At 37.9% G+C, this 60,948-nt stretch overlaps 1 protein-coding gene and 1 pseudogene across 2 annotated transcripts; both read right to left on the bottom strand.

The window, feature by feature from the left end:
* Window positions 1–4,132: 4,132 nt before the first annotated feature.
* On the bottom strand, window positions 4,133–33,272 carry PAPOLG (poly(A) polymerase gamma). Of its 2 annotated transcripts, none has more exons than XM_055328996.1 (22): window positions 33,035–33,272; window positions 29,954–30,115; window positions 28,213–28,279; window positions 24,521–24,602; window positions 24,210–24,319; window positions 23,254–23,307; window positions 21,360–21,471; window positions 19,134–19,223; window positions 16,547–16,685; window positions 15,666–15,738; window positions 14,786–14,906; window positions 14,456–14,540; window positions 14,020–14,073; window positions 11,594–11,713; window positions 11,059–11,168; window positions 9,020–9,141; window positions 8,622–8,797; window positions 8,155–8,243; window positions 7,863–8,077; window positions 7,270–7,335; window positions 7,034–7,087; window positions 4,133–5,541 (listed from the first exon to the last, which is right to left on the bottom strand). In XM_055328996.1, the coding sequence occupies exons 1-22, from the start codon at window positions 33,049–33,051 to the stop codon at window positions 5,443–5,445; spliced, it is 2,217 nt and encodes a 738-aa protein (XP_055184971.1). In that variant the 5' UTR covers window positions 33,052–33,272; the 3' UTR covers window positions 4,133–5,442. The 2 variants fall into 2 exon arrangements, with proteins under 2 accessions (XP_055184971.1, XP_055184972.1); XM_055328997.1 differs by having other exon boundaries at window positions 33,075–33,272.
* Window positions 33,273–57,897: 24,625 nt separating this feature from the next.
* On the bottom strand, window positions 57,898–58,543 carry LOC129511268 (claudin-6-like; annotated as a pseudogene).
* Between the last annotated feature and the right edge of the window lie 2,405 nt (window positions 58,544–60,948).

Below are 60,948 nucleotides of genomic sequence, written 5' to 3'. Positions count from 1 at the left end.
AACAGCTTGCACCCAGTACAGATAGACTGAATCAAGAAAGACGATAAAGTTTGAAATGAACTTTTGGAGAGAGAACTTCTAGTGCAGTGTATTTCAAACTGTAGGTGTTGACTCCGGAGAGGTTATGAATCCTTAGCGAAATTACCACTAGCATTTAAAAATAACCTGTATCACACTTAGTAAGGAAAGCATTTTGTGTGTGTGAAATTTAATTATATATGTGAGTACATACATATATAAATTATATATACACACACACACACATTCAGGTATGTATGTATCCAGATGCTGATTTGCAACGTAAAATGTGTTTCTTACTAAGCATGACAGTTGCAAAGGTTTGTAAAATGTCTTAATGATTTTCAGAGTTTTGTTTGCCTCTCTGATTTAGATCCTTCATCAGGTCTCTCTTCTAAATAATCTTAATCAAATTAAACAACCAACCAACCAAACCAACCAACCCAGGGCTTCTGTTTTCTTGAGCATCTTCTGGGCACCCATTACATCAAGATTCTTAGGTAAAGAGCCTACAACCTCTTCAAGGGAAACAACTGAACATTACATGAGTTAGAATAATTGAAACGTTAAAAGGTAGAAATAACATGTTCGGGAAAGTAGGGTGATTTACTTTGGCCAGGTTATCAGGCTTTATACAGCCATTGGGCCCCAAAGGTCAGTAATCAGACTGGCAAGCAAGGTTTTGGAAGTATGCCATTTTGAGGACTAGTAAGTAAAAGTTTGGCTGGATCATATACTTTGAAAGATAGTTTTTAGAACATGTGCTTTAAAAGCAATAACTTCCATTTTGCCACAATACCTTAATGCATTGGGATCCGTAAAGCACCTGTTAATTTAAAACATTTCACCATAAAACAAAAACATTTCAGCATAGAGTGGTAACTGTGTGAAGGCTCTATAAATTCACTCCAGGGATGGTCGGCTAGCAGGCCAAGCAAGAAGACAGTATTAGTCTCGAGTGACTACTAGAAGCTCTTCTGTTATCCATAGCTCAATAAATCCAGGACGCTTTGCTAATTAGCTTCATGCCAAATGTGTTTCCACTGGTGCCACGGATGGCTAGCTAATAATCTTATTCAGTACTAGTATTCAAGATATGTGGATTGGCTAAAAACAAGTCTCTGTTAAATTAACAAGAACGAAATACTGTGTAGGTTGTACTTCTGTAGACAGTTCCCAAGGCCTAACTGCTAAATGCACCTCTGTCCAGCCATTAGAGAATTCTGGTTGCATTTTGTTGACCAGAGTGAAAGATTTTTCCCCTAGTACTTGAGACAGATGCTACCATGTGCTACTGCTTGCTAACGTTTAATGTTTGTGAGACAAATGGAGTATGAGGCTTGCTTTCATATTAAGCAGATGCTGAATACCACTATCTGCTAGAGAGAGTCTGGGTGGTAAGTGACCAAACGGCTCTCAGTTTGAGAAAATTAAGATGTCTTGAGTTACTCCCAAATAATGTCAATCATCCACACCTATTTAGCAAAGCAAGTTTATTTGATTACTTATTCCAGACAAGTGAGGCTTGTGTGTACAACTAAGAAATAAGACAATCCAAATAAAAGGCAGGAAATATTAATATGAACTACACCAACAGCTCTCTAGAAAGGAACAGCAGCTGCAGCGTTCGTTTTACAGAATACTGTGGAGTGATGTAGCACCATGTACCTCAAAGACCTAAGTACTTTATAAGGGAATTATGGGAGTCCTCGCTAAAATCAGCAGTAGCTTAAAATTTGTAGCAAGTCTGATGGTAAACTTCTGTTCAACTAACTTCAAATATAAAAGTTTATCAGAAAAATCCAGAAAAAAAAAAAAGAATTTGGTAAGAATCTGATCTTGTACAATTCTTTTAAAAAATCCAAAGGAAATAGTTACCATTATTGAGACCTGTTTTCTTCCATCACCTGCACTACTTACCACTATTATCATAACCTAAATGCTAAGCTTTGGGAGATTTATTAGGTAGTTATTTTGAACACACACACACACACACACACACACACACACACAGTTTTTTAAAACTAAAGTTCTATTTATTGGTCTGTTCTGCTCTAAACCACAAACATGAAAGGAACGAGAGAGAATAATGCTACTGAAATCAAAGGATTAGGATCCTTAATGATTCTAATTTTTTTTTTTTCCATTTCTAATTCTCATTCTAAGCTATTCTACTCTGATCAATCTTAGGTCGAAATTTGTTAAAAGTTTGACCCTGTTAATGAATCTAAGTAAACATGAGGACGTTTATAAATTCAATAGTAATTATTTTTTAAAATACTGATTAAGGTTCATCTGCAATATATAAAGAAACTCAGAGAAATTTGGTGTTCCCGAAGCCCACTATACTAGTTAAGAGCCATAATACGTTTTCAGAAATATACCACAGAAAAACCTCTGGAGAGTCTGGGATTATTTAATCTTGCAAAGCTGTGTGGTTCCTAACAATGCCCCATCACCCTTTTCTTTCAAAGGGTCATGAACCACTTTGAAAAGCTGACGAAATTTATGAATTCCCCACCCCCCGAAAAATGCATATAAACAAAAATTTCTTATATATATATTTGCAAAGGATTCCCAAAGGCCCATGATCCCCAATTTAGGAATTCCTACCTCAAAACTGAGGAACGGAGAATAAGGTTAGCCCATGTGGACACTGTCCATCTTTACTTTATTGCTACTGTAGTCAAGTAAGCATTTTAATAATGTTACTAGGTTATGGTCTTAAGATAGTCATTGTAAGCACCAGTAATAGTCTTGTAAAATTTATTCTGCTGCCCCAATTTTACAAGTCTAAGCCATGTACCCTCTCAAATGAGTTAAGTCCCTAAGATTTAAGCCAGCTGACAAGTATTTTCCTTTGATATATACTATTCTTCAGAGTCAGTCCTGAACACTGAGATTACAATCTAATACCCTTGGAAAATAAACATCTGTCTACATAATGGAGATTATTTGACTTTATAAAATACATTTCTAGGTATAGTTTCAAACTCAAAGTCACGTTTTCTTAGTGCCTCTGAACATGACATATAAGGCCATACTTTCCCCTTTTACTTACTTGGCATTAGTACAATGGAGCTCTTCTACTGTGGTCACAAAACGTTCTGAATTTTTTACCTACCGTTTAGGATACAAAACACTTCACTTCTGATCAAACCCATCATCTCAAAAAGCATCTCATCAACTCCCCAGCTACCAAACAGGTTAAAGAATGCCATCCTTGGGGTGTCTAACATTGAACCATTTGGCTATGTCTCAGCCCCATGCTGAATGAACCTTTAAAACAAGAGAAATGACTATCCTGGTGTATAGGGTTAGGCCTGTGGCTTTCTTATTAAAAACTCCACTAGTCACTTCCAAGAATCTGTTTAAATAGGTGGGTAAACATGAAAATTCTTAAAGAGATCGAGAAGACTGATAACAGAAGGGGAACATAGGTAGATATTAAACACAGAAATGCAAACATATATGTGATTTACTCAAATCTTAATTTTTCAAAGTCTGAAGTCAGGTGACAATTAGTTCTTTCATAATCATCTACTTTTGCTCAAAGAGTATTTATAGAACAAATCTTAGAATCCTTGGATAAAGGAAAGGGTCAGCTAAAAGGAGAGCTTTCCACATGAGCTACAACTTGGATTTATAGGATTTCATTCTTATCTTTTGCTATGTAAAAGTGAATAATGGAAAAACCATTACTTTTTTCCTTGCTCTACTTCTCAGTTTTCCTTTGTAAGAGTTAAATGCTAGCATTTCCATTTCAGCAACCTAGAGATCAAGGAACAGGTGTGGGCAAAGGATACCGCTCTCTGACAATCAGAATTCCAAGCATTTCAACTCAGTGGTAAGGGGCTTGCAAGAGAGAATACGGACTATTATTACTCCATGGGTTAAATGGGTCCCACAAGTCCTATAAAATATACAACCAAGTATTTTCCCTGCATTATTCAAATGTATGTGTTTTTCCTACCAGAACCTACTAAATTGCCAAGTGAAGGCTGAACAAGGTAATAAATACTAGCATTCCTGGTTGTGCAATCTATACATTTTCATTTTAAGAATAATTCAAGCATAATCCATATTTAAAAAATTAGACTAAAGAGAGACAGTAAAGGTTTTAAAGTTTTCTCTTTGAAAAGATGGTATCTTACAGTACATACAAAAATACTCTGAAAATACATACGACTTCATTTACAAAACACTGAATCAACATATTACAAGAAGAATTACATGGTTATGGATTTTAATAAACTGAGCATGCGTTCATGAAACTTAAAAAATATTAAGAAATGCATTGAAAAAAGCAGTGTAAAAAAAGACAACTCATATAGATAAATAAAAATTACAAAGGTCCTGAGCCAATTAATGGTTGGTAACAATATCATTCAAAACGCCTTTAGATTTCGGTAAAATCCACTGCTTATTTCTGCATGCCTAGTCCATGAAGAAGCGGTTTGAAGTTGTGGGGTAAGTAATAGTCAAGAATTACCATGCCAAGTTAATTTTATACCTCAAAAATACAAGTTTGCCATACTTCAAGGTATCTTACTTTTGGTGCTGGAATGAGTTGCTCCTTAGTAAAAAATACCAGTCAACTAACAAGAATGGCATGAGCTAGGATATGTAACAATTTCACCATTCATATACTGACTTTCAGTATTTTGGTTATATTTTGATTCTTAATAAAGATGCATTTCGAAGGCCTCCATGGGAGGCAAAATATAGAGAATTAATGGTGCCCAACTCTTATGTAATCACTGGACTAATCCTCCCTGGTAACTATGCAACATTTGGACAGAAAGGCACAAAAAAATAAAAATTTAAATATTCCATGTGCCATTCTGGGAAAAAAATAATTTAAATCAACAGAATAGACAATAAGTACATCTACACAAATGAGGAAAGCAGAAAAGATACCTCACATTCATTTTTCTCAGGTTTCACAAAGTGGCTTCAATGCTAAAGTAAATGTGTTAACGTTTGGAAAATTACAAGACAATTTTTTTTTGTTTTTTAAACTTTTTCAGTTCTATACAATGATTATAACATAAGACTTAAAAAAAAAAAAAAAGTTCAGGACTTGTTTTATCCGTGTCCAAAGAGCCAAGAACTGGTTCCCACAACAGAGAAACAAGCATCGAAAGTTAAGGCAGTAAAACCTCCAACGCAAAGCCATAATATTGTAGATGACAATTTGATAGCAGGTGATCCTCACAGAAGTGTATGTAGCAATCAATGAGAGAATGCTACGGCATCTGCAGGTCAAAGTGTGAGAGTTCAAAAACCACTTCAAGGTCGTTAGTCCGATGACTGAAACTTTCACCTTATTTTATGTATGACAGCCACTTCTATTATAAAAAGAGTGGCTGCATCTATGCCACTAAATGATTGCATATTCACTTAAGTAAGGAGGCACTGCTTTTACCGATTAAGGGTCAGTCGAATGGAATTTTTGATGACTCGGATGTTATTTGCTGGAACCGGAGATGATGAATCTGGTAGCTCTTTACTCGGTAGTCTCTATTAGAAAGGAAGAGAAACAAGGAAAAGCAAATATATATTATCAAGTCCCAACTAGTAAATCACAAAACTTTTTCCTCCAAGTCCTTAAGTTCTTAAACACTCACATATGTGTTGGATATTTTCTTCCAATGTTCACTGTCAGTTCTTTGTTTTGGGGAATTTTTTTATTCAGTCGGAGGTGAAAGGCAGACGTACAGGAAAGGGTGCAAGTGGGAGGAGTATGTATAAGAAAAAGGACTGCTAAATTACTCGCCACTTCTAGATTGAGAAATACAGAAAGTCAATGGTAAACAGAAGTAGGAAGAGCGGAGTCACTAAGCAGGAAAACTCTTTTAGGGTGCTAGGTGAAAAATGAGTGTGTTATAGAGGAAGACCTGTTATCTAGTTAGTGATGGTGAAATTCAGGGGCATCTAGATGAGGGTTTCTGAGGATACTAAAGGAATTATATAATGAAGGCAATCTTGAGAGGCAAAATTGAGAAAGACACCTCTGAAATAGATAACGGTGTGACGGCAACAGTATGCAAGAGTTAATTCCCCTCCCTTGTTACCTTAGCTAAATCTATATCCTACCCACAGCCATTCAAAAAACATGAAAGATTTCAGACATACATAAAAGAACAACGAAGACTTCAATGCCACAACCAAGATTCGGACATTAATAAAATTTTTCCACATCTGTTTGGTTTAACTTGAAATATTTTAGAGCCACACTCAGGCATGTCATTTCACACTTTCATACTTAATATCCATATCAAACTTTTTCTTCCATTATCATATATAATTATACACCTGTATTTTTTGTAACCCATTCTTTATGTTAAAAGACATTTTACGAATTCTACAACTACTAGAAAAATGGCCAATACATTGTGAAGAATTTGGCAGGGTAATGGGGTGAAAATAAGCCATTTTGCTTATTTTTAAAAATAAGCTGTATTTAGCTTAAACTAAACTGTAAACTCTCAGAGAAGGGCTGTCTCTGGTACACACAGGCTGATTTTTGAGCACCTGTTTATTAACTTACCATGCTTAATACCGTATTATTAGTTTAGTAGTAATTCTTTGAAAAATAAATTCTTAAATTGAGATTTAGGGGGATCTTTAGCTCATGTTTTAAAGGTACTTATACTATGTATATTGATACATTTGATTCTTCCAAAATATTAACACATACTGAGCTTAACAGCAGTGGTGTACAACAAAAATATACTAATAAGTCTTGCTAAGAAATTAAATTTCTTTAAAAATAAAGGTTGAACCTAAACTGGATAAACAGTGAAGTCTTAAATTACTTCCTCTTTTCCTCCCTTCTGAGGTACATACATCTGTGACCAGACACTGTTTGCTATTTCTACCCCAATCCCCAAATAAACACTGTTGGTCCTTGAGGACAGGAACAAAATCTCATTATCCTTTTGTTTCACCCAATGCAAGACTCTTAAGCTTTCTGTACCTGTAGATTACCTATGAATTAAGACTTTGTTACCTTTTTGCGTGATGTATCAATAGTTGGAATAGGCATACATTCTCCAATGGCATCCTAAAAACAGAATTGTATACAAATGAAAACTTTCTTTCCTATATATGCTTATTTCTACACAAAATAAAACACAACCCAAACTTCCCAGACCTATCTAGTCTGGTCCCTTTCGAATACAGTACTTTTCCTGATACATGGCTCTTTGAGAGAAATATGTTGAGGCACACCATTAATATATTTACCACTGCTTTTCTTTTCCTGTCTTCAGGAGCACGTGAGTCCTTAAATGTTGATTCAAGTCGAATAAACTAGAACATAAACATTAAGATGAACTGCTGTGATTACCTACAAAAACCATACAATTTATATAAACTGAGAAACTAGTGATAAGGCTATCATCAAAACTACTGCAAACATGTTGGTGAGGGAAAAGAATTTAAAGTAGACTAAATTCAGCTAACACCCTTAACTTCTACAATTGGAGTGATCTTTTTGGTTAAATCAATTCAGATGGTAACAGTAGTTTTACCACCACCTACTGGAGGCAGAGGACAACAACACTATAACACAATAAATGGGATTAGTTACTAATAATGACTTCTATGTAAAGTCAAGGAGAAACTTCGACCAATCATTCAGGTTTTCAGATCTATTACGAATTTGAATTAAGGATGAGCAACCAGTATGTCTTCACAGTTTGGGCAAACATTCTTTTTAAGCAGTCAAATCCTAAAGGGAGCACTAAGCTATGGAGACTTCTGAATTTCTTTAGTGCTAGTTTAACTTAAAAAAAAAAACAAAAACTACTGAATTACCACTAAGGTTGTACCTTTACCTTTTCTATGTCTTTCAACCTCTTAGAAGACCCATCTATGGATGGGGAATGGGATCTCTTGTGTGTAACATTCTTAGTTGTCATTCCATTAAGATGTGGTTGTCCCTGGGTAGGGTTGTGGGGTGTTGGAATTCTCGGAATGACATTTCGTCCTACTACAGTAGGAATGGTGCACACAGCTGGGGGTGATACAGCTTTTACTGCAGAATCAACTTCTGAAAAAGAAAGGAAAATTCTAGTAATTGAATGTAGACACAGTAAAATCATTCTTAACAAAAGTACAGATACCTACTTGCACCGATGACTGGGATAGATAGTCCTTGTGCTGGTGGGACACTCAGTGGCTTTTCCACAACGACAGCAGCAGGCTCAGCATTATTCCTATTGAAAGTATTGAGTTATCATTGAGTAATTTGTGTTACTTATTTAAAACAGTCTTAACATTCAGGATTATTTCTTTCAAGCACTCCTACTTTAACATTTTGGAGGAAGAGAAAATGGGAAGAAAGGCAGGGGACTGAGTAAAAAGTGAGAAAAGAGAAAACCTGTGCACTTCTGTGTACTGATTCAGGCCTACATCTTCATAACCCCATCCCACATCCCACAGGATCACAACAAATTGTCAAGTATTTCTAGCCAGAAAATGACTAGCTACTGGTAAAATAAAATATCGTAACAATTAAGATATTTAGCTGAGGCATAGAAAAGTTTACATCATCCCCAAACTGAAGACTGAAAGGAAAATTCTGAAATACAGACCTTTCTGTTTCTCCTGAAGAAGGAAGATCAGGCTTGGAAGGTTTGTTTGTCGACACTGGGGAATTAAAAGGTGTTCCGTTATCAGTGTCCCTGGAGCTATCCAAACAATTGCTATCTAGAGATGATCTTTTGGATTGAGGTCCACTTGAACTTCGACTAACATCAGAAAGACTTTGCTGAAAGAGGGGAAAGCAGTTAGGACTTCAAAAGGCAAATGAAAATAATTACTGATTTCAATTCTAAAGTATATAAAATGTATCTTTTGTGATTAATGAAAGGGAGATTTTAATTTTAGTTTTAGACCGAATTGTACCTTTCTTTCCTTTTTGCTCAATAGGTTTCGGAGCTATTAAGAATGCAAATCTGGTCCCAGGATCATGTGTCTGAGAGGAACTTACCTTTTTCTTCTTTTGAAGAATCTCTGCTGGAAGGTAGTGATGAAGCTGTTTTTTTTTAACATGAGTTGCTTCAATTTTCATTCCTTCCTTTAGCATGTTTATATTATTTGCCTGTCTGTACACTGTAACAATGTTAATATGTTAAATGGTCAATTTCTTCCTGAACAGAGAGGTCTGTTTTCTCTAAAATGCATAATTTGCTATCTCCCCGTAATCTCACAAACACACATACCCATCCTGCTTACTGAACAACTATTTCTCAAACATTTTCATCTTGTCATAATCTTATTTAAGTTCCAATTAGGGGTACTTGGGTGGCTCAGTCAGTTAAGTGTCCAACTCTCGGTTTTGGCTCAGGTCATGATCTCAGGGTAATGAAATCCAGCCCCTGTCAGGCTTGGAGTCTGCTTTTATATTCTCTCTCTTCTCTGCCCTTCCTGCTGCTACAGTGCTTGTGCATGGAAGCTCAGCAACCCCCACCCCCCACCCCCGTGCGCATACTCTCTCTACTAAAATCTTAAAAAGAAAAGGTACCAACTAGTTTTCTTATGTCCAACTTCTAGGATTTTTCCAGTACTTAAATCTCATTAACAAAATAAATGCACGAAAAAAGTTTTTTCCAAATCCTGTTTTCTGTTATTTTCCCAAAAGGTAATCTCTTCTCATAATTACTTGCCCAAGTCTAAACTAATCCTTATACTAAATATCCAAGAAGCAATTCGAGCTCTTCTCCTCCATGAAGCTTCTTTTACTACACTAATCCTAGAATGTAAGACTGTCAGGAACTATCCAGAAGTACATCCTTATTATACAGGTGGGTAAATAAGGCTCAACAGCCCCAAATGACATGCTGAGATTAAAATACATACAGCCCTAGAGTCCTATTCACACCTTGTAAGAAAGTCTTAACACACACATTATTTATGTAAATAATTTACATTATTTATTTAAATAACCATTATGATGGTTCAACTGTGAATACCAAATTAGACTGTAAGCTTACTGAAGACTTGCACGGTAACTACTGTGAAATGTGATAAATCATCTATTCTCCTGGGGTCTCAGTATCTCTATCTGAAGAAAAAGATTCTACAAATCTGTAATAAAGAGCTTTCCATCCTCCTGATTTTGGAAAAATGAGCCCAAATTAGAATGGAAAAATTTATGTTTTCATTCCAGATTGCTTATAAAAGCATCACCAGGAGTGCTTGTTCAACTTGCAGATTCTCTGGCTCTACTCCCAGAGTGTGGGATTCAGTAGTGCTGACGTGATGTACAGGAATCTGCATTTTCATAAATGTGAAAACTAGTTTAGAAGAATTTAGAAAACTCAGATAAGCCCAGCCAAAAATATTAATAGTATGAATGTACACCATTCCAGATTAAGATAACTCCAAACTTATAACAGATACATTAAGATATTCTAGAGAGGTGTCATTAAGGAGCTAGATGTGAAAGACATTCTTTTGCTGATTCAGAAATATAATCTGCAAGCTGTACTGTTAGTACATGAAAAAAAGTAAAAGTCATCTTTATGATTGTGCTCCTTTTTGTGCACAATGAAAATAAAAATCACCTGTACGGTTTTAGTCTCCTTTTTGTTTTAAAATAGATGATACCATCACTTGGTACAAAACTCAAACAGTTCAAGGGCACTGAGTGAAATCTCCTTGCCCCATCCCCTAGACACACCTGCTCCTTGACCTAAAAAGTAACCAGTTCTGCCACCTTAAGACTATATATCCTTCCAGAGATACTCTATGTATTCATAAGCAAATATGCACATATATTTTTTACTTCTTTTCAGAAATGGTGGCACACTATACATACTGTACTGCTATTTCTCCCCCACTTAATGTCTTAGAGATGGTTTCACCACGCCTTTAATTTTTTTTAAATAATAGGATAGGTTTTCATAATATGGATGTAATATATTCATTTAACCAACGGAAAAATATAGCCAGCCAGCCAGATCCATGGCAAATAATACCACGTTAGAGCCAAGGTTGGGAACAACAGCTCCATGATGACAGTCTTACCTGTATCAGTAAATGACTGTATATCATAGGTCAAGTCTATGTTAACACTTTCTGCATTTTCTACTCTCCGAAAAATTATTCCAAGGAACCACATTGATACGTAATTGTTGCTATAAAATAAAAATTTTAAATTTCCATTAATTTTTTTTTTAAGTTTACAGATGTTCTTTGATAATTCAAACTTGATCTCTATGGAAGTATAAATACAAATTGCAATGGTTTGGCTAAATTCTTAAAACTGACAAGAGCACTGATCAGCTATCCCTGTGTTGTTATAAAGAGGATTAAATGGCTTTGAAAACGATGTACTAAATATATAAAGATGCTCCAAATCTTGAGAAAGAGTTTCTGCTGGGACCTGTGGGCTACCAACATAGCATGTAGTGGTTTTAATGCATGAACACTATGCTCAAATAGTGTATCATCCTCCCCCATCAATGCTTGTTAAATGACAATCTCATAACTGATCTTAAACAATGCATATTGTCAAATAACATTATTTAAGAAATACAGTATTAAACAATAATTAACTTACTCTTTATGATGTTCCTTATTTCCTGGGAATGATTGGGGATTTACATGGGCAAGAGTAATAAATTCATTTCGTTCCAAGTTCCCAACAAGTACACGGATTTTAGATTCTACTAATCCAACCCTGAAAACAGAGCAGCGAACACAATTTTTCCATATTAAATTTGGAAACTACATCTAGGTAACCCAAAAAGCGTTTTAGCTATGATGCTTTACCTGTTCCTTTAAAAAATTTAGTTCAGGGGCACCTGGGTGGCTCAGTGGTTGAACATCTGCCTTTGGCTCTGGTTGTGATCCCAGCATGCTGGGATCGAGAGATTGAGTCCCACATCGAGGGGAGCCTGCTTCTCCCTCTCCCTATGTCTGTGTCTCTCATGAATAAATAAAATATTTTAAAAAAACAAAAAATAAAAAATTTAGTCCAATGTATTAGGACTTTTTAAAAGACCATTTAAGTAAATGACAAGTGGGATCCCTGGGTGGCGCAGTGGTTTAGCGCCTGTCTTTGGCCCAGGGCACAATCCTGGAGACCCGGGATTGAATCCCATGTCAGGCTCTCTGCATGGAGCCTGCTTCTCCCTCTGCCTGTGTCTCTGCCTCTCTCTCTCTCTTTCTCTCTGTGTGACTATCATAAATAAATAAAATTTAAAAAAGAATTATTATAAGTAAATGACAAGTTACTTTGTCAATTTCCGTGTTTCCCCCTCCTCTCTTTTAAAAGAACTGCTCTATATTTAGTGAATTCTCAATCTTACCTACCCTGCCTGTTAATAAGTCCATAAAAGTCATGATTTGAGCATGAACAAAAACTGGTTAATTTGGTTCTAAGTGTTTTTTCACTTTCAAATCTTATATCTATACCCTAAGGCTAAGATATGTTAAAATAATGTGGGGAAAAAAAAACACTAATAACTAGCACCTAATTCATAAAATAATCATGCTCTGATTACTAGATACTGCATTTTAAAAAAATTCAGTAAAATCAGATACTACTAAAACAAAGTTTCATCAGGTTTCTACAACTTTGTTTTCTACCTAAGAAATGTGACAGCTGTCAGCTATATTAAAGTGATTTCATTAATTAGAATAACTACAAGAATATTTTTACATTACTCAAACACTTGAAAAAGCATATACATTATAGTTGTGTGTGCTTCAACAGCATATATACAGAACACCACATTACTGCTCAGTGTTATCTAAATGAGAGGTTGGCAAACTTTTCCTTATCAAGGGCCAGACAGTATTTTATGCTTTGTAGGCCAGTTTCTGTTGCAACTATTCAACTCTGCCATGTAGAAGGAAAGAGGCTAGACAATATACAAATGAGTGAGCATAGTTGTATTTCAAGAAATTGAGAAAAAATTAATATTTTTAGTTTATTTATGTTAGTAATCTCTACACCTAATGTGGGGCTTGAACTTACAACCCCAAGACCAAAAGCTGCATGCTCACTGGACTGAGCCAGCCAGGTGCCCCCCTCAACAAATCTTTATGAAAACATGTGGCAAACTGGATATTGTCCAGACCATAGTTTTCTGATTCCCAATCTAGAGAAATGAAATATTCTTTTTTTTTCTACAAAGATTTTATTTATTGAGAGCGAGCGAGAACACATGTGTGTGAATGGGGGAGGAGCAGAGGGAGAGGGATAAGCAAGACTCTCAGCTGAGTGTGGAGCCCAACGAGGGGCTTGATCCCAGTACTCTGAGATCATGACCTAAGCCAAAACCAAGAGTTAGATGCTTAACTGACAAAGCCATCCAAGCGCCCTGACAAATGAAATATTCTGTTTTAGTGGCAGGATTCTTTTCAGTGTCTCTTTACCAATAAAATAAGCATTAAACTTTTGAAGCAAAAATAAGACAGTATTGTGTTTCTCTTTCCCAGAGGTCAGATCTGAGAAAAGCATAACCATGTCTGGTGCCTAATTGTTTCTACCTGATAAGAGTTAGGGACGTCAACATACTACAGGCAAAGGGAATACATTTAGATTTACTCAAAGAATGCACTGCTCCTTGGCCAAAAATGCCTCTCTCTTAACTGTTGACAGAAGCTTTCGTGCCACTAATCCCCTAAATTAAAAGAATATAAAAAAAATGTCTTTTCATTCTAGTTTTGATGGGGAAACATGATGGCAAGGATGGAAAACTCAGTAAGAGGCTAGGTATCAGAATCATTTGAAGTGCCTCACAATTTTGCTTAAATCTGACCAAGAAGCGGCAAAAGGCAAAGAATATACATATATCTTTATTTTATGTTACTTCTAAATCTGAAACATTATTTTGACAGCAGTTCTTAACACTGGTCATGTACAACAGTCACCAATACAATTTAACAATTTTGGGGATAAAGTGTTTTGTAAATAGTAAAGCATCATAAAAATGTTATCACCTCAAAGTAAGTACAGAACTTGAATATCAGTCTTACCACTCCAGATGATTTTCTTCTGTTGATGCGCTGGCCGTCAATACAATATAATGTCTATGAAGAATTTTTAGCAACAATCAGGAGAAAAAAGAAAAGCCAGAAACATTGTTAGGGTCTACTTTTCCATCATTACTTTTTCTTTCTTTCTCCCAGTGAACAAAAGAACTAATGTAGGCACACAGATTATGAAAATTAGAACACGCTCTGATTTTCACAAAATTCTAGACCCTACAATTAAAAATCATTAAAATACAAAAACCACTAATATTGGGTTAGATACTACTAGAATATACAAATTCTTTCATTTAGGATTTCTGCTAACCTATTCTCTACCTCACTTGAGATTTAAGTGATAACAGTCACCCATCGTATATTAACTTTTTAAGTTTAACATTCTTCTTTACACACACACACAAAAATGCAAAATTTCAAATACCTATACTTTTGAAAAAAATTTGGTGGCTCAAGTAGTTTGGACCAGTCTGATTTTCCTTGAAGGATTTCATCTGTGACTGCGAGACCTAAATTAAAAACAAGAGAGACTGATGTTGAAAATTGGCTATTTTGTTATCAGCTCTTATATCACCCTACCCCAAAAACCTCTAACCCTATCAAACTCCTGAGTTAAAAAAGGTAAATTTGTTTCTCAGAACACAAAAATCAATTTCAAACAGAAATAACAGGCATAACCGCACTTTGGAATAAAACTGTTGTAAACCAAAAACTTGTGGGAATCATAGAGAAGGGAAAGGGCCAACAGGTTTACCTTGTTTGAATTCTTCTACCATTACTGTTCGAGTTGAGGTGGACACATTATACGTAGAATTCTGCTGTGGATAGGCAGGGGTGATTATGGGCATGAGATGATACCTATCTGATGGATTTACCTGTGAAATTAGAAGCAGAATAATTGATCTATTCTCCTATTTCAGTTGTCCTCACTTCATTTCCCCAAAAGTCTGAAGAAATGAAATATAAATTTAATACTACATTTCTTCAATTCTAAGAAGTACAGTTTTCCTCCCCTACTACATTTATTTCTGAAGTCAGGTATGTCTGATATTCAAAGGCAACTCTGTAAAAGTTTATTTTTCCTCTGAAACACTGTTAAACTGATGGTGTATCTTATAAATGGTCTTTTAGAACCAATAAATACAGTATCATAGCTGCAAAAAGCATTATTAATCAAATGGTTCTCAATGGTCTTTCTGCACTTACTCATCGAGGGGTAAGTTCCCCTAGGTAACTCAGAGGAATGAGCACTTACTCTACAAGCTGATTAAAATGCAAGGTAAGAGTTATGCTAGCTTAGAACCATGTGTCTGCTTTAAACTGCACTGCAAGGTAAATCTTTTATATACTTCAGCACTTTATTAGTAGTAACTAATTACTTGTAAGTTTTAAACAATGGATTATGACATTTTGGTTGATACGCCCACTCATCTACTTTATATGGGTGATTTTTAATGACATAATATTTGGATCAGAATTTGAGATACAAATCATCTGCACCAAAAAATACACCAGACAGAAAGAAAGAACTATAGCTATACAAAAGGAAGATGAGCAGGAATAAGATTAGAATAGGTTGCAATTTAGACTCATCCTTTTCCTAAAAGGTTTAATTTAAATAATAAGTCACATACCCGAGGATCCCAAACAGGCAAATTCAAATTGCTTTCTTCTGGTTGCTTCAGGAGCACAGGATTTGGCCATTCCCTAACATGAGTAAGGCAAATTAACTCACATAGGACCTCACTTCATATGAAATATTAATATCATCAGACTCTGTTTCAATTTTCATATAGCAAACACGGTAGATTGATACTTGGTATTGAAAAAAACAAAAGGGAAAGGAAGTATACAAAGGAAAAAGTTGCTTATTTTAAATGTGTTTTCTGAAAGGCAAATAACTGTTTTGCCAATTAAACTGTAGCTAATTAAATTCTGAATTTTCTAGGGGCACCTGGGTGCCAAGTGTCTGACTTTTGATTTTGGCTCAGGTCATGATGTCAGGGTTCTAAGATCGAGCCCCATGTCATGGTCCTTGCTGGGCAGGGAGCTTGCTTAAGATTCTCTCTCCCTCTGCCCCTCTAAAATAAATAGATAAATCTTTTAAAAACAAACAAAAAAGCCATCTGAGCTTTTCCCTTCCATTTTCATGGGTTTAACGGATAATTTAATAACAAAGAGATAAGTTTACTGAAAATACTCCTAATAAATCCATGTAGTAGCTATGATTATCACCTCCATTTTACATGAGACATTAACCTATACACAGCTAGTAATCAGAGCCAAATCTATTGTGACCATTCTCAAACCAAAAGGCAAGATTCACAGAACTCCTGAACCGCAGAAGAAAGCGCCATCTGGTGTCTTATTGTCTCAAATTTGAGGTCTTTGAACTTTTAACTTAAAAAGAATATAAGACAACAGAAAAAGTCTATCCATTTCTCTTAAACTGCCAAACAAATTTACATATAGGCAGAGGTCAGTAAATAGTGAAAATATGCATTTGAATACTTACCACTTGGAAAAAACTAAAAAGAACTTATGAACCAAAGTAGAAGCTGCTGCATTTGGATATAATTGGCAAGTTCTTGCAACTAGCATTGCCCAGGACACACCACCAAGGAATCCTAGCATGTTGGAATAAATTCCACGTCCTAGAAAATTAACATATTTGTTAATTATTGTTAGGATCTACTATCCATGACATTCAACTATAAGGAATAGGATAACTTAGTTCCTAAGATTACTGCTATCCATGACATTCAACTATAAGGAATAGGATAACTTAGTTCCTAAGATTACTGCTTAGCTATCCTTTCTCCTATGGAAATAACATTATACAATCAATAAGCAGACCTTATTTCCAGGCCCACAGTTTTATTAGTAACCCATAAACTGCATCTTCTTCCCCTACTTTGCCCTCCCAGACAGACATCTCAGTTCCCTGCCTCAGTTCTGACTGCCCACCTGGACTCTACTGATATAACATTGGAACTGCCCCTTTTTCAATAGTTTGGTTGAGAAACGGAAGGAAGGAGGAAAGAGATCTGGAGGGTCTCCAAGTAGGAAGAGCAAACATTTCATTAGTAATCATATTTATGGGCACTTTAAAAATCAAGTGTAAAGCTAGACTAACTTCAGTATTTTGCAGAATTTGGATACCTCTCCATAAAGTACAATACACCATTGATATTATTCATTTCTCTTAAATTGTTTCTTACAACAATCTATAAAAAGCATTACCGTATTTCATCAAATCTATTATGTCCTCAATTACATAATGCAGCATTATTTTATGTCCCACTAAGCAAGCAAGCAAAACAGATACAAAATGTCAATTTCAGATGTTAAATTGTAAAATATACATCTAAGAATTGACAAGACATTGAATTTAACTTAATCTATAAGGAAAGAAAAATTGTGATATTCCTTTCTTGCAAATTACTATATCCTGACTATACAAGATAAATGACTGAGCCCAAGGACAAATCCTATTTGCTTAAGATCTTTTCAGATGTGTACTTACAATATGGTAGCCACAAATCACATGTAGCATTTCTTTTTTTTTTTTTTTTTGTGGTAACAGCTTTATGGAGATATAATTCATATAGCATGAGATTCATCCACGTAAAATGTTAAAAATTAATGGCTTTTAGTATATTTACAGTTGTAACCATTACCATAATCGATTCTGGAACACTTTGATCACCCCAAAGAGAAACCTTTAAAAGTCACTCTCCCTCCTGTTTGTTCCCAATCCTCCTAGACCTATTCTTCTATCTTTATAGATTTGCCTATTCTGGCTATTTCATATAAATGGAATTTACCTCAGTCCTTTTTATTGCCAAGTAATATTCCACATTAATGGATATACTATCTTTTGTTTATCCATTCTTCGGTTTATAAACACATGGTTGTCTCCTTGACTATTAGGAGAATGCTATGAGTATGTGTGTACAATTTTTTTAGAAAAAATTTATTTACTTAAGAGAGAGAGAAACAATGTGTGGGGACAGAGCACAGGGAAAGGGAGAGAAGCGGACTCCCATTAAGCATGGAGCGCAAAGCAGGGCTTGATCCCATGACCAAGAGATCATGACCTATGCTAAAACCAAGAGTCAGACACTTAACTGAGCCACCCAGGTGCCCCATCTGTGTACAGATTTTTGTGTGGACTTATGCTTACTTCTCTGAGATACTCTTTAAACTGCAATTTAATTTTAGAATTCAGCTCCTCGGGTGTACATTTCAAGTGCTCAATGGCCACATGGTTACTTTTGGATAGCACAGATATGAAATATTTCCATCATCACAAAAATTTTACTGGAGAGTGCAGATTTAGAGTATGTAAAACCTGGTGCCAAAAGTACAGCACTACTTAACTGTAGCTACAAAGAATAGAAAATGTGCTATGTCAGCTTAGGATTGGGCCTTTTATGAACCATATCCTATGTATATATGTAAATGAGTTCCAGGCTTTATTAGAAAAGTGTTATTAGGTTAAAAATAAAAAAAACTTGAGGGGTGCCTGGGTGGCTCAGTTAGTTAAGCATCTGCCTTCGGCTCAGGTCATGATCTCAGGATCCTAGGATCAAGCCCTGCATCAAGCTCTGTTCAGTGGGCAGTTTGCTCACTGCACACCCTCTCTCAAATAAATAAAATCTTAAAAAAAAAAAAAAAGCGTTAAGTTGAAACTATCACTGTAGGCTCTTCATTTAATAAATTTCCAAATATCTACTATAAACTACACACTGCTGGTAATTGGGAGACAAAGATGAAAAAGATGGTCCTGCCCACAGAGAATAAGAAGAACAGTGAGGGTTTCACTCTTCCAGTTCTAACTCAGAAATTCTGACCGCCTGCCTAAAACCAAAGATAGGAAGTCAGGAGTTTTAAAGTTTTCAATCAAGGAAGGAGGAGGTAGTCACACATCAGAGCACCATAACCAGTGTACCTGAAAAAGAAACAGGATTCTCCAAAATCTACTAGACTTCAATCCCCAACAGTATCAACAGGCTCAGGAGTTTCCCTATGTGTTTCTATCATTAGCAACTGAAAATTGTAATTTTATAACGCAAGCATAGAAGATGTGGGATACTTACGTTTTGCCCATAATTTGACTGCTCTTAGAGTGAGTCTAAAAGTTTCTTTATTTGGCACTAAATGCAAAATTTCATCAGTAACTCTACATCCTGAAAAAGATAAAAACATTCATTTTTTTCATTATACAACAAAATCAGTTAATTGAGACACCCTTCTAATTTCAAATGCTAAAATTATCAAAGATAATAAAATGAGGGAGTTTATTTTCTCTATGTATTTGAAATTTAGCACATACAGAAGAAATCGCTTCGCTTTTAAAGAATCAAAAAGGGCACGGGTAATGTAATTCAATATTAAAATAAGAGATGGATCTGAGTATCTTTAGCTGTCGTCACCATTTGTCTTTACTGTGAATCAAATATCCAAACTTATAAAACTGTTATTGTTCTAACATAAACCTTATTTCACAAATACTGTAATTTACTGTTGCACTCAGAAAGTACAACAAAAATGCAGTGATTAAACAAAAGATGTATAAGCCAGTGGTTCTCAAAGTGCGGTCTGTGGGCCATTAGGAATTATTAGATTAACTTATTTTTCTTTCTAAAGTTTGTCAAACCTATTTTTATAACAACAGGCTTTGCCTCTTTACTGTGTTGACATCTGCACTACTGGTGCAAAAGCAGTGGTGGGTACAACTGCTTGTACCAAAGCTGTAGCAACACAACTAGTAAACAATTACCTTCACCACCATACATATGCAGTTAGAAAACAGAGAAGAAACCCAAGAAACCCGTGCAATGTCTAAACAAGTTTAAGGAAAGCTGAACTACCTGCTTTTTAAGGAACACCAGTTTTACTTAGAAGAATCCTAAAAAATGAACAAAGTGAGTCCCACACTTCAGGGAAAACAAATGACAAAACTTGTTACCAATAATAAAATTTGAGCGATCAAGTAAAAATTAGCATTTTGGACAACTAATATCTGCAACTGTGAGTCTGACAGTCTTTCAATATTTAAAGACTTTTCTGATGAGACTGGTGGTGATCTCAATGAACAGGATTTTTTTGGATATTTTATAATGAAATGTATGTTAATATTTTGAAGATCCAAATAACTTTGTGAACCAGTAATTTTCAAATAACCAAGGCATGATAGTATAAAATCATGTATGGGTACGACATCCATTCAAAGAACAAGACAGACTAATAGATTGTAATGTAAAAAGTTAACTAATATGGTTTTAGATTCAATATTCAAATTAATATTTAAAAAATCAATTTTACTCACCAATAAAAAGGAACAAACTATTGATATATGCTACAAACATGGATGAACCTCACAAACACTATGCTAAGTCAAAGAAGCCAGACACAAAATACCACATACCATATGATCCCATTTGTATAAAATGTCCAGAAAAGGCAAATTTATAGACAGAAAGTAGAATAGTGGTTGCTCAGGCTGGGGGTTGGAAAGGAGAATGACTGTAAATGTGCAAGAGGGATCTTTTGAAGATGATGAAAATGTTCTAAAACTTGGATTCTGGCATACAACTCTCTGAATATAGTAAAGACTACAGAATTGTATACCTAAAAAGGAAGAATTTTATGACATGTAATTATACCTCAATAAAGTTTTTGAAAAGAAAACAGATACTGTCACTGGTCAAGTTTTGGTGTCGTATCAAAGAAGATCTACAATTTTCTGAAAAGGTGGTTAAAATTCTCCACCTTTTTCCAATTACATATCTTTAAGAGGCCAGATTCTTCCTGTGCTTCAATCAAAACATCTTAAGAAATTCATTAAAAAAGTAGATAGGAGAATCTAGCTGTCTTCTATTAAGTCAAGTATTAACGAGATTTGCAAAAATGAAAAAAAAAAAAAACCAGTCTCACACAAAAAAGTATTTATATTCACTCAGAATGGGTTTATTATTTTGAAATGAGTATATTAAAATTTTCTGGTTTTACTTCTAATATGGTAAATATTGACAGATATAATCCACATAAATGGAAGATCTTTGGGGTCCTCAGTAAATTTTTAGAGTGCAAAGGGGTCCTGAGACCATTAAGTCTGCGCATTACTACAAACACCAACGTTTCAAATAAATGTATCTTTTAAAATGCCTAAATATGGTTAGATTACCTATATAAAGAAAATTACATCATTTTTAACTGAGTTAATCCAATCTCTTAAAAAGTCCATTAATAGTTCTGCAAAAAAGTTCTCTTTGTCTAATGGTTTTCAAGCAGATATCTGAGATTTCTTTTTAGAAGCTTACCATTTAGGCTGCGAATACACCTTATATCAAGGCTTCTCAGTCGAGAGTCGTCTCTTAGATCTAAATTATCTGATATGGTTTGTATTGCCAATCTTGCAAAGACTAGATCAATCTTTGGAAAGATGCAAAAAAAGAGAAAAATATTACTTTTTCTCCTTCTGGTCCATTCTCCCCCTCCCCACTCCCCCAACCTCAAAAGTACAAAGTTCTAATTATTAGTTTGGGAAGTTCTACCAAAACTTCAAAAAGCCTATGTAGGCAATTTCACATTGGAAAATCACCACAAAGTTTTGTGAGGGTAATTAAATTTGCAAATCAAGGGAAAGCATTTTAATTTTAGCATATATGCCAAGCATTAAAAAAAAAATCAAACTCTTATGAAAGAATTTCTAGATAATGATGGCAGATCCAACACACATTTACATTCACTCCCTCTTGAAACCCCAATAAGATACCAGCAAAATTTTATTTTGTTTTTTATTTAATTTTGTTTTTAAAGGCATAACCCATGAGGACAAAGGGAATAAAAGGAGACAACAGCAAAAACTATGGAAGCAGATGGATAAGTGGTAACAGACTCAGCCGATTTAAGAAAATAGAAATAAAAAATATTGTATCCAGGAAAGGACAGGAGGCTATAAATAAATACATATGTAAATAGAAAGGAACACTTAGAAAATAAAAACGTTATTCTTACAAATTAAAAATATGACAGTAGAAATGGAAAACAATAGGAAGCTTGGAAGATGAGAAAACCCCAAAAAGCAGAACATAAAGATGTGGCAGTCCAATATACAGGACGGAAAAAAAAAAATTAAGGCAGGAAATCCAGTAGAATTCAATACAATTTCCAAGAACGGAAGGACAGGAACTTCCAAAATAGAGGAGGACTACTTACTGACTGCCTAGCATATTTGATTGAAAGATACATACCAACGTACTTTACCATGAATCTTAAACATGAAGCCCAGGAAAAAAAAGATCATATTAAGTGTCCAAAGAGACACAACAGGTCACAAAGAATGAGCAATCAAAATGGCAACACACTTTTCAACACAGCATGGAAAGTAGAAGACAATGAAGTAAGGCCTTCAAAATTCTGAAATCTATTATTTCCTACCTAGAACTCTATACTCAGCCAAACTAGTAGTTTGGTGTGAGAACAAAATAAAGACATTTTTAAACATGGAGGATCTCAAAAATATGTTCTCTTTCTCAGGAAGCTAGTGGATAAGGGCCACTAAAATGACAGTAAGTCATAAAAAAAGAGAACTCTAGAGAGAAGCAAAAGGAAATCCCAGGATGATAAAGATGCCAGGATGCCAGCTATGTATCATTCATGGAGAACAACCGGTATGGCGGTATGGAATTGAACAGGTGAGAAGATTCAGATGTTTTTTTAAGATGATAATGACAGAACACCTGAGAAATCTAAATCTATTTAGAGAAGATTCAGACAGCTGAATCTACAGAGACTGACTTTGAATTAGTGTTAAGTATAAAAACCAAGCAGACAAATGCAAAACAACTCCCAAGAAACCAAATGCCACAAAGAACGATAATCTAGTACACTTTGTGCTCAGTTTTGAACATCACTTATAAAATAATGTAAACACTGAATATTGCTCCAATCAAAATAATAATAACACAATTATTTTGGATTATAGGAATGAAGAGTGTATATAAAAATCATGGGGGTAGGGATGGAAGCTGGTCCATTTTCCACAATGAGAAGTCAATAGATATAGGAGAAAGGTGAGGAATTAAAAAAAAAAAATATTTGGTTCTTTAAAATATGTCTTTGTCCGTCTGATTTAAAAAAAAAAAACAAAACTGAAAAAAGCCTTATGTATTAAATATCAGTTGCAAAGTCAGAAAAATATTTAACACTTACTTCAATTCCATCAAATTCAAATTTTATAACAGGTACAAAGGCATCTTCTACAGCCTACAGAAGAAGACAATAATTAGGACACAAAAGTAATCCTTTAACGGTATAATCCTTTTCTCTAGAGAAATAATGCCAATAATGTGAATACTTTTGCTAAAAGGTGAAAATATTGTTGGTCTCACATTCCAAGTAAGTAATCACTACTCTGTGATTGTGTTATTTAAGATACAGAAAATGTCATAATAGTATTTATATTCATCAGAAACTGACAGGCAGAACTACTACCATCTGGGTACCTACTATTTGTTGAGATTAAATTGAAAACTGATTATAAAAAGCACTAGTATTGCAAATTAAAATATAATCAGAGCTCATGATTAATCTAAAATATACAATAAATATAATTTGGATTTAGTAGAAAGGATGTCTTTCTGAGCTTTCCTTAATCCTCCAACCTAACAAATTCTGAACCTCTTTCTCCACTCCCAGATACCCAAATAATGCAGATACTTTCAGCCTATCCTTGCACTTCAGACGGTATTAAAGCTATCTGTTTAGTTCCCCTAATCCCTCCCTCCCATAAACTATGTCTTGTTCACTATCCTATTTCTGGGACTAAGGACAGTATAATAACAGCCATCATTTGATATGCATCAACCACTTATCAGATAATATAGTCAATTATCTCACTGATCCTCAGAAAAACCTTATAAAAAATTATCACTATATCTCCACCTTACGGCTTTGAGGAAACCAGGCTCAAAGACAATAATAGATAACTAAAAATCTAAGAGTTAATATGTGGTAGATTCTAGATTCAAACTCAGGTCTGTATAAAGCCCATGTTCTTAACCATCTGTTATTTTAATAAGATATAGCAAGTTCTTAAATATTTCAATAATCATAAGTCCTAGCTTTTGTTAATGATTTAAAAAGATTAAATACCAGAGGATACTTACTCTTAAGTTTCTAATGCCATCTTGATGTTTCAATTTTTCAAAAAAAGACTGAAAAAAATCAGATCTCTCCACATGTCTTGGAGCTACACAAAGTGCATCAATGTCAGCTCCTGCAAATCAAATTACTTCTAATTAAGAAGAGTATATTAAGTATGTATTATATTTTTCTTAAAGTATATACAAACATGTAGGTAAATGTTAACAATGATTAGCTCTGAATAGTGATATAATAAGATGGGTATTTTTTCTCCTGTACTTCTACTAATTATAATTAACAAATAAGAGCTTGTACAACACAGAAAAGCAGTTACCTTTGGTGTGTACTCCAAGCCGATAGGAGCCAAATGTGAAAATTTTACCACCAACAGTAGCCACAACAGAAGGTGGGAGATTCTAAAATTAAATTAAATGAAATCAAGTTAAATTAAACAAATGGCATTCATTTGTTCAAATTATTCAGCATAAAAATTGCCCAAATACTACTGATTTATACCATTTTTGTCAATTTTGGGAAATTGAGATTTCTGAAAGTACTTCAGAGCTCTCTGGGCTGCAGTTTGAAGTACTGAAAAGTATTCAGGAGGAAGACAAAACAAATTCATGCCTACTATACAAGGACACATCTCTCTCTTAAGAGACACATTTTTTATCACTTGATCCTGCTTGTCCCCTTTCAAATGCCTATCTTTGGCTCCATCATTCTGAAGTCACTAAAGAACTCTTAACTACCAAACTAATGCACTTTCAGTTCTTTATAGTATCATATACTTAACTCATAGCATTTTCCCATTAGTTTTTGTAACAAATATGCTTAATTTCTTGATTCTAGCTCTGTATCCATTCTGCAAGAAAGTGGTCATTCTTGATATGACCTTTTTATGAGAGGTAATCTAACATCTTTAATGAATTTTTTTAGACTGTACCAGAATTATAAGGCTACTCCTCTGCCTTTCTCTGGAGCCAGTTCTAACTTCCCATCAGGTATTTTCATTCAGACATTCTGATCCACTTCATTACCCATGCCTGAAACAAAATATTCTTCCTATGATAAACCAGGTATCCCTTCTGATTTCTCTCTTTCTGTTCCTTATTTTCCTTAATGCCTATACCTACAGATATTCTTCTTCTTGGCTTACTAATTCTTAGTTTATATCCTTCATATGTCACCTCCTTTCTATTCAACTACTATACCCTTTAATTCTAGGCTTTAATAGAATCTTAAGCTACCTTCTTGACCTTAGTCTTTTTTTTTTCTAGTTCTTGTACAAAATTCACTTGATATTCTTAATCTATTATATAACTCTTTTACTCCAAACTTGCTAATGCATTCTTTTCTGACTACTGAGGTAAGAATTCTTGGATCCTGGGAATCTCCACAATATGCTCTTATGGATCTTTTTTGCCTTGTCTCCTGATTTTCCCTTTTGAAGCTCCAACTGCCAACACATTACATAATCCAATCTCCTTTCCACTGCACTTGCCATTCTCCCTGCCTCATATGCCTGTCCATAAGTATGGCTCTCTGGGTATCTCATATGCCTGTCCATAAGTATGGCTCTCTGGGTATCTCATATGCCTGTCCTTAAGTATGGCTCTCTGGGTATCACCTATTTTTTCAAAGTTCAAGTTCCACCTTTTTTATTAAGCCTTCTCTGATGATCCCCCCTTCCATAACAAGGTCTTTTCCCTCTGTATTCCACTGCTATTATCTTTAACCTCTTTCATACTACATTTATTAATCTTTTTTCCCTGAATATATGTCCCGTTTCTTTAACTATATTTAAATTCCTTGAAAATGAGAGCTTTGTCCACTATTTCTCTTATTTTTTTTTATAATGGCCAGTGCAAGTTTCAAAGAATAATATCCTTTGATCAACTTGAAATTATCTGTGTAACAGCATATTATATTACTTCTTCTATTTAATGGGTGTTAATGTTTAAGACCACCATACATAATTTTAGAGCTACAAACAAGTCAGTAAATATACTGATTAATATGAATCCAAATGAAAGATAGGACCTTTAGCTTACCTTCCTACTTTATGAGTTTACTTTCCTACTTTGAAAAGCAAGACTCTTAAAGATTATGAGAAAGTGATACAATGAATCAAAGTAAAATATTTTCATCACAAATCACAGTATTTAACTAAAATGATGTTTGGGTTCTAGATGGTTTATAGCTTAAATATCCCAATTGTGTGGAATAATCACATGATCTTTTTTTTAATTTTTTATTTATTTATGATAGTCACACAGAAAGAGAGAGAGGCAGAGACACAGGCAGAGGGAGAAGCAGGCTCCATGCATCGGGAGCCCCACATGGGATTTGATCCCGGGTCTCCAGGATCGCGCCCTGGGCCAAAGGCAGGCGCTAAACCACTGCGCCACCCAGGGATCCCAATCACATGATCCTTGATCTAACTCAAATCCTTCTGATATTTTCCAGACTAAAATATGCATAAATAAAAGGGATAGTTGAAGAAAATGAAAAAAAAAAAGACACTTTATCCACACAGATGTCAAAGCCAATTAAAAAATTTTTTATAATTAGATATTTTATTCATTTTGTTTAAAAAAATAAAGCCAAATTATGGCAAATCCTTAATTTTTATGTCTAGAAATTAAATGTAAGCCAGTGATTGCTTTTCACAGATTAAAGTACTGACATGAGTAAAATGGCAGAAAAAGCAATTTAATAAAAACAAACCAAACAAACCACCTTTTGTCTTTCAAACAGAATAAATGCAAAGAAACCATGAAGAAAATTAGTACATCTCTCAACAAATTAATATAGCCTCTTTCATGAATAACAACAATTTATCTCAAATGCATTCTAGAATAGGGATAGAAACAAAGACCCTGGCACAACCATGATAGTTGACATAAAGACCATATATACTAAGTCATAAAGCTTGTTACTAAGATTTTAAAATAATTCTAGCAAATTGAATATTTGGTTTGCACACCTGTAACAATTATGGGTTGATTAGAGAGGGACAACAGATTCTTTTAACATTTATTTAATGCCTGAGCTCTGTCCTGAGATTATGCAGGTGACCAAGACAGGTCTTTTTCTCACAGAGCTGATCACTAAGTAGCAGAAAAACAAACATGATTTTTTTTTTTGTTACGCATGACTAAGCTCAGAATTCAACTTATCTGAAAATCTCAACTACAGATAACCCTGCTGAGAGCTCAGAAATGAGTCACATAGCTGTTTGGCAGCAAAAGTAAACAACATAAAAACCATTTATTTAAACTCGATGACTGCAGATTTAGCAGAGTCCCTCATGACTTTATTCTGAGTCCATTGTTTCAAAGACCCAATATTAAACATGTACCTTAGGTACAGAAAAAAATACTAGAACTTGCAAAAGAAAGAATTCTAACAGGTGTTTATCTAATTTCTAAATCCAGGCAGATTAAGGAGCAGAAAGAGTTTACAAAGAGACAAACTGACTGCTGTGAGATAGTAACTTTCAACTGACCGTTGTTAAGGAAAAGATGGGAAAACTATAAAAATTATAAAAAACAAACAAAAACTTAAAATACAATACTTTGGGCCACTCAGTGAAGGGGCCAATAGTATCATCCAGATACACATACCCCACTTCAGTTTAGTACAGCCAATAAGATAATATTCAGTGATGATTCTCAAATGAAAGAAAATTCGATTACATTCAAAATAAGAAAGCAGGCCCAACGTTGCCCGATCTGATATTTCACAAGATGTCTGAAATCTGGCTTTTAAAGTAAAATCCCTTGATATTTAAATTTTGGTCCACTATGTGTAATTCAAACAGGAAATCTATGTAGAATTGTAGCTAGATGCTGCTGTAAATTCTCATTTATTTCATTATCATTATTTAGGGACTCAACTGTCTAGATCAATTCATCACCAATATATCAAAAAGCTTATTTCAGATTATTCTCAATTCCTCCAAGTTATTACCAGGACTAATGATCAGGACACAATGAAACTGAATTCAATGTAGAATCTTACCTTACTCTCACTGACATCAGAAATCCATTCTTTTACTAAATTGTTCAATTTGCCAAGAACAACAAGCCTATAATAAAAAATAACACGCTTTAGATTAAAACCGAGAAAACCTCAAAACAGTATTAAAAAAAGTAGTTAAACATATAGGCTGGGACGCCTGGGTGGCTCAGGGGTTGAGTGTCTGCCTTCAGTTCGGGGTGTGATCTGGAGTCCCGGGAGCGAGTCCCACATCTGGCTCCCTGCAGGGAGCCTGCTTCTCCCTCTGCCGATGTGTCTGCTTCTGTGTCTCTCTCATGAATAAATAAATAAAATCTTTTAAACAAAAAACAACAACAAAAATACCCCATATAAGCAGAACCTTTACATTGATGCCAGAGTAAAAGCACATTTATACCAGAGCTAATGCTGTCACATCTGTTGATACATGGCACGTGTCTTTGGCACTCTTAAGTCCCTAAGACTTCCAAAGAAATGATAAATGTGATGATAGTGTTTTGGTCTTTGAGCTATTCTCAAAATTTAAAAAACCTAATAAAAAATCAAAATTACCTTCAATAAGTCTATGGAGCCTAAATGAACTGTCAACTTTCTTTGCCTTACTATAGAATAAAAATCAATTCAACATGGTGATAGAGGTTAACATTCTCTCATTGACAGTCGTAGATCATTGGATAATTAAAATGGGTAAATTAAATATTGGTTAATTTGTATGAAACATTACTTAATAACAGCAATTTGATATTAAACCAAACTTTCGACCAATAGCATATCCAAATCCACATTGAAGGGAAAAAAAAAAAAAAGAGAGAAGTAGAGTTTAGACATCTCAAAAATAACATGTGAAAAATGGAATTCCTGAGATGTCCAAACTTGATTCTCCCTCAGCCTTTTCTGGGTTTTGAGGTGCTAAGATCCAAAACCTTGGCATCATCCTTAACCTCTCTCTCTCATACACATTCCAGTCATTAAACAACCCTACCTTTTAAAATGTATCAAAAATTCTACTACTTCTTATCACCTCCACTATCACCCCCCTTAGTTTAACCCACCATCCTTTCCTCCCTGGGTTCTTACAGAACAGCCTCTTAACCAGTTTCCTAACTTGTGCCCTTGATCCCTCTTTAGACTATTCTCAATATAGCAACCAAAGTGACTGTGTTAAAACATCAGTAAACCCGCTCAATCTTCTGCTTGAAAACCTTATGGCTTCCAATTTCACTTGAAGGCCAAAACTTATATTGACTTAGAAGGTCCTAAGTGACCTAGCTCTCCAAGCAATTTCCCACCTCACCTTCTATAAGCTTATATTCACCTGCTTACTACTCACTCTGCTTTGGACACCAGGTTACCTTACTATGTATTCCTTATTAAATACACATTCCCACCTCAAACCTTCTGCCTAGAATGTTCTTCCCTCAAATATCTACATAGTTCCCTCTCTCACTTTCAAATTTTCCCTCAAATGTCAATAAGGCCTTCCTGACAACCTCCACTTCTAGCTTCATTTTTTTCAGCAGCATCTCTCATCTGTAACATTGTCTTTATTTCACTTATTTGGCTAATTGTTAGTCTCCTTCCCGAAGTTCCACCTAAAATGTAAGTTCTAGCAGGGCCAAAATTTCTCTTCATTTTGTAATTTTTGTATCCCTACGCAGGGTCATGATAGGTACTTGATATATATTTGCAGAATTAATGATTAAATAATATACTGCAAAATATATTGCATTTTTAAATGGCATACCTGTGGTTCAATTCTTCCTCATCTTCAAACACTCCAAATGGTTTCATGGCATCAATTAATTTCTGTGTATAAATATGATCAATTTCTTTAGGACATGCCAAACTAATTGGAGAAGTGATTCCATAATGCTTTTGTTGACGCTGGCTGTCCAGCATGGTGTTTCTGTTCAAGAAAAATGAAAAAGAAAAAAATTAAAGTATAATATCATAGTGATACACTGAATCTCTCAATCCACTCACTATTATTAGCTACCTTAAAAGTTTACTTAGTACTAACAGTTTGGACAGGCACTTTATTTTTAAGGGGGGAAGGGGGCATTTTGTGTTTATTTTGATGAATGGCTATTCATACTGCCTCCAGCTTTCTTGGTTAGGATGTCTTTTCAAGCCAAAAGCAGCATGTGTTGGCACCAGGACAACTGTGCCAGCACCACTTAGCTCAAATGCAAAAACTCTGAATGGGAGCTGGGCCAGGGCCACCTCCACTACACCCTGTGAACTTAAGTCAAGTACCATCTATATTCAGTCTTTGAAAAGCAGTCAGCCACTTGAAAGAAAGCTCTAAGAACAATATTTCTTCCCCCCTCAGGAAAGAAACAAAAACATCCCATTAAAAGGTCCTTGTGAGATATCCCGGCTTTTAAAAAGAAATCACAACTAGATTTGCCCTTGAGGAACCAACAGTAACATCCTTTGTTAAAATGTGAATTTTACAGTCCTAAATTTTGTGACTCTAGTTAATTGTTCTCTTCATTTAGATTAGTAATAAGACCATTTTTACACTAAATAATTATCGAATTCTTTACACTTTTATAGACAGAATACAACCCAACCTCCAAAAGCTATCCTAGCTATCAGGAAATTATAGTCTTGAATAAAGTACAACTGAATTCCTCAGTTTGGATTTCAATAATTTCAAAAGAAATTTTGGGACCAATATGGGTTGGTAAAACTTTATTCTGCTAACAAAGTAAAAATAAATATATACAATAACCAACTAACCCTCCCATCTATCTTCATCACTCGATGCTAAGGCCCATTAACAACAGTAAGAATGTAATCTCAAAATATAAAAGAACAGTTTTTTAAATGAATAAATCAGCCTTGTAAACAATAACACAAAAATACAGTAGTGATTGTTTTTGAATTTTAATTGGTCAAAACACTGATTTATCACTACTAAGTTCTTATAGGAAGGCATGCTCTTTAGCTAAAGATTTCATTAGGTAGGTAGGGAGCATCAAATGAAAGATAAAATAGCCTATATATCATCTGAAATAATTCAAAGAAACAAAAGAGAAACACCAATACCAGCGACTTTAATTTCTTTCTGGTATTAATTTTTCTGTGGAACAAACAAAATTTCAATTAGTTATTTCAAATAACTTCTTTTTAAAGATTTAGCTTTTTACCTCTAAGAGAGCTAGAGAGGTATTTTGGTATTGTCTATGTGTGTTTAAATGTATATGGTAAATGGATGGGACAGGCTGATCATACATGATCATTCAATTAATTTCAACAATAACCCTTAGAGGTAGATACTGAGTAAGTGCCATTTTACAGGTAAGACCCGAGATCCAAGAGATAGGAAGAGCCAGAATCTGAACTCCAGTACCCAAGATCTTTCCACCACTCCATTCTCCCTTCAACAAATACCTCTGTTCTGACACTGTCGTCTTGGGTCCTCATTTCTTATCTATATATTAAGGTCCCTACTAGCACTAAAATTCCAAATCTACGGTTCTGAATCTCCCTCATCTGGAGAGGGAGGAGGGGGAAAAAATCGCAAAAGAATTCCACATTCCCTTCAACTCATCAATTTCACTTATAACTAAACACCCTAGAAAAATCCTAGTACAAGTGTACAAGGAAACATGTACAAGACTGTTCACTACCACAGGGTCACATTAGACACTCAGGAAACAACCTCAAAGAGTCACTGACAGGAAAGGGACTAAACTAGGGTGTATTCCCTACGCTGGAATACAGGAGTTAATGTGAATTAATGGGACTTGAAAATATTAATATGGACAAAGTTCAAAGATACTATGTTGCACTAAAGAAGTTGCAAAATGACAAGTAGGACACTAGTCACACAAAGCTTAAAAACAAGTAAAACAATGCCAGTTATTATGTATGGACACTTACAGATGTTGTAATAGCATTAAAAAAAAAAAAAAACCACGCAGCCTTAAACATCAAATTCAGGATTGTGAGGAAGTCTGGGGGAGGGGGGGGGAACAGAACAAGAAGGTAGGAGAATCCTTCAGACATTATCTGTAATGCATGATTTCTTTTAAATAAAGATATGTATGTGTACACTGCGCCCCCCCCCCCAAAACAAAACAAAACCACAAAATTCTTCTATGCTTTGGGAGAGATGGATGGAGAGTACACACATGATGCTTTGGCTTATTCTCTGCGTTTTCCTGTTTAAAATTATTTCCAAAACGTTAGGAGCTACAACAACATCTTGCCAAGCACCGACACCCTTCCTGACTTATCAAAGTGTGAGCAGGAGGTACATGCGGAACGGTGGATGTAGACGGTGGGGTAGGTGGGGGAGGGCGGAAACATCATTGCCTTTATTTAAAAAAAAGAAGAAGAAGAAGAAAGAAAGAAAGAAAGGAAAAAAAAAAAAAAAAAGCATGGGCTGGGATAGGTCATTCACTCCTGAAGACCAGGAGACAGCCGGTCGGGAGGGAGGAGGGGGAGGGAGGCAGGGGGATGGTATTTGCGCCAATGCAGACAGGAGAGGAGACGGGCTCAGACGGTGCTGGGGGCAGAGGAGTGACCGACAATTTCTCCCCACGGACACTCGCGCCTCTGCCGCCGCTCGCTTGTCTGGGTGTGTGTGGGGGGGCGGGGAGCCCTCGGAGGCGGGACAGGCCGGGGGGAGAGGGGGGCTCGGGAGTCCCCGAGCCCGGGTGCAGGGGTGTCCAGGTGAGCCGCCGGGTGCAGGGGAGGTGCCCTTGCCGACCTGGGCGCCAGGGGCAGGGAACGGACACCGGGTCCCGGGCCCACCACCCCAGCCCACCCCTCTCCGCCTCTCCCCCAACCGCCGCCCCCCACCACCACTTACGCAGACATCTCTTTCATCGCTTCCTGCGTCTCCCCCTCACCGGCCAGTATCTTTCCCTCTGGAGTCAAGTTCTTGCTCTTCCCTTCTCCTCCTGTCGACTTCCCTCCGGGTCGCTTGTAGCTCGCTGCTCGCTCACTTTCTCACTTACTACGGCCGAGGCATCCAACCGAGTAGTGAAAACACCACAAAACCGGCTCTATTTATGACAATACAGCGCGGCCGACGCCAATATGGCGCCGCTTCCCAGCCTGCCCCTCGCCCGCCGTGGCCCCGCCCCCGAGGCCTGGCCCCGCCCTCGGCCCCGCCCCCTGCTCGGTGGGGTCCCGGGAGGCTTCGGTGGCCCCGCCCACAGGGGGCGGGGCGCAGGCTCCTGGCTGCAAAAGCCGCTCGGAAGGAGAGTTCTGTCCCCTTCTTTGTCCGTGGGACTGTCGATGCGGGCAAACCACTTGGAAGATAATTTGGAACATATTTTCCTAGTTTCGCTGATGAAAGACTGTATTTTTAAAAAGATCGCTGCCTTGCCTTGCAAATACTAGTTGAACTCTACCGTTATCCTACATCTTTTAATTAGTCATCATCATACGTAATCAGTCCGCTCGTGGAGGAGGTTTGGTCGTCAGAGGGTCACACCGAGGAACGTGTGACTTTACAATTATCTCAGGGAAAAGCAGGCTTGCAAAGTGGAGGCTAATCTGTTCACTGCATCTCTACCTCCCCCTGATTTATGACATTCGGGCAGTTGGGGGAGGTGAGGGGTTGAAAGGAGAATCGCTTAAGCAGTTTGCAATAGGGGGAAAAATCCAAGAAATAGCTTAATACGCTAAATCATTCCAAGGAAAAGGAGAAGCTACTTTTCCTCGGAATGTGACCCAGAGTCATAGGAAATAGAGGCGATTACTTATAAAATTATTCATTCATTCAAAAATATTTTTTGGAAACCAAGCACTGTTAGGCACCAGTGGCTTAATGGTGCATAAAACCAGATGTATTCTTTAACCTTGATGAAGTTTAGAGTTTAGTGAGGAAACAGTCAAATATAAGTGATATTTTTCTGTGGTAGAACTAAAAGCACCTACTGTGTGTCAGGCACTAGAGATGCTTAATTCCTCCCCTTCGGAGTTCACAGTCTAGTGGAGGAGGACAAACAGGTACAGAAATCACTGAAATATAGGTGGGGCCAGGGGATTTAGGGAGGATTAACGAGAGCTACCTCTTGGAAGATAGATCTAAAGGTTTGATTAGATTTAGGTAAAATAACATCAGGCTGTAAGTCACATTATGAAGCTCTGGTTATCCCATCACTGGTGCTATTAAGATTGACCACTGGGTTTATATATTGACAGTCATCTTGGAACTAATTAGTAATCTGTGGGGTGATAACTTTGGCACTAGGTGGATATCTAGCTGTCTATCAGCCTTTCACTTAGTGGTTTCAGCATCTGTTGATATTCTTGGTTCAATGATTTCCTTAGGCGTTGCAAATTGTGATTTTTTTCCCAATTCTGTCTACATTTATAGCTGGCATTTTTCTGGAAAGACAAGCTTTTCTTCATTGAGACTATTAGATTATTCTGCAATGCGATTCCTACTGCAAAGGAAAAATATTCCTTTCCCTTTTAGAGTTAAGAACTTGGTATAATGACCACTTTAAAAGAAGTTCTCATTTATTTGCTCACTTATTTCATTCCTCTTATTTTTTGAGTATCATATGGACTCATTTTTCTAATATAGTTAGCATGCTTCAATTACAATCATGGTTCTTTTAATGCTAAAATTGTTCCAACTTTGGCCAGTGGGTTTCTCTGTCAAGCTGGTTCCTCTGCTAGTATTAAAATTTTTTTTGAAGATTTCATTTATTTATTCATAAGAGACATGGGGGAGAGAGAGAGAGAAAGAGAGAGAGAGGCTGAGACACAGGCAGAGGGAAAAGCAGGCTCCGTGCAGGAAGCCGGATGTGGGACTCGATCCCAGGACTCCAGGATCACGCCCCGGGCCGAAGGCAGGTGCCAAACCACTGAGCCACTCAGGGATCCCCTAAAATTTTTTAAAATCAATATAAGTTGGAAAGTGTTGTTTCTTTGCAGTTTTAACTGACATATCCATGATCAGTGGTATTTCACCAGCCCTTTATATTTCTCACTCAATGGATTCATATGTTTTGTCCATTTTCCTTGTGGTATAACGGTATTTACACCAATGATCAAGACTCACCCCTGCAGATGAAATGTTCTCAGGGCTTACTGCCTGTCTTTTTCAGCTGCAACCTCCCTCTGTTTGAGTTTTTCCTCCTGATTGTCTCTTGGTCTAGAATGAGTCTTGAAATAGCTTATTCAGAAAGGAGGTACATTTTCCTAGTTCTGGCATATTTGAAAACATGTCCTTCAAAGTTTGGTAGATGGTGCTTCATTGTTACCTGATGAGTCTTAAACACTTGTAAAATTCTTATTTTTGAAGTTTAAAAATTCTGTCCAGATAGGCCTTTGTATGACCGTCTTTTCCCTAGAATGTGTCTAGAACATAATAAACATTAAAAAAAATTTCTGAGTACTTTTTAAAAGATTAGATTAAGTCCTTTTTTTTTCTTTAAAAACTGCTTCTGTTCCATCCATCAGTCAGCTCTTTTTTTGTTTGTTTGTTCAGGTAAACAGAATTGCAACTTGGGAGAATGTTAAAATGTCCATACAAGTAATTCGGGGGGGGAAATCTTTATTTTATTTTTAAAGATCTTATTTATTTGAGAGAGTATCATATGGACATGCTGTCTCTAGAGCATGAGCAGGGGGAGGGCCAGAGAAAGAAGCAGCTTCCCTCGGAGCAGTGAGCTGGATGTAGGACTCAATCCAAGAACCCTGGGAACCTGAGCTGGTCAGCTTAACCGACTGAGCTACCCAGGTGCCCCCAAAAAAACCCATCTTTAAAAGTTATCATTTTAAACCTATATAGAACAAGTAGGGCATATCTGTCTTGCTCACCAGCTCATCTTCAGAACTTAACATAAGTGTTTAATATTTTTTGAAGAAATTGATTTCTAATATTATTCTCCTTTGTCTTTTTTCATCTCATCATCTCTTCATCTTTTTGTCCCAATTGGTAGACAATCTCCACTTTGCCTTCTTCCTCTAACTTAAAATTCTGATGTGTCTGAATGTTATGTAACTATTCCGTTAGAAACTTTTCATCTCTGAACAACTTTATTAACTCAAAAGAATTTCCTTTTTTTAAAGGATTTTATTTATTTATTCATGAAAGAGAGAGAGAGAGGCAGAGACATAGGCAGAGGGAGAAGTAGGCTCCTTGCAGGAAGCCCGATGTGGGACTCAATCCCCAGACTGGAATCACGCCCTGAGCCAAAGGCAGAAAGTCAACTGCTGAGCCACCGAGGGGTCCCACTCAAAAGAATTGCCTTTACCTGGCAGATTGTCATAGCAGAGTATTGTTCATATTGGTCATTAGCAGGTTATGACTAACACCTTGAGTATGGTCCTTCAGGCAGGATCATCCCAAAATGACCTTGGAGGCTGATGCTGAGGTTGCCCACGTAATGTGAGAGAAGGGACCAGGGTCTGTCCTTCTACCAGCAGGAGCAGCTGGTCCACACTTAGCTTCCCAGGAGGGCTTTCTACCCCTTGCAAAAGGGGATGCAACTTTTTAAGGGCCCCTGAGATCCCAGGTGTTGGGCAGCTGTCACCTAACCTCAGTCACCCTGGTTCTAAATAATTTCTTTGTCCACATTCTGATAAGGCTGCTTTCTCACGAGTTTACTCTGAGAAGATATCATCTTGGTGTACATGTTTCTCCACTGGAACACACGCAGCACCTAGCCATAGCATCCCTCTTTCTGGGATGTTTGGAAGATCTTAGACTCTGCCATCTTCTCTTTCTGACTCTTGGCTTGCAATCTCCCCCATTAAGGCCTGTTCCGTAACTGAAGCTTAATGACCATATGGAATTCACCCTAAGTTTTGTTGCTTGATAGGCAGTGACCATGCAGGGACTCCCTACCCACTTTGAACAACAACAACACAATAATAAAATAAACTATGTGGTTGAATATGCTCTCAATGAATTCATATCCAGTTCTGTTCAGTTGATTTGGAACAAATAGGAGTTGGCAGGTGTCAGAAATTGATACGGGTCCTGTTACAGACTGCATGTTTGATTCCACTCCCTATCCTGCCCTCCCAGTTCATAAATTGACACTCTAATTCCCAATGTGATGGTATCTGGAGATGGAGCCTTCAGGAGGTAATCAGATCATGAGAGCAGAGTCTTCATGATTAGATTAATGCCCTTATAAGAAGATGCAGAAGAGTACTTGCTTCTGTCTTTGTTCCCTGCCATATGATGATGTAATGAGAAGACATCCATCTCTAAACCAGGAAGAGGGTTTTGAACAGATACCAAATCTTCCAGCACCTTGACCTTGGACTTTCCAGCTTCCAGAATTGTGAGAAATAAATTTCTGTATTTTAAGCCACCCGGTGTATAGTCTTGTTATAGCAGACCACATTAAGACACGTCCCAATCAACTTTTTAATAGTAGGGCACCAGATCCTGATAAATTAAAGAGGGAAAGAAGCTGGCAGTAATGACATTTCAGAAATGTAGTAATATTTTGTTATAGAATTGTGCATGGGGTGGGGGGAAAAAGAGTGGAATCGGGGAGGTAGTCCAAGTGAAGTCACATCTCTACCACTGTGTGCAGGTTTTCCAGAAAAAGGACCTTATTCTTTAAGGTCTTATGCTTGAGGGATGCCTGGGTGGCTCAGTAGTTGAGCATCTGTCTTTGGCCCAGGGTGTGATCCCGGACCTGGGATCAAGCCCACACTGGGCTCCCTGTGAGAAGTCTGCCTCCCCCTCTGTCTCTGCCTTTCTCTGTGTCTCCCATGAATAAATAAATAAAATCTTAAAAAAAAAAAAAGGTCTTATGCTTGAATGGCCAATTGGTGCCCTCTTGGGGCCTCCGCCCATCACTGAGGTGTCTCAGAGGGAGGGAAATCCAATCATTACCCTTTCTAACAGGCCTCTCAAACCGCTTTGCTTTCAGCCTTCTATCACGGAGGCACCATCTTAGAGGTGTCAGAGGACACCTTCTAGCATCTTCTGCTTCCACACACAATTTGTTGCCTCCTTGTAGAAGAAAAGATTGCTTTCTGTGGTTCGACTTTGTTTTGCTACCCCATTCATTCAGCACTGAGTTTTAGTGTAAATCCTCAATGTTTCTGATGTGACATTTCTATTGCCAATGCAGATATTTTGTTTGTACAATTTATCTTTTTTTTTAAATATGAATTTGGTGCAAAGAAAGGACCAGGCAGGTGCCTATTCATGTTTCTGTATCTAGAATAATATGTGAAGTCCTGGATATGCTTTAAGCAATTAATGAGTCCATTAATTAGATGAGTTTGCTCCAGAAAGCAACTCCAATTCCAAGTATCTGGATTTTCATGGTTTATGTTTGCCGGGTGAGGACCCCAGCATCTCCAAGTATTTTCTTGTGTTAAAAACAAACAACAACAACAACAAAAAATAAAATAAAAACAAACAACAACAAAACAAAACAAAACAAAACAAAAAAACCCTTCTAGCTTCATTGGAGGAGCCTTTGCTCTGTGAGCTTAGATGCGTCAAGCCAAGCAAGGTGGCAATCAACAGCTTTCCGGAGAGGCGGCTTAACTGACTGAAGTTAGGGACCTCAGCAGCCCCTCCCAACTCTTTCTCCTCTACACGTTCCGAATGGCACAGAAAAAGTCTTTATGCCAATTTAAAAACTTCTTCCCAGAGCTCAGGGGATTAACATATAAGCTCAGTGGACAGAGAGGGTAGGTTTCCCGCTTCTCTCCAAATTGAAGGCAAGATCAGTTACGGTACTCACCTGTTCCTGAACCGGGTGCGGTAATGGATCCTGGCTGTGCGCCCCCCCCAAGCAGCCCTTATCCACGGTTCTCTGCGGACTCCCCAGCTTTGATCAGCCCATTCCTTCTCAGCAGGCTAACACGGTAGCCGCAGGATGCAAGTGCTTAGTTTACAATCATGTTAATTTTGCTTTTTGTTTGTCTTTAGCAGTTGGAGATTAATGAGTAAAAAGGGTGTTTAAATTTTCAACCAGCCATCGTTTAATCACTTGGCTGCATTGTTACTGGCAGTTTTATTACTTTGATTTCCTGAATCCATCAGGTAGATAGTTTCCTTGTCCAGTGTCGGTTACAGTGCAGGAAAAGACAGTCCTACCAGGAATTGCTGCTGCTGCTGCTCCGGATTCCACAAAAGGCGACAGTGAAAATTCTTTAGGGTCTATGTCACGATTTGTCATAGCATTTTGTTGCTGCATGCGTGTCTGGCATTTTAAATAAATCAGGGACATTTCCAAAGTATTTTACAAAGGATGCTTCCATGCTCATTTTTCATAGCTACAGAATCAAATTAGCCTTTATCTGTTGGGATGGTGAAAATTAATTCAGATCTTGGAGCAAATTCTTTAGCTGCGGTACTGCTCCAACTCCTAATTTTGTCTTCTGAACTGAGGACAGCAGACTCCATTCCACTGCAAGTTTTCTTCAATGTGTGCTTCTGGCATGTACACAAACAAGCTAGGCCCTGATGATTCTCTCTCAAAGAGGCTTCATATCAAAGAAGTGCCCCTCAGGTCTAATACAGTGTAAGGTAGATTTGTATACACAGTGCCACGGAGTATATGTCAATCCTGGCAGTAAGGGACAAGGATAGCTTTGCTTTAGCATAGTGATGATCATTCTTCTTTGGTTTCTTTTTAAAAAGATTTTATTTTCAAATTATTTTTTAATTTAAGTTCAATTAATTAATGTATAGAGTATCATTAGTTTCAGAGGTAGAGGTCAGTAATTCATCAGTCGTGTAACACCCAGCGCATATTACATCCAATGCCCCCCTAATGTCCATTACCCAGTTACTCCCTTGCCCCACTCCTCCCCTCCAGCAACCTCCAAATTAAGAGTCTCTTAGTTTGTCTCCCTCTCTGATTTCATCATTTTATTTTTTCCCTCACTTCCCCTATGATCCTCTGTTTTGTTTCTTAATTCCACATAAGCATGAGATCATATAATTGTCTTTCTCTGATTGACTTATTTTGTTTAGCATAATACCCTCTAGTTCTATCTACATTGCTACAAATGGCAAGATTTCATCATTTTTATGGCTGGGTAGCATTTCATTGTATATATATTATATATATATTATATATATATATTACTACATCTTCTTTATTCATTCATCTGTTGATGGACATCTGGGCTCTTTCCATAGTTCGGCTATTATGGACACTGCCACTATAAACATTGGAGTGCAGGTGCCCCTTCAGATCACTACATTTGCATCTTTGGGGTAAATATTTAGTAGTGCAATTGCTGGGGTGTAGGGTAGTTCTATTTTCAACTTTTTGAGGAACATCCATACTGTTTTCCAGAGTGTCTGCACCAACTTGCACACCCAGCAACAATGTAAGAGGGTTCCCCTTTCTCTGCATCCTTGCCAACATCTGTCGTTTCCTGACTTGTTAATTTTAGCCTTTCTGACAAGTGTGAGATAGTCTCTCATTGTGGTTTTGATTTGTATTTCCCTGATGCTGAGTGATGTTGAGCATTTTCTCATGTGTCTGTTGGCCATTTATATGTCTTCTTTGGAGGCCTATTCATGTCTTCCGCCCATTTCTTGATTGGTTTGTTTGTTCTTTGGGTATTAAGTTTGATAAGTTCTTTTTAGATTTTGGATACTAGCCTGTTATCTGATAAGACACTTGCAAATATTTTCTCCCATTCTGTAGGTTATCTTTTGGTCAAGTCAACTGTTTCCTTTGTTGTGTAAAAGTTTTATACTGATGAGGTCCCAATAGTTTGTTTTTTGTCTTTGTTTCCTTTGCTTTTGGAGACATGTCTAGTAAGAAGTTGCTGCAGCTGAGGTCGCAGAGGTTGCTCCCTGTGTTCTCCTCTAGGATTTTGATGGATTTCTGTCTCTGATTTAGATCTTTTATCCATTTTGAGTCTATTTTTGTATACGGTGTAAGAAAATGGTCCAGTTTCATTCTTCTGCATGTGGCTGTCCAATTTTCCCAACATCATTCGTTGAAGAGAATATCTTTTTTTCCATTAGATATTCTTTCCTGCTTTGTTGAGGATTAGTTGATCATAATGTTGAGGGTCCATTTCTGGGTTCTCTATTCAGTTCCATTGAGCTTTGTGTCTGTTTTTGTGCCAGTACCATACTATGTTGATCACTACAGCTTTGTAATATTATAGAAGTCTGAAATTGTGATGCTGCCAGCTTTGGTTTTCTTTTCCAAAATTCCTTTGGCTATTTGGGGGTCTTTTCTGGTTCCATACAAATTTTAGGATTATTTATTCCAGCTCTGTGAAAAAAGTTGATGGTATTTTGATAGCGATTGCATTGAGTGTATAGATTGCTCTAGGCAGCATAGACATTTTAACAGTATTTGTTCCTCTGATCCATGAGTATGAAACATTTTTCAATTTGTGTCTCCCTCAATTTCTTTCCTGAGTTCTAAAGTTTTCAGAGTACAGATGCTTTACCTCTTTGGTTAGGTTTATTCCTAGGTATCTTATGGTTTTGGGTGCAACTGTAAATGGGATTGACTCCTTAATTTCTCTTTGTTCTGTCTCATTGTTAGTGTACAGAAATGCAACTGATTTCTGTGCACTGATTTTATATCCTGTCACTTTGCTGAGCTCCTGTAGGAGCTCTAACAATTTTGGAGTGGAGTCTTTTGGTTTTCCACATAGAGTATCATGTCATCTGCCAAGAGTGAGAGTTTGACTTCATCTTTGCTCATTCAGATGCCTTTTATTTCTTTTTGTTGTCTTATTGCTGGAACTAGAACTTCTGGAACTATGCTGAACAGCAGTGGTGATAGTGGACATCCTGTCATGTTCCTGACATTAGGGGAAAAGCTCTCAGTTTTCTCCATTAAGAATGATATTTGCTGTAGGCTTTTTGTATATGGATTTGCAATATGTTCCCTCTATCCCTACACTGTGAAGAGATTTAAGAAAGGATACTATACTTTGTCATATGCTTTTTTTTACATCTATTGAGAGGATCATATGGTTCTTGTCCTTCCTTTTATTAATGTAGTATATCATGTTGATTGATTTGTGGATGTTGAACCACCCTTAAAGCCCAGGAATAAATCCTACTTGGTTGTGGTGAGTAATCTTTTTAATGTACAGCTAGATCCTATTGGCTAATATCTTAGTGAGAATTTTTGCATCCATGTTTATCAGGGATACTTCTCCTTTTTGGTGGAGTCTTTGTCTGGTCTTGGGATCAAGGTAATGCTGGCCTTATAGAAAGAGTTTAGAAGTTTTCCTTCCATTTCTATTTTTTGAAACAGTTTCAGACAAGTAGGTATTAATTCTTCTTTAAACGTTTGGTAGAATTCTCCTGGGAAGTCATTTGGCCCTGGACTCTTGTTTGTTGAGAGATTTTTGATTATTGCTTCTATTTCCTTGCTGGTTATGAGTCTGTTCAGGTTTTCTATTTCTTCCTGTTTCAGTTTTGGTAGTTTATATGTTTCTAGGAATGCATCCATTTCTTCCAGATTGCCTAATTTGTTGGTATATAGTTGCTCATAATATGTTCTTATAATTACTTGTATTTCTTCGGTGTTAGTTGTGATCTCTCCTCTTTCATTCATGATTTTATTTATTTGTGTCCTTTCCCTTTTCTTTTTTGATAGGTTTGGCCAGGAGTTTATCAATCTTATTAATTCTTTCAAAGAACCAGCTCCTAGTTTTGTTGAACTGTTCTACTGTTCTTTTGGTTTCTATATAATTGATTTCTGTTCTAGTCTTTATTAATTCTCTTCTCCTGCTGGGTTTAGTCTTTATTTGCTGTTCTTCCTCAAGCTCCTTTAGGTGTAATGTTATGTTGTGAGACCTTTCTTTTTTCTTGAGAAAGGCTTGTATTGCTATAACTTCCCTCTTAGGACTGCCTTTGCTGCATCCCAAAGGTTTTGAACAGTTGTGTTTTCATTGTGATTTGTTTCCATGAATTTTTTTTTGCAGATTTTAATTTCTTTTATTTGTAATGGTTCTAAAGGCAATTTATTGACATTTGAGTTGTTCCCTAATCCAATGAACTAATTGGTACAATAAGCTACTCCTATGGGAAGATACTAAGTGATGTCTGAGTTTTATTTCAAGGATGGTTTTTTATTCTAAATTTAAGTTTAATATTCCTATAGAAAGCTGCCCAATTATATTTTAATTTTTACATTGAGATTACAATTTCTGCTCAATTTGTTTCTATTTATTTATTTATTTATTTAATTTATTTTTATTGGTGTTCAATTTACCAACATACAGAATAACACCCAGTGCTCATCCTGTCAAGTGCCCCCCTCAGTGCCCGTCACCCATTCACCCCCACCCCCCGCCCTCCTCCCCTTCCACCACCCCTAGTTCGTTTCCCAAAGTTAGGAGTCTTTTGTTCTGTCTCCCTTTCTGATAATTCCCACACATTTCTTCTCCCTTCCCTTATATTCCCTTTCACTATTATTCATATTCCCCAAATGAATGAGAACATACACTGTTTGTCCTTCTCCAATTGACTTACTTCACTCAGCATAATACCCTCCAGTTCCATCCACGTTGAAGCAAATGGTGGGTATTTGTCATTTCTAATGGCTGAGTAATATTCCATTGTATACATAAACCACATCTTCTTTATCCATTCATCTTTTGATGGACACCGAGGCTCCTTCCACAGTTTGGCTATTGTGGCCATTGCTGCTATAAACATCGGGGTGCAGGTGTCCCGGCGTTTCACTGCATCTGTATCTTTGGGGTAAATCCCCAACAGTGCAATTGCTGGGTCATAGGGCAGGTCTATTTTTAACTCTCTGAGGAACCTCCACACAGTTTTCCAGAGTGGCTGCACCAGTTCACATTCCCACCAACAGTGCAAGAGGGTTCCCTTTTCTCCGCATCCTCTCCAACATTTGTGGTTTCCTGCCTTGTTAATTTTCCCCATTCTCACTGGTGTGAGGTGGTATCTCATTGTGGTTTTGATTTGTATTTCCCTGATGGCAAGTGATGCAGAGCATTTTCTCATGTGCATGTTGGCCATGTCTATGTCTTCCTCTGTGAGATTTCTCTTCATGTCTTTTGCCCATTTCATGATTGGATTGTTTGTTTCTTTGGTGTTGAGTTTAATAAGTTCTTTGTAGATCTTGGAAACTAGCCCTTTATCTGATACGTCATTTGCAAATATCTTCTCCCATTCTGTAGGTTGTCTTTTAGTTTTGTTGACTGTACCCTTTGCTGTGCAGAAGCTTCTTATCTTGATGAAGTCGCAATAGTTCATTTTTGCTTTTGTTTCTTTTGCCTTCGTGGATGTATCTTGCAAGAAGTTGCTGTGGCTGAGTTCAAAAAAGGTGTTGCCTGTGTTCTCCTCTAGGATTTTGATGGAATCTTGTCTCACATTTAGATCTTTCATCCATTTTGAGTTTATCTTTGTGTATGGTGCAAGAGAGTGGTCTAGTTTCATTCTTCTGCATGTGGATGTCCAATTTTCCCAGCACCATTTATTGAAGAGACTTTCTTCCAGTGGATAGTCTTTCCTCCTTTATCGAATATTAGTTGACCATAAAGTTCAGGGTCCACTTCTGGGTTCTCTATTCTGTTCCATTGATCTCTGTGTCTGTTTTTGTGCCAGTACCACACTGTCTTGATGACCACAGCTTTGTAGTACAACCTGAGATCTGGCATTGTGATGCCCCCAGATATGGTTTTCTTTTTTAAAATTCCCCTGGCTATTCGGGGTCTTTTCTGATTCCACACAAATCTTAAAGTAATTTGTTCTAACTCTGAAGAAAGTCCATGGTATTTTGATAGGGATTGCATTAAACGTGTAAATTGCCCTGGGTAACATTGACATTTTCACAATATTAATTCTGCCAATCCATGAGCATGGAATATTTTTCCATCTCTTGTGTCTTCCTCAATTTCTTTCAGAAGTGTTCTATAGTTTTTAGGGTATAGATCCTTTACCTCTTTGGTTAGGTTTATTCCTAGGTATCTTATGCTTTTGGGTGCAATTGTAAATGGGATTGACTCCTTAATTTCTCTTTCTTCAGTCTCATTGTTAGTGTATAGAAATGCCACTGATTTCTGGGCATTGATTTTGTATCCTGCCACGCTACCAAATTGCTGTATGAGTTCTAGCAATCTTGGTGTGGAGGCTTTTGGGTTTTCTATGTAGAGTATCATGTCATTGGTGAAGAGGGAGAGTTTGACTTCTTCTTTGCCAATTTGAATGCCTTTAATGTCTTTTTGTTGTCTGATTGCTGAGGCTAGGACTTCCAGTACTATGTTGAATAGCAGTGGTGAGAGTGGACATCCCTGTCTTGTTCCTGATCTTAGGGGAAAGGCTCCCAGTGCTTCCCCATTGAGATATTTGCTGTGGGCTTTTCGTAGATGGCTTTTTTTTTTTTCGTAGATGGCTTTTAAGATGTTGAGGAATGTTCCCTCTATCCCTACACTCTGAAGAGTTTTGATCAGGAATGGATGCTGTATTTTGTCAAATGCTTTCTCTGCATCTAATGAGAGGATCATATGGTTCTTGGTTTTTCTCTTGCTGATATGATGAATCACATTGATTGTTTTACGAGTGTTGAACCAGCCTTGTGTCCCGGGGATAAATCCTACTTGGTCGTGGTGAATAATTTTCTTAATATATTGTTGGATCCTATTGGCTAGTATCTTGTTGAGAATTTTTGCATCCATGTTCATCAGGGATATTGGTCTGTAATTCTCCTTTTTGGTGGGGTCTTTGTCTGGTTTTGGAATTAAGGTGATGCTGGCCTCATAGAACGAATTGGGAAGTATTCCATCTCTTTCTATCTTTCCAAACAGCTTTAGTAGAATAGGTATGGTTTCTTCTTTAAACGTTTGATAGAATTCCCCTGGGAAGCCATCTGGCCCTGGACTCTTGTGTCTTGGGAGGTTTTTGATGACTGCTTCAATTTCCTCCCTGGTTATTGGCCTGTTCAGGTTTTCTATTTCTTCCTGTTCCAGTTTTGGTAGTTTGTGGCTTTCCAGGAATGCGTCCATTTCTTCTAGATTGCCTAATTTATTGGCGTAGAGCTGTTCATAATATGTTTTTAAAATCATTTGTATTTCCTTGGTGTTGGTAGTGATCTCTCCTTTCTCATTCATGATTTTATTAATTTGAGTCTTCTCTCTCTTCTTTTTAATAAGGCTGGCTAATGGTTTATCTATCTTATTAATTCTTTCAAAGAACCAACTCCTGGTTCTGTTGATCTGTTCCACAGTTCTTCTGGTCTCAATTTCGTTGAGTTCTGCTTGAAACTTTATTAACTCTCTTCTTCTCCTGGGTGTAGGATCTATTTGCTGTTTTTTCTCTAGCTCCTTTACGTGTGAGGTTATCTTTTGTATTTGAGTTCTTTCCAGTTTTTGAGTGGATGCTTGTATTGCGATGTATTTCCCCCTTAGGACTGCTTTTGCTGCATCCCAAAGATTTTGAACGGTTGTATCTTCATTCTCATTAGTTTCCCTGAATCTTTTTAATTCTTCCTTAATTTCCTGGTTGACCCTTTCATCTTTTAGCAGGATGGTCCTTAACCTCCACATGTTTGAGGTCCTTCCAAACTTCTTGTTGTGATTTACTTCTAATTTCAAGGCATTATGGTCTGAGAATATGCAGGGGACGATCTGAATCTTTTGGTATCGGTTCAGACCCGATTTGTGACCCAGTATGTGGTCTATTCTGGAGAAAGTTCCATGTGCACTTGAGAAAATGTGTATTCAGTTGAGTTTGGATGTAAAGTTCTGTAGATATCTGTGAAATCCATCTGGTCCAGTGTATCATTTAAAGCTCTTGTTTCTTTGGAGATGTTGTGCTTAGAAGACCTATCGAGTATAGAAAGAGCTAGATTGAAGTCACTGAGTATAAGTGTATTATTATCTAAGTATTTCTTCACTTTGGTTATTAATTGATATATTTGGCAACTCCCACATTCGGGGCATATATATTGAGGATTGTTAAGTCCTCTTGTTGGATAGATCCTTTAAGTATGATATAGTGTCCCTCTTCATCTCTCACTACAGTCTTCGGGGTAAATTTTAGTTTATCTGATATAAGGATGGCTACCCCTGCTTTCTTTTGAGGACTATTCGAATGGTAAATGGTTTTCCAACCTTTTACTTTCAGGCTGCAGTCATCCTTCTGTCTAAAATGAGTCTCTTGTAGACAGCAAAAAATGGGTCCTGCTTTTTTATCCAATCTGAAACCCTGCGCCTTTTGATGGGGTCATTAAGCCCGTTCACGTTCAGAGTTGCTATTGAGAGATATGAGTTTAGTGTCATCATGATATCTATTCAGTCCTTGTTTTTGTGGATTGTTCCACTGAACTTCTTCTTAAAGGGGAATTTTAAGAGTCCCCCTTAAAATTTCTTGCAGAGCTGGTTTGGAGGTCACATATTCTTTCAGTTCCTGCCTGTCTTGGAAGCTCTTTATCTCTCCTTCCATTTTGAATGAGAGCCTTGCTGGATAAAGTATTCTTGGTTGCATGTTCTTCTCATTTAGGACCCTGAATATATCCTGCCAGCCCTTTCTGGCCTGCCAGGTCTCTGTGGAGAGGTCTGCTGTTACCCTAATACTCCTCCCCATAAAAGTCAGGGATTTCTTGTCTCTTGCTGCTTTAAGGATCTTCTCTTTATCTTTGGAATTTGCAAGCTTAACTATTAAATGTCGAGGTGTTGAATGGTTTTTATTGATTTTAGGGGGGGGATCTCTCTATTTCCTGGATCTGAATGCCTGTTTCCATTCCCAGATTAGGAAAGTTTTCAGCTAGTATTTGTTCAAATACATATTCTGGCCCTCTGTCCCTTTCGGCGCCCTCGGGAACCCCAATTAAATGTAGGTTTTTCTTCCTCAGGCTGTCATTTATTTCCCTTAATCTATCTTCATGGTCTTTTAATTGTTTGTCTCCTTTTTCCTCAGTTTCCCTCTTTGCCATCAACTTGTCTTCTATGTCACTCACTCGTTCTTCCACCTCATTAACCCTGTAGTTAGGACTTCTAGTTTGGATTGCATCTCATTCAATTGATTTTTAATTTCTGCCTGATTGGATCTAAATTCTGCAGTCATGAAGTCTCTTGAGTCCTTTATGCTTTTTTCTAGAGCCACCAGTAGCTGTATAATAGTGCTTCTGAATTGGCTTTCTGACATTGAATTGTAATCCAGATTTTGTAACTCTGTGGGAGAGAGGACTGTTTCTGATTCTTTCTTTTGAGGTGAGGTTTTCCTTCTAGTCATTTTGCTCAGTGCAGAGTGGCCAAAAACAAGTTGTATTGGGAAAAGGAGAAAAAGAGAGGAGAGAAAGAAGGAAAGAAAAGAGAAAAAGAAAAAAGGAAGAAAAAAAGAGAAAAAAGAGAAGAAAAAGAGAAAGAAAAAGAAAGGGGAAAAAAGGGGGGTAGGGGAAGCAAACAAATCAAAAAGCAAACAAAACAAAACAAAACAAAACAAAAACACGGGGGAGTATCTTCTGATTCTGTAGACTTTAAGTCCCTTGACTTCCCCTGGAACTGTCCGTCTAGCTGGTCTTCTGGGGGAGGGGCCTGCTGTGCTGATTTTCAGGTGTTAGCGCTGCCCCCTGCGTGGTGCAGGGCACAGTGGGGGTTGTTTACCCCGTGAGGTCCCAGGAGGAACAACCCCAGTGGCAGCCAGCTCTGGAGCCCTGGAGTCAGCTCCCGCAGTGACTACAGAGCTCTCCGTCTGCAGGGCCTGGAGGCTCCGGGGCGGGGCCGCTGATCTGCTCAGCTGGGGCAGGAGCGTCCTTGCTGTCCTGGGCCCTCCCGGCCTCTGCCTGTCCGGGGGAGGCCGGATCCTGGGCTGTGTCCCGGAGCCCTGCGCTGTTGGATTCGCGCTCCCGGCCCGCAGGCCCCACCGCGGAGCCCCCGCCCGAGCCCCTCCGAGCTGCTCCGGCCCTGCCGTGCGCGCTGCAGCCCTTAGGGAGCTCAGCGCACTCTCCCCTGGCGCAGTTCCTCTGTTAGTGTCCCAGGGAGCCCGAGGGCATCCCCGCCCTCCTGGGTCCTGCTCCACCTCCCTGCGAGCCCCTTTCCGCCGCCCGGGAAGGTTGGTGCAGCTCCTGCTTCTCCGGGACGGGGCTCTCCTGTCCTGGGGACACTCACCCCGGCCTCAGCCCGGCTCCTCGCGGGGTCCCTCCCCCTCGGAGGCCTTTTGTTTCTTTATTTAGTTTTCCCCGTCTTCCTACCTTGATAGAAGCGCGAACTCTTCTCACTGTAGCGTTCCAGCTGTTCTCTCTTTAAATCTCAGGCCGAATTCGTAGATTTTCAGGATAATTTGAAGGTTATCTAGGTAATTTGGTGGGGACAGGTGATTTGGAGACCCTACTCTTCCGCCATCTTGCCCCTCCCAGTCCTGTTTCCATGAATTTTCAAAATTTTTCTTTAATTTCCTGGTTGACTCTTTCATTCTTTAGTAGGATGCTCTTTAGCCTGCAAGTATTTGAGTTTCTTCCAAATTTCCTCGTGTGATTGAGTTCCAGTTTCAAAGCACTGTGGTCTGAAAATATGTAGGGAATGATCCCAATCTCTTGGTAATAGTTGAGACCTAACTTGTGACCCAGTATGTGATCTATTCTGGAGAATGTTCCATGTGCACTTGAGAAGAATGTGTATTCTGTTGCTTTAGAGTGGAATGCTCTGAGTATATTTGTGAAGTCCATTCGTCCAGTGTTTCATTCAAAGCCCTTATTTCCTTGTTGATCTTCTGCTTAGATCATCTGTCCAGTGCTGTGACTGGGGTGTAAAAGTCCCCTACTATTACTTATTATTATCAATGTGTTTCTTTAATTTTGTTATTAATGTGTTTATATAATCGGCTGCTTCTGTGTTAGGGGCATAAATATTTACAATTGTTAGATCTTCTTGTTGGATAGACCCTTTAATTGTGATATAGTGATCATCTTCACCTCTTATTACAGTCTTTGCTTCAAAATCAATTTTGTCTGATATAAGAATTGCTACCTCAGCTTTCTTTTTGGAGTCCGTTAGCATGATAAATGGTTCTCCACTCCTTCACTTTCAATCTGGAGGTGCCTTTGAGTCTAAAATGAGTCTCTTGCAGACAGCATATCAATGGGTCTTGCTTTTTTTTTAATCCAATCTGATATCCTTTGTCTTTTGATTGGGGCATTTAGCCCATTTACATTCAGAGTAACTATTGAAAGATATGAATTCAGTGTCATTGTATTACTTGTAAAGTCACTGTTTCTGTATATTGTCTCTATTCCTTTGTGGTCTATGTTACTTTTGGTCTCTTTCTTTGCTTAAAGGATCCCCTTTAATATTTCTTTCAGGACTGGTTTTAGTGATCAAGATTTTTTTAGTTCTCTTTGTCCTGGAAGCTTTTTATCTCTCCTATTTTGAATGACAGCCTTGCTGGATAAAATATCCTTGGCTGTGTGTTTTCTCATTTAGTATCCTGAATATATCATGCCAGTCTTTTCTGGCCTGCCAGTTCTCTGTGGATAGATCTGCTGCCAGTCTAATGTTTATACCCTTGTAGGTTATGGACCTCTTGTCCTGAGTGGGTTTTAGGATTTTCTTTTTGTCTCTGAGATTTTCAGGTTTCACTATTATGTGTGAAGGTGTTGACCTATTTTTATTGATCTTGGAGAGGGGGGTTCTCTATTGCTCCTGGACTTGAATGCCTATTTCCTTCCCAAGATTAGGGAAGTTTTCAGCTATAATTTGCTCCAATATACTTTCTGCCCCCCTTTCCTCATCTTCTGAGATTCTAATTATTGTAATATTGTTTCACTTTATGGTATCACTTATCTCTCAAATTCTCCCCTCATGATCCAGTAGTTGTTTATCTTTCTTTTTTTCATCTTCTTTTTTCTTTCCATTGTTTGGTCTTTTGTATCACTGATTTTCTCTTCTGCCTCATTTATCCTAGCAGTTAGAGCCACCATTTTTCATTGCATCTCATTAATAGCCTTTTGATTTCAACTTGATTAGATTTTAGTTCTTTAATTCTCCAGAAAGGGATTCTCTAGTGTCTTCTATGCTTTTTTTTCTTTTCTTTTTTTTATTTATTTATGATAGTCACACACAGAGAGAGAGAGAGGCAGAGACACAGGCAGAGGGAGAAGCAGGCTCCATGCACCGGGAGACCGACGTGGGATTCGATCCCGGGTCTCCAGGATCGCGCCCTGGGCCAAAGGCAGGCGCCAAACCGCTGCGCCACCCAAGGATCCCTCTATGCTTTTTTTTCAAGGCCAGCTAATATCTTTGGGATTGTTATTCTGAGTTCTAGTTCCAACATCTTACTTATATCCATACTGGTTACGACCCTGGCAGTCAGTACTGCCTCTTGATCCTTCTTTTGAGGTCAGTTTTTCCATCTAGTCATTGTCTCCAGAGAAGAATAGATGAATGAGAGAACAAAATGTGAAAATGGCAACAATGACCCCAGAGAAATATACACTAAACAAATCAGGAGAGACCCAAAACTGGAAAAAAAAAGAGAATATAATCATACAAGTGAACAGAACAGAGCAATACACTAGAGTCTGTGTATTTTGGTCTGTTTACTAGAAGAAACTGCATCCCAAAATAATAAAGAAAGGAAAACTTTATATATATATATATAAATATATATATATATTTATATATATTTGTATATATATACAAAAATAAATTTAAATACAATGAAAGGACAGAATGTAACTGTAAAGATGAAAATCTAAAAAAGACTTTAAAAAAGAGTTGATAAGAAATTGATTGAAATGGAAAGAGAAAAACATTAAAATGGAAAGACTAAAGAATCATGAGAAAAAAAAAACCCTCATGAATTCTATATACTATTTTCCCCAGTGCTGGAATTTTACAGTTCTGTGATCAGGAGACTTGGTCTTAGCCAGTGTTCCTGGGGGAGGGGACCATTGCACTGATTCTCAGGTGACTTCCCCCTCCCTGCAGAATTGCACCACCCTTGCCAGGGGGCCAAGCTAAGTAATCTGCCTGGGATTGCTCTATGTGGCTTTTGTTCCCTGAAGGCTTTCTGAGACACTTTAGAGAATGAGAGTGAAAATGGTGGCCTTCCAATTTCCAGCCCTGGAGCCAAAATTTTGCACCCGAAGTCCTCAGTGCACCTTCAGGGCAAAGCAGTCAATCACTCCTGTCTCCCTAGTCTCTGTTTGCACTCTGAGCTCATCTAGCCTGTGACCAAGCATTTCTATCTCAGGCACGGGACCTCATTTTCAGTCTATAAACCCTGTGCTCTCCTGCAGGTCACACCCATGCTGCTCCTCTTGGGCTCACTAATTGCAGATGACTTTCCTGCTCCAATGCCTGGGAACTCCGCTGCTCTCAGGCACCTCTGTTCTTTCTGTGAACCTGGGGATCCTGAGACCACACTGTCCCACTTAGGATTCCACCTCACTTGGACCCCTGAGCGCCTCTCAGGCGGGGATGTCCCTCACCTGAGCAGATTTCTAAAAGTTCCGATTTTGTGCTCTGCTGCTCTATTACTTTTCAGTAGCCGGCTCCCTCCTCCCATGGTTTATCTTCCAATATATCTCCTCGGATTCGCTTCTCTACACCTCCTACCTTGCAGAAAGTGATTGCTTTTCTATTTGTAGAATTCCAGCAATTCTTTTCCTAGATCTCTGGTTGAGTTTGCAGGTGTTCAGAATGATTTGATAGCTATCTAGCTGAGTTCCTGGGAGCAGACAAAACTAAGATTTCCTACTCCTCCACCATCTCAGACTCTCTCCTGAAAAAGATTTCTTAAATAGGACACAAAAAGTGCACTAACCATGAAAGAAAAGATCAATAAGTTGGACCAAACTGATATTAATAACAACTGTTCACTAAAGACACCATTAAGAAGGTAAAAAGGCAAGCCAGGGGATTTATATCCAGAATATATAAAGAACTCTTGCAGGGGTACCTGACTGGCTCAGTCAGTAGAGCATGTGCCTCTTGATCTCAGGGTCATGAGTTTGAGCTCCAAGTTGGGGGTAGAGTTTACTTTAAAACGTTAAAACAACTACAACAACAACAACAAAAAACCCCTTTCAGATCAATAAGACAAAATACAGACTACTTTAAAAATGGATGTTTGAACGGATTTCACAAAATGACTACTAACACATGAAAAAGTACTCAAACTCACTAGCAGTCAACGAAATGACTAAGAATGACTAAGATCACAAAACTTGACAATATCAACTACTGACAAGTGGGGCTACTGGGAACTCTCAGACATTGATGGTGGGGATGTAAATTGAATGGCGAGGTTGGAAAACTCTTTGGCAATATATCTAATTGAGTATACACACACCCTACGATCCAGAAATGTTACTCCTAAATATATGACTGCAGCAATGTGTCCAAAACCATACCAGAAGACATGTACAGAAATAGTATTCATATTAGCCTCAAACTGGATACAACCCAAAAGTAGAATGGATAAATAAACTGTGGCATATTCATATAATTAAACACTATTGACAAAAAGGGATGAACTGCAACTATATTCAACCACATGGGTGGATTTCCCAAACATAACATTGAGCAAGATAAAAAAAAAAACTCATGCGGTATGATTCTGTTTACATAAGGCTCAAGAACAGGCAAAACTAATCCTTCAACTTTTTTTTACTTTTTATTCAATTATAACTTAAATAGAGAAAATGCACAAATCTTAAATGTACAGGGTAATTTTTACATAAGTAAATACTTGTGATAACTATCACCCAGATCAAGATATAGATGCCTCAGTAGGCATATCCTTCACCCAGATGACAACTTCCACCATTAACCACCGTTCTGACCTATTTGTACCGAGAACTAGTTTTTCATATATTACTATTTCTTGACCTGATTGTTGATTACATAGATATGGTCACTTTTTATTATTCATCAATCTGTACACTTAGGATTTATACACTTCTCTGTATGCATACTTAAATAAGAATTTTTATTTATTATTTTTAAAAATTTTATTTATTCATTCATGAGACACAGAGACAGGCAGAGACATAGGCAGAGGGAAAAGCAGGCTCCCCGCAGAGCCCGATGCAGGACTCCATCCCAGAACCGTGGGATCATGATCTGAGCCAAAGGCAGATGCTCAACCACTGAGCCACTCAGGTGACCAAATAAGAATTTTAAAAAACTTAATGATTCTATGACCCATGGCCCCTCAAAGCCTGCATAGTGACTAGAATTTTATTCAGACATGCTTTAAGCCCTGGTTTCTTTTATTTCTGCTACTGTAGGCATATTTCATGATTTTATGACTCTGTTTAAACTAAAGACTCACATTAAAATCAGAGGTGAGACCACTTAAAAACTACTGTTTACAGTCCTATAAAAATCACTGCTTCTCTGTGAGGAGAGATGATGGATGCATGAGCTGTTTTTTCTCTCTCAGCTTTCCTGGTCTTCTAAAGAACAACCTGAAAACACCCTGAAGAGCTGGGGGGAGGGACTTAACAATGAGCAAATGAAAGCATCTTAGTAAGACCCAATCCCTTTAGATTAAGGTATGGTCCCAAATTTGGTCTTCAGTATGAAAGTCTGACACTAATACCCCAAAGCAGAATCTCTTCTCATGTCTAATGATATTGTTTGTGTTGAGTTCATTAGTTTCATGCTGGGACTACCTGTAATTATGCTGCTTTCTGAGAAAACCTACAGAAGGAGTGGATACCAATGATTATTAATTTTGGAGGCTTATGTAGGAATAGACTTTTTGTTGTTTTTTATCTCTTCCTCCTCCCTCCTCACGTTGCACACTCTCCTGTTAAGACAATACCAAGCTGGTATTATGGCTAATATTAAAGGATATTATTTTTATATGAGTTAGTTCCAATTTAATCTCCATTTCATAAAATTACCACAAAATGAATTGGTGGCTTTAAAAAAAATCACGTGTAGAAACAATTAGTTTGGGATATTGTGTTTCCACCATTTAGGTAGAATTTTACTCTTTGAAAAATTAGAAGTAGTTAATTGCGCTCAAATTACGACTCTCCCCCGAGGAAAGTACTTTGCAGACTAGAGTTATTAGTCCCACTTCATAAGTGAAAAGGTGAGCATTGAAGAAATTTAGTGCGCTGTGTAAAACTAGAGCCTGGAATGAGGCTTAGGATTTCTGGTTCTTATTCTTGCACCAAACCATCTGACCACAGGCAATTCCTAGAAGTTAGCTGTGGATACGGGAATTTGTCAGGATAACCTTAATGAATATGCAATAGTAAAAGAGAATCTTTAATCTGTGCAATCCTCTTTTACATTCCATTTAAGAAGTGCTATTTAATATATACTATAACTAAGATATGAAGCCGTACATTCCAGTCTCAGCTGGTAACCCCCATTACCTGAGCTAGAAACCTCGTAGTCTTTCTTGACTCCGGCCTTTCTCATGTCCATTTAAATTTTAAATTCTGTCAGTTACTCTTTTTTTCTTTTGAAATGATTTCAGGCTTATAAGAATAGGGCAAAGATAGTTTTTTCTTAAACCATTTCAGCATGAATTGCTGACATGGTGCTCTAACAACCCACAACACCCTGGAGATTCATTCAAGTTGTTGTGTGTGCCTGTAGTTGATTCCTTCTTATTCCTTAGCAGATTTCCAGGGTGCCATAGTTTGTTTACCTGTTGAAAGACATCTAGGTTGTTTCTAGGTTTTGGCTATTATAAATAAAGGTGTTATATAACATTTGTGCACAGGTTTTTTATGGACATTAGTCTTTATTTCTCCAGGAGGGCAGCTGCTGGGTTGAATGGTCGTTGCATGTTTAATTTTATAAGAAACTCCCAAATGTTTTCCTTAGTGACTGTTATCACATTATATTCCCATCAGCAATGTGTGAGCGATCCATCTTTTCCACATACTCACCAGCATTTAGTGCTGTCACTGTATTTTATTTTGGTTATTCTAATAGGTGTGTAGTGACATGTCATTGTGGTTTCAGTTTGCGTTTTTTTAATGGTCAATGATGTTGAACATCTATTCATGTAGTTATTTGCCTTCTGAATATTTTCTTTGATGAAATGTCTGTTCATGTCCTGTGCCCACATTCTGATCTATGCAATCCTCTTTCACACTAAATGTATGATATCACATTTAGCATATACTTTAAGATACGAAAACAGATTCTCAGTCTCATCTGATAGCCCCTGTTCACCTAAGCTAAAAATTTGGGAGCCATTCTTGACTCCTGCTTCTCTCATGTGTCACTCCTGTCTCACATTCTTTTTTTTCTTTTAAAGATTTTATGTATTTATTTGAGAGAGAGAGAGCGTGAGCATGCACAAGTTGGAGCTGGTGCAGAGATAAAAGGAGAAGCAAACTCCTCACTAAGCAGGGAGCCTGATGCAGGACTCGATCCCAGGACCCTGGGATCTCGACCTGAGTCAAAGGCAGATGCTTAACTGACTGAGCCACACAGGCACCACCTGTCTTGTGTTCTGATTGGATTATTTATATTTTTACTATTGAGTCTTGAGTATTCTTTACATATTCCAGAAACTGGTCCTTTCTTAAAGGTTTGGAATCATTTTCCTCCAGTCTATAGCTCATTTCTTCATCCCCCTAGAGTCTTTTTTAAATTTTTTTATTTATTTTTTCTCCTAGAGTCTTTTATAGAGCAAATTTTTTTTTATTTTGATGAGACCAATTTATCAATTTTTCCTTTCATAGATCATATTTTGGTGTCAAGTCTAAGAACTCTTTTTCTAGTCTGAGATCCCCAAAACTTTTATTTTTTTTCTAAATGTTTTACATTTTTAGGGGCACCTGGATGGCTCAGTTAGTTAAGTGCCTGCCTTTGGCTAGGGTCACAATCCCAGGGTCCTGGGACTGAGCCCCACATTGGGCTCCTGCCTCAGGGCAGAGCCTGCTTCTCCCTCTCCATCTGCCTGCCATTCCCCCTGCTTGTGCTCTCTTTCTCTCTTTCTCTGTCAGATAAATAAGTAAAACCTTTTTTAAAAAAGTTTTATATTTTTATATTTTACATTTAAGTCCAGGGTCCAATTTTGTTTTAAATTTTGTAGAAGGTATGAGGTTTTGGTAGGTTAATTGTTTTTTTTTTGTTTTTTTTGTTTTTTTGCATATGGATGTCCACTTGCTCCAGCATTATTTGTTGAAAACGCTATCCCTCCTTCATTGAATTGCTTTGATAACTTCATCAAAAATCAGTTGGTCATTCTTGTGTGGGTCTATTTTTTGGGTTCTCTCTCTCTCTCTCTCTCTCTTTTTTTTTAAATAAGACAAGCTTTATTTAGAAAAAACTGGTGTGTATGTGGCGGGGGAAGCACGGCAGAAGTGTGCAGGGGCTGAAGGTGAGAGGGTCAGGGGTCTACAGCACAGCTGGGACAGGGCTCAAGATAGTGGAGTCAGAGGTCAGAAGACTTGGAGGCGGGCAGTTCCCTGGTGACTTATCATCTGCTCTTCTAAATGCTCAAGAGCCCCCAGGTGTTCCAGAGGCCTGACCAGTAAGGGACAGGCTGAAAGCACCTGAACAGCAGGCAGCCTTTATGTTGGCCCACAGCTCCAGGCTGGTTTCCATGATGGGGATGTCCAGGGCGGAGAAATATCCAGAAACTCAAGCATCACCTCCTTGGTTCCCTCATCCAAAGGTGAGAAATACCAACAGCAGAGCTCATGAGAGACTTGGGTTTCTTGGTTATCAAATGAATTAAAAAAAAAAAAACCCTCTCCCCAGAAGCAAAAAAAGATAAAAACAAGCCCAAAGCTGTCTAAATCACCATCACAATTTCTCCAGCTTAGGGAGTTAGACTGAGAATTAGACATAATTCTTAGTGGGGTACTCGGGGGTACTCTGAGAGGTGGCATGTGCAGCAGATGTTGAGTGTTGGGCTTGAGCTCCAGGACCCCCCAGAGGGGCAGGTGCAGCACAGAAGCCCCCCCACCCAGCAACAAAAGGCCAGAGGCTGCCCAGCCCAAGTAGAAGGAGGCTCTCAGCTCCCACTTTAGGGCATCCAATATGAGGGGTTGTAGAAATCCTGGATGATGGTGTGGGCCATCCAGCAGATGGGGATCAGGGTCAGGACCCCTGAGATGACAAAGATGATCCCAGAGACTAGCACCAGAGGGGCCTTGGAGTCCTTGTCTTCCACGCAGGTGGTGCACTTGGCTCCCGTGAGGTAGACTAGCAGCCCGAGCAGGGCCAAGAGGAGGGCAACCACATGGGGGGTGGGGGGCAGCCTGGGGCAGGGCCTGGGGCAGCGCAGCAGGGAGTTGTACACCTTGCATTGCATCTGGCCTGTGTTCTGCACCACGCAGGACATCCACAGCCCCTCCCAAACCACCTGGGCCACCACGATGCTGGTGGTCACCTACCACAGGGGCAGGGCACAGGACACGAGGGCATTCATCCAGCCAAGCAGCGTCAGGATGATCCCCAGGATTTGCAGGCTAGCAGAAGCCATGGCAAAGTGGAGGCGGACAGGAGCTGAGAAGAGGTCCACTGGGATTCATAGAGCCGCCGAGTGTGTGGTTCTCACAGAATTGAACAGAATTGATCTGTGATCCATTGTATCCATTGATCCATAGATTAATGGAGCAGAATATTCCACCAGTATCTCACTCTCTAGATCACTAGCTAAATAGTAAAACTTAATATTGAACAGAGTGATTCTTCTCAATTATTCTTATTTTTCAAGATTGTTGATTTTTAAAAAAATATTTTATTTATTTATTTGAGAGAGAGAGAGAGAGATAGCAAGAGAGAGCAAGAGAGAACACAAGTGGGAGGGAGGAGCAGGCTCTCCACTGAGCAGGGAGCTCGATCACAGGACCCAACGATCATGACCTGAGCCGAAGGCAGACACTTAACAGACTGAACCACCCAGACACCCTGATTGGGTTTTTTTTTAAGATTTATTCATTTCAGAGAGAGATGAGGGGAGGGTCAGAGGGAGAAGAGAATCCCAAGTGGACTCTCCACCGAGCATGGAGCCTAATGTGGGGCTCAACATCATGAACCCGAGATCATGATCCAAGCCAAAACGAAGAGCTGGTTGTACAGCTTACTGAGCCACCCAGGCACCCCTGCACTGATTATTTTTAAGCATGTTGAACTAGCCTTCTATACTTGGAATAAATCCCACTTGGCTATGGTATGCAATTTTTTAAATATGTTGCCGGATTAGGTTTGTTAATATTTTGTGGGGGATTTTTGTATCTAAATGAGATATTGTGGGATATTGGTTTGTAGTTTTCTGTTTTTGTGCTGTCTTTGGTTTTGGTATCAGGGAAAACTAGCCTCATAAATAAGTTGGAATATGTTCCCTCCTCTTCTATTTTCTGGAAGAGATTATGTAAAATTGGTGTTCTTTTTGGGAATATTTTATTTATTTACTTGAGAGAGAAAGAGAACATGCGGGGTGGGGGGGCACAGAGGGAGAAGAAGCAGACTCTCTGCTGAGAGGGAAGCCCAACATGGGGCTGGATCCCAGGACCCTGAGATTTTGACCTGAGCAGAAGGCAGACACTTAACCAACTGAGCCACCCAGGTGCCCCAAATTAGTGTTAATTCTTTGGATGTTCTGTTGAATTCCCTGATGGAACCATCTAGAATTGAAGATTTTTGTGTGTGTGGCAAGGGAAGCTTTTAAATTACAAATTGAATTTCTTTAATGGCTACAGGACTACTCAAGTTGTCTATTTTTTCTTGATTGAGTTTTGGTAGTTTGTGATGCTTAAGCAATTTATCCCTTTTTCTGAGTTGTCAATTTTTTTTAAAGATTTATTTATTAATGAGAGACACAGAGAGGGGGGGGGGGATTGAGAGAGAGTGTGGCAGAGGGAGAAGCAGGTTTCATGCAAGGAGCGGGACGTGGGACTCGATCCCATGTCTCCAGGATCAGGCCCTGGGCTGAAGGCGGCGCTAAACCGCTGAGCCACCCGGGCTGCCCTGAGTTGTCAATTTTATAAAAATAAAATTGTGGTATTGCTTTATCACTTGTTTAGTAACCGCAGAATCTGTAGTGATATTCCCATTCTTAATTTTGGTAATTCATTTTTTTCTTCCTTTTTACTTTGTTAATCTTGCTAAAGATTGATCACCTTTATTGTTTTTTTCAAAATTCCAGCTTTTTGGTTCATTAATTTTCTCTATTTTTTTCTGTTTCAAATTTGTTGATTTATATTATTTTCTTTTTCTGCATGCTTTCAGGTTTTTTTCCTCTTCTCTTTTTAGTTTCTTTTTTTTAGAACACATTTTATAATTTTATTCATTCATTTATTCACACACTCAACAAGTATTTTTTTTAAGTTTTTTTTAAATTTATTTGTTTATGATAGTCACAGAGAGAGAGAGAGAGGCAGAGACACAGGCAGAGGGAGAAGCAGGCTCCACGCACCGGGAGCCCGATGTGGGATTCGATCCCGAGTCTCCAGGATCTCGCCCTGGGCCAAAGGCAGGCGCCAAACCGCTGCGCCACCCAGGGATCCCCTTTTTTTAGTTTCTTGATGTAGGAATTTAGATTTTTGATTAGATTTGAAGCCTTTTCTTTTTTTCCTACACAGCATTTAGTGTAATGAAATTTCCTGATCTCAGTCCTGCTTTAGCTAAATTCCACAAATTTTTATATGTTATATATATATTTTTAAAGATTTTACTTATTCATGATAGAGGGAGAGAGAGAGAGAGAGAGAGAGAGAGAGAGAGAGAGAGAGAGAGAGAGGAGAGAGGCAGAGACACAGACAGAGGGAGAAGCAGGCTCCATGCAAGGAGCCTTATGTGGGACTCGATCCTGGGACTCCAAGATCACGCCCCGGGCTGAAGGTAGGCGCTAAATTGCTGAGCCACCCAGGGATCCCTTATATGCTA

The sequence above is a fragment of the Nyctereutes procyonoides genome, unplaced genomic scaffold (genome assembly GCF_905146905.1).
Source record: "Nyctereutes procyonoides isolate TBG_1078 unplaced genomic scaffold, NYPRO_anot_genome, whole genome shotgun sequence".
NCBI classification, from domain to species: Eukaryota; Metazoa; Chordata; class Mammalia; order Carnivora; family Canidae; genus Nyctereutes; species Nyctereutes procyonoides.
The sequence above is the reverse complement of the archived record's forward strand: the minus strand, read 5'-3'. Positions and strand labels throughout refer to the sequence as shown.

Excerpts from the sequence above, each read along its gene's own strand:
- PAPOLG (XM_055328996.1), bottom strand. Across the intron at positions 15,739-16,546 it reads TTTTTAGTTTTTTCCAAGTG|GGAATGGCCAAATCCTGTGC; the intron begins GTAAGTATTCAA and ends TACTCATGTTAG. Across the intron at positions 8,244-8,621 it reads TCTTCAGGAGAAACAGAAAG|GAATAATGCTGAGCCTGCTG; the intron begins GTCTGTATTTCA and ends TACTTTCAATAG.